Below are 72,089 nucleotides of genomic sequence, written 5' to 3'. Positions count from 1 at the left end.
TATGAAATGAGTAAATGTATTGCATATAATGCAAAGTGTGTGATGAACTACTAAGTTTGATGTAGCGATGATCAAGGAGCGATCAAGGTTTTCTTGATTGATGTGCAAAGATTTCTATGTAATCTAATGGTCATACTTGAATTGAGTTTTTTGTAATCTCTATGCGAATTAGGTTTTTATTGTGTTACTGACTTAATTGATTTGTTTATAAGGTCAATGAAGTTGTTTAGTTTAAAGAGTTGGCAAAGAATTGGGAAAGATCAGCTGACTATGTAGTTGCCGAACAAGATGATGTATCTGCAGTTTGAGTAAAGGAAGATAGGAGCATGAAATGGATTTGATCAAGCAAGTGTAGTTATATTCTGATAGATCAACAAACTCCTATTCTTTTCTAATAATTACAGCAGAATTGAAATCTCCTAACTGGGTAGGCTCTAACAAGCTTGGTACTATTCAAATCCTCTAAGAAGGTGACCAATTAGCTTGGATTTTCAAATCCTCTACTGAGGTTACTCCTTACAGGGTATTTCTTCTAGCAAGGCATTGTCGTCAATCCCTTAATTGGGTGATTCCTAACAGGATCAATTCTTAAAAAGACTTTTGTAAAGATTTAACAGGCTAGGATCTGAACATGGTAAACTTTAGAAAAGTTCAGATAGTTATCTTGAGAGTCTCACCTCACCATTCTTTTTCCCATTTGGGTTTCCATGTCAAAAATATTTGTGTCAAGTGGTGAATTTTTTTGTGGTTATGTTCTTATGGTTGATTTACTTAACTACATAATCACTTTGATAAGTTATGATAATCAAAAGCATTGAGAAATGAAGTCTATTGACATATGAAAAATTATTTGGATGTTTATGAGTTTGAAGTTGTTTACTATTAATTTGTTGTAACAGTCAACCGGTTTATCTTATGATTTTTTATCTTGATAGTGGTATTACATTGATAGTTGTAAGTTTACTTTGAGACATTGATTTTTTAGATTGGTAAAGTCTGTATAAGTTTTTCTATCTACAGATTCAGCCCCCCTCTAAGTAGTCAACCATATACTTATTCTTTCATCATACCATGAATTGGTATGAGAGATTATTAGGTCCTCTATGGTTTAAGCATAACAACTTGAGGTAAAGATCTTGCAGATCATGATGAAGAAGGAAGGTCTGAAGTTTAATAAAGAAAACTATAGGATATGGAGTGACAGAATGAAAATTTATATCAAGAGTCAGGGAAGCTAGTATTGGGAACATGTCAATACTAAATATGCTGCACCTACTGGGATGTTGACCATTGATCAGAAGAAAGAGAAACAAGAAAATCATCAAGAATTAGAGGCCATTATCAGTTCTTTATCTGATGCAGAGTATGTAGATGTTCATGGTCTAGAGACTGCATCTGAGGTATGGAAAAAAATCGAAGAGATTTATAGCAGTGATGAACATGTTAAGATTTCTAAAGAAGAAAGTCTAAGAGGTAAGTTTGATGACATGTGGATGGTTGAAGGTGAGAATATCGAGTAGTATGGTCAAAGGATAAAGGATTTAGTCAGTGAAATTAAGAGTGCAGGAGGTAAAGTGGAAGATGCCACAATGATTAGTAAGGTACTGAGAACCTTGCTATTGGTCTATGCTATCCGTGTTGCAGCCATTCAGGAGCTAAAGTCCATTGACAAAACTAAGGTAACTCTTGACTCCATCATTGTAAAGCTTACTACTTTTGAATTAAATGGTTATAATGGTAGTATACAGAATTCTGAGTCTACATTTAGATCTTTTGTTTCTAACCCATCTGTGCAAAAAAGTAGAGATGCCAGTCATAGTTATGAATCTAGATCCAGTAGAGAAGATGATGATGAAGTCAGTTTAGTTGAGATTGAGGCATTGTTGGCCAAGCGGTTTCCTAGAGGTATAGGTAAATATAGAGGTAAATTACCTTTGAAATGTTTTGCATGCAACAAGATTGGACACATAGCTGCTAACTATCCTAATGGTGATAATGAGCACAAATGAGAGAAATTCAACAAGTATAAGGGTAAAGGCAAAATAGATTGTCTTATTATTGTTGATGGTGGTATCACTGATGAAGAATCTGATGGTGATGCTAATGAAGACATTGTGTTTGTAGCCATTAAATAAGAGATATTAGACCAAAAGGTATTAGTATCCAAGATGGATAACTTTGATGATTGGATCATTGATAGTGGTTGTTCACATCACATGACTGGTGATCAGAGAAAATTTCTTTCTTTGAAGGAACTTTATGGCAGAGTTGTAAGATTTGGTAATGACTCACCCTACATGGTTAAAGGTAAGGGAACTATTTTTCTTAATGGAAAGAGCAGTGCAGATGATATCTACTAGGTTGAAGGTTTAATCCTAGAGTCAACAACTATTCAATTACAAAGATAGATGATAGTTAGCTTTGGCATAGGAGATTTTATCATATAAACTTTGATAACATTGTTAAAGTGAGTAAGTCGAAGACAATGAGAGGTTTGCCTTATTTGGACAAACCAGTTAATGCTCTATGTAAAGAATGTCAGTTGGGAAAGATGACATCCTCAACTTTGAAGAGAAAATATTTTTTAGCGGAACATTTGTTAGATTTGGTTCATATAGATCTTTATGGACCAATAAGGATAAAAATTATTCAAGGTGACATATATTTTATGATCTTCACTGATGATTGCTAAGGATTATGTGGGTCACATTCTCGAAGGATAAGATTCAAGCTTTTGGAAATTTCAAGGCATTCGGGGCCTTAGCTAAGAAAGAGAGGGGTAAGAAGATAAAGTGTCTGAGGACAGATCAAGGTAGTGAATTTACTTCTGAGGAATTCACTAGATATTGTGAAGAAAATGGTATCAAACGACAACTTTTTGCACCGAGGACACCACAGCAGAATGTTATCATAGAGAGAAATAGTCAGTTAGTTGTTGAAGCTTCTAGGACGATGTTGATACAAGGAGGTGTAGTGAAAAGTTTCTATAGAGAAGCTATCAGCACAACTATCTACACTATGAACCGAATTTTGGTAAAAAGAGGTAAGGACAAGACTCCTTATGAATATTGGTATGGAAGATCATCTAATGTTTGTTATTTCAAGATATTTAGAAGCAAATGTTTTATTAAGAGAGGTGATTATATTAGCAAATTTGAAGTTAAAAGTGATGAAGGTATATTTCTTGGCTATTCCACCAAGGCTAAGGCCTACAAGTGTTTTAACAACCGGACACAAAGAATTATTGAGACTATTGATGTTTGAGTGGATCAATATCCTGAAGTCTTAGAGGAAACCAGTTGAGAGAAAAAGGATGAAGATCCTTGCATCTTTTTTTTGGAACCATAAACTGTGAAATCTAAAACTGGCAAAACAAATACTGATGTACCAGTTCAACCGAAACAGATAAATTTTGAAGAAGATGAACTTGAAGATAATGATCACATTATTCCAATATATTTGAGATTGACTCATAATCCTAAACAGATTATTGGGGATAACGATGTTGGAGTACTAACCTTAAAAATAATCAAAGAGAATTATTGTGTGATCTCCACTATTGAACCAAGAACTACTAAGGAAGCATTTGGTGATGATCATTGGGTTAAAGCTATGGAATAGGAATTAGATAAAATTGACAAGAACAACACATGAACCTTAGTACCCCAACCAGTAAATAAAAATGTGATAGGTACTAAGTGGGTATTCAGGAACAAATTGAATGAAGATGGTGTTGTAGTTCACAACAAAGATAGGTTGGTTTGCAAAGGTAATGCACAAGAGGAAGGGGAAGATTATGGTGAGACTTTTGAACCAGTGGCAAGACTAGAAGGTTTCAGAACTTTACTTGCATTTGCAGCACACAATAAATTCAAGGTATACCAGATGGATGTTAAGTCAACTTTTTTGAATGAGATACTGGAAGAAGAAGTATACATTGAGTAGCTAGATGGTTATGCTTTGACTGATGAGAAAGACATGGTATGCCGATTGCATAAAGCTTTATATGGATTAAAGTAGGCACCAAGAGCATGGTATGAAAGGCTTCATACACATCTGATGAAGATAGGATTTCTGATAACCCATGATGATAGTGATAGTACTGATACTTAATGTAAGTATAGATCCAATAACCAACAAGATGAGAGGGGGGGGGGGTGAATCATACAAACTTAATCTTCCATAAAAACATTAGATTCAACCTCGGTAACATATACTTAAGTAATATAACCAAAACTGTTAAACATGCAAACTCAAAAGCATATAAACATCATAAACCTCATAACACCAGATTTAACATGGAAACCCAAATAGGAAAAAACCACTATGGGATTTTGGACCCACTAAGAAATATACTCTTCTAGAGTATGCTCGGTTAAAAGAAAATTTTGTTAAAGATTACAAACACATTGCTAGATGTGACCTGGTTAAGGGATTTCCCTCAGATCTGTTAGGATCTTCACCTTGTTAGAAGTGACCTTATTAAAGGATTTCAAACACTCAATCAGAATGTCACCTTGCTAAAGGGTTTTACAAATAAGACTGTTAAGTCCACTCGGTTAAGAGATTTTCTATCACTTTCACAAAATAACAGTAATAAAAATCTATCTGCAACTTCACATCTAAAATGCTAAAGCAGATTCTTATTTGTTCAATACAATCTAGACATAGAACTAATCTTGTCCATCTACTGGGCTTCTATACTCTGTTATTCAAACAGGTCTTCAAGCTTCTGTGCTCGGTAATCACTATGTAGTATCCCTGTGCATACACTTGCCCGCATACATTGTTTATCAACAATTTCCTATTTATAAACAATTAGGTAACCACTTAATCTCCTTGATCACATTTCCCATGATCAATCATAGCCATCAGATCTTTGATCTTGTCCAGGTTCAATGCATCTTTCGATCTGAAAACATTTTACCCCACCTTGGAACTTGCATACATTTCTTGGAACTTGTGCCAGGGTATTGCGGTTCAATTTGTGTTGTAGATCTTCATGCCAACTTTTAATTGCCTTAGGTTCTTAACAAACTTCATGCATGACATACCAATCATTTAATTAGTTCCAGCTCATCAGCTTCCTTCATTAAATAACAAATGTAAACATTTAATGCATTCTGTTATAGTTCGGTTACAACTCTGTAACAACAAGGTAAATACTAAACTTCACTCGGTAGGCCTTCATTAACCAATAGTGATAACCTTAGGGTTTACCGACTAGGTTCCTTGCTTGATAACATAGTATAGTATTAACCTTTACAATTTACAACATATATATGATGTTAAAACAATGTAAACATCATGATCTCATCATTGTCTGACTCGGTAATAGTTGCCCATTGAATACCTTATTCATCATAATCTTTCCTGTGTCTTTTATTGACATCTTTCTATTCTTCAAATCATACTTTCTCAAGATATGGCAACATCATACTGAATTAGAAAATCAATTTCTTGACATCAATGACAAAATAATAATATCAAGATAGTAAATATCTTTAATCAATTATATCCATAATCATCAACAACCTTCTCAATATCCTTATTGAGATGCCAACAATCTTTCATTGTCTGTTATAATGCTATATTGCCAACAATCTCCCCCTTTGGCATTGATGGCAAAACCAATTGATTTAACCTTTAAAGATTCGAATTGCTGTGATTCTGAAATGCTGAAATGCTCTCCCCCATACATTAGACTTCACCTATTTTCTCAGTCTTCTTTCCAAACTTCAGTCTTCTCCCCTTTTTATTAGTCTTCTCCCCCTTTGACAACAATGCCAAAAAGTAAAGAACTAAAACATAATTTCTTCCTGTATGAAGTGATTTCCTACTATTGTGTATCAATTCAGTCTCAGTCAGAGCATTTTGTCTTCAATTCTAACATTTCTTGTACACCTTTAGAAAACATCCTAAAGTGTATAATGCAACATCAACTCCTAAAAGCTATTCGATAGAGTCATCGGATTGATGCTTTCACCGAACTCGGTCAGTGAGTAGAAAGATAGGGGTAGGACCTCTAACTTACTTCTAAGATATTCAAAAAGTGTCCCTTGGTAGTGGCTTGGTGAAGATATCTACTATTTGTTCCTTTGTGCTAACATACTCCAACACCACTTTCTTCTTTTGAGCTTCTTCTCTAAGATAATGATATTTGATAGAGATGTGCTTTGTCTTAAAGTGCATAACAGGATTCTTTGAAATATTAATGGCACTAGTATTGTCACAAAATATAGTTACTGGCTCAGTAACTTTCTCATTTATACCTTCCAACAATTGTTTGATCCATGCAATGTTGGTACAATTCAATGCTGCAACAACGTATTCAGCTTCTGTTGTTGACTGTGAAACACATCCTTGTTTCTTCCTAAGCCAACTCACTAGTCTTTCTCCTAAAAAGAAAGCTCCTCCACTTGTGCTTTTTCTGTCATCAATGTTGCCTGCCAATCAACATCAGTATAAAATTTTAAATCAAAATCATTTCCTTTTTGATATACTAAGCCATAATCCCCAGTGCCTTTCAAGTATCTAAAAATTCTTTTGATTGCTGTCATGTGTGTTTCCTTAGGATATGCAGAGAATCTTGCAACTATACCTACTGCATGTGCTATGTCTTGTCTGCTACGAACAACATATTGTAGTTTTCCAATCATGGATCAGTAAAGTGTCTCATCAATAGATGCAAATTCATCATTCTTTGATAATTTATAGTTGGTAGTCATAGGAGTACTTACTGGTTTTGAATCCTTCATTCCAAATTTCTTCAAGATTTCCTTTATGTACTTGGATTGAGTAATGAAAATCTCATTTTTCATTTGTAGTATTTGTAAACCTATAAAATAATTTATGATGCAGAGCATCTTACAAACCAAATGATCAATAGGATCCTTTATGATCCTTTCAACATTCATTCAATAATATCTTTGAACAAAGGCAACTTATAAAGAAAACCACAACATTGCTGTCTTCAAGACAGTCTTTAAAGATTGAATTATTTGACCAACCAAAACTCCAAACCAAAATTTCTGGAAAATACAACGTTTGTAGATAACTACATTATCTATCATCTTATAAAATCTTAAGGTCTGATAATCTCATTTGATTCCCCAAACAATTATTTTTCAGACTATAAATTCTGATCCATGTCTCTGTCATAATCCAGATTTAAAACTCCAACCCCTGCCTAGGGCATCATATATCTTTCTCAAAACAATTTCAAATGATACCAAACCAATTCCATCTGAAGAATATATGAATCTAGTTTTTGAATATGTAAACTATTTATTTTTACCAATCATAAATAATTATACCATCACAACTCTTTTCCTGCAACTCCATTGAAGAGGGTTTAAAACCAGTCTTCATTAAAAATGTCATAGATTCCACAAATCATCATGAAATTGAACCAAAAAAAAAGGAAATGAAATATTACTCAAATATATTTCCAATGAATATAATTAGAGTTCTTTAATCTTCCATATGAGTTCTTACCACGCATTTCACTATGACTGTTCTCAGAAATCCTGAATCTGCAAATACTAACTTTCACGAAAAATCTCATAACTTCCTCCATAGTTAATAAAAATTGATCAAACCAAAATTATAGGAAAGAGGATTCAATATAATATCTAACCATTACTATATTATAGGATTTCTAGGCCGTACATGGCCGTACAAGGCCTGGAAACAACAACTTAACAAAAAAAAAAACCAATCAAAATAAGAGATTCAAATTCACTCAATTGCTCCAAAATGTTCTCCTCTTTCTCTATTCTCTCCCATATGATTTGGTTCGACCAATACATCATATTTATACATATTTAGGTAGTTAGAAACCACTTAACCACCCTTATGACCTTTCATCTTCCTTTTGACAACTTTTAATGCCTTTTTGCATTGTTTCATGCTTTACAATTTTTATGCATTTTGACAACTTTTATGACACTTAATAAAAATGACTCCACACTTTGTAAAATCACCCTAGACATGTCCAAATAACTTATTTAAGACCTTTTACATGATTTTTAGCCTTTATTAGACATTCTTTCATATTTTTGTCTTCTTGATCAAACTAGGACCTTAACATAACAATATTAACAATGTCATATAAATGGCTTCACATAGCCTTACATTTAGACTCAAATACATCACAAATGAATCAAATATATTTTAATACATGATATAAGGACTCTTAAACTCATTTATCTCTTGTACTTTAGGTGCCTCTGCACCACTTTATCTCACTGATTAATGACATCTCAAATTCTTTGCTCATTTTATTTCCAAAGTTCCTGGATAAAGAGTCATTTCCACAAAATATAATATCATCAACAAATATGGCTGAGATAAGTATTCCATTTTCATCATTCTTCATCTACATATTGATGTTCTCACTTGTCCTTATAAAACCAATTTTAATCAAATAAGAATGCAATCTTTCATACCATGCTCTAGGTGCTTGTTTCAAACCATATAAAGCTTTGTTCAATTTACATACCTGATCTTTATTCTTGTCTTCAACAAATCCTTCAGGTTGTTCAATAAAAACTTCTTCTTCTAATATTCCATTCAGAAATGTAGATTTGACATCCATTTGATATACCTTGAATTTTTTGCAAGCAACATATGCCAACAATGTTCTCACTCCTTCAAGTCTAGCAAGAGGTACAAAAGTTTCACCATAATCAATTCCTTCTTCTTGAGCATAACCTTTGCAAACTAGTCTTGCTTTGTTTCGAATGACCTCTCCTTTTTCATTTAGCTTGTTTCTGAAAATCCACTTTGTATCGATTACATTTTTGTCCTTCAGTCATGGGATTAGTGTCCATGTGTCATTCTTCTTGATTTGATCAATCTCTTCTATCATAGCATTTATCCAATCTTCACTGTTAAATGCCTCTTTCACTATTCTTGGTTCAAATTCAGATATCAAACATGTGTTCTGTTTCAGTTTGTTCCTTTTCATCACTAGATCATCCTTATCTCCTATAATCTGACTTGGTGCATGATGTCTTCTGACATACTTGGCTAATACAGGCTCGGTAGGCTCTGTATGATCGTCTTCATCACTCAGTAACTGGATATTTTCTTCATTTTCTTCAACAGTCTTCTTGGTAAGTCTTCTCAGTTGAACATAGACAAATTCATCATAGTCATCTGGTTCCTTGGAATTTCTTTCATCATTTCTTTCTGCAAATTCATCAATTTTCACATTTGCACTTTCTACTATTTTGTTAGATGATTTGATCAGACATTTAAATACTTTGCTTCTAGAAGAATAACCTAGAAATGTTCCTTCTTCACTCTTCTGATCAAACTTGCCATTTCTATCATCTTTGTGAACATAGCATCTACTTCCAAAAGTTTTAAAATAACTTACATTAGGTTTCTTATCATACCAGATTTCATATGGTGTCTTCAAAGTACCTTTCTTCAATTGTACTCGATTCAAGGTGTAAACTGTTGTGCTTATTGCTTCTCTCCAAAATGTTTGTGGTACCTTCTTTTCAATAATCAATGTTCTAGCACAATCCACAATAGATCTATTTCTTCTCACAGCTATTCCATTCTACTATGGAGTTCTCGGTGTAGAGACTTGTCTTTTAATACCATGATCATTGCAAAATAAGTTGAATTCATCAGATGTGAACTCTCCTCCTCTATCTGATCTAAGACATTTCAGTTGTCTTCTTGTTTCATTTTCAACTCTTGCCTTGTACCATTTAAACATTTGAAAAGCTTCTGATTTTTCTTTTAAAAACATTACTGACATCATCCTTGAATAGTCATCCACAAATAATATGAAATATTTATCACCATAATAACTTTGAACTTTAATAGGACCACAAAGATCAATGTGCACTAGATCTAAAACTCCCTTAGAAGTGTAATACTTACTTGTAAAGCTTGATCTTTTCATCTTACCCATCTGGCATCCTCGACACATAGCATTCTCAGATTTTTCAAGACTCGGTAGACCTCTTACTCGGTGCTTCTTGCTTATTTTGATCAGATTATCAAAATTTACATGACAAAACCTTTTATGCCATAACCAGGTATCATATATCTTTGCATACAAACACTTGTTACAAGTTGAGTCAAGGTGAAATGTGTTACCTTTTGTTTGTGTCCTGGTAACATCTAACTTTCCATTCTTGTCATGAACTTTGACAATTCCTTTCTAAAATTCTATTCACTAACCTGTGTTGTTTAGCTGTGCTACACTCAACAAATTGTATTTCAAACCTTCAACCCAATAAACATCATTGCATCTTGCATTGTCAAGAAGTGTTATAGATCCTTTACCTTTCACTGGACATGGTGCATCATTACCAAATCTAACATAGCCTCCATCATAATCTTCTAATATAATAAACTTGTGTTTATCTCCTGTTATATGATGTGAGCATCCACTATCTATGATCCAAGAATCATTAGTGTTTATGTGAGATATTAGGGATTTTTCTTCATACCTTTCTTCATCTGATCCATCTTTGATAGCCACGTAAACTACTTCCTTTGTATCAGTTTCATCTGATTTATCATCATTGGATTCCTCATCAGCTATTAAGCATGTCTTTCTATCTCTTCTTCTGAAGTCTCGGTGTCCTCTGTAATGATTGTCTTTCTATCTGTCATCTTGTTAATCTCTCTTTTTAGTAGAATCTTTTTCAGGATAGTTAGAAGTTATATGTCCTATCTTATCACAATTGAAACATTTCAAAGGTAGTTTCCTTTATACTTACCTTTGCCTCTCGGTAACCTTCTGGCTAATAGTGCTTCAAACTCTTCTTTCTTTCTGATTTCCTCATACAGTTTGTGTACTTCTTCCATGTTCTTATGAAATGTTTCACTTGCTCCACTATGATCTCCTTCAGAGTACTTATACTTTCTTTCATTGAAATCATTCGATTCATCAAGATGAAAAGAACTAAATGCAGATTCAACTTTATTTACCGAAGATCCACTGTTATCAAAGTTACTTAACTCAAATGTGTGTAGCTTACCAATAGTAGCATCTAAAGAAACTGGCATATTAGGTACAGATGCCAATTCATTGATTGTAGAGACTCGGATTGCATAAGCTGGTAGAAGGGTTCTTAACAACTTACTTGTTATATCCTTTTCTTCAATAGTTCCACCTACTCCTTTGATTTGATTGACAATCTCCTTTAGTCTTGTACTGTACTGAGTTATGTTCTCACCTTCATTCATCCTCATAGATTCAAGTTGTCCTCTTAGACTATCTACTTTTTCTCTTTGAACATGTTCATCTCCTCCATATACTGATATGAGCTTATCCCACATTGCCTTTGCATCATTGCAGCCTTCTAGATCATTAAACTTTGAATCAGTCAATACAAATGTTATTTCAAACATTGCTTGAATATGTTCTTGCTTTACCTTTATCTCTTCCATAGTCAATGGATAGGTGCTCGGTGTAACAAAATCATTCTCTAGGTAATATACAACATATTCTCCAGCTCCTGATAAATGTAGCTTCATCCTTTTCTACCATGTAGAGAAACTTGACTTGTTCAGCTTCGGTGCATCCCTCTTATACATCTTTGGATCTTTAACTCAAGTTCCTTTAAACTTTCCTTCCAGAGACCAAAGCTCTGATACCAATTGATAGTACTGATACTTAATGTAAGTATACATCCAATAGCCAACAAGATGAGAGGGGGGGGGGTGAATCATACAAACTTAATCTTCCATAAAAACATCAGATTCAATTTCGGTAACATATACTTCAGTAATATAACCAAAACTGTTAAACATGCAAACTCAAAAGCATATAAACATCATAAACCTCATAACACCAGATTTAATGTGGAAACCCGAATAGGGAAAAACATCTGTGGGATTTTGAACCCACTAAGAAATATACTCTTCTAGAGTATGCTCGGTTAAAAGCAAATCCTATTAAAGATTACAAACACATTGCTAGATGTGACCCGGTTAAGGGATTTCCCTCAGATTTGTTAGGATCTTCACCTTGTTAGAAGTGACCTTGTTAAGAGATTTTAAACACTCAATTAGAATGTCACCTTGCTAGAGGGTTTTACAAATAAGACTGTTAAGTCCACTTGGTTAAGAGATTTTCTGTCACTTTCACAAAATAACAGTACTAAAAATCTATCTACAACTTCACATCTAAAATGCTAAAGCAGATTCTTATTTGTTCAATACAATCTAGAAATAGAACTAATCTTGTCCATCTGCTGGGCTTCTGTACTCTGTTATTCAAACAGGTCTTCAAGCTTCTATGCTTGGTAATCACTATGTAGCATCCTTGTGCATACACTTGCTCGCATACATTGTTTATCAATAGTTTCCTATTTATAAACAATTAAGTAACCGCTTAATCTCCTTGATCACATTTCCAATGATCAATCATAGCCATCAAATCTTTGATCTTGTCCAGATTCAATATATCTTTTGATCTGGAAATGTTTTACCCTGCCTTGGAACTTGCATACATTTCTTGGAACTTGTGCCAGGGTATTGCGGTTCAATCTGCACTGTAGATCTTCATGCCGACTTTTCATTGCCTTAGATTCTTAACAAACTTCATGCACGACATACCAATCATTTAATCAATTCCAGCTCATCAGCTTCCTTCATTAAATAACACATGTAAACATTTAATGCATTTTGTTATAGCTCGGTTACAACTCGGTAAATACTAAACTTCACTCGGTAGACATTCTGCCTTCATTAACCGATAGTGATAACCTTAGGGTTTACCAACTAGGTTCCTTGGTTGATAACATAGTATAGTATTAACCTTTACAATTTACAACATATGTATGATGTTAAAACAATCTAAACATCATGATCTCATCATTGTCTAACTCGGTAATAGTTGCCCATTGAATACCTTATTCATCATAATCTTTCCTGTGTCTTTTATCGACATCTTTCTATTCTTCAAATCATACTTTGTCAAGATATGGTAACATCATACTGAATTAGAAAATAAATTTCTTGACATCAATGACAAAATAATAATATCAAGACAGTAAACATCTTTAATCAGTTATATCCATAATCATCAACAACCTTCTCAATATCCTTATTGAAATGCCAACGATCTTTCATTGTCTGTTATAATGCTATAATGCCAACAACTAGTAACATATATGAAGGAGATAAAATATTGGTTAGTGAGGTATTTGTTGATGATATCATATTTGGAGGTAATGATGACATGAGCAATAGTTTTGTAGATGAAATGAAAATTGAGTTTGAAATGTCTTTAGTGGGAGAAATATAGAAATTTATAGGCTTGCAAATACAACAAATGAAGTGGTATTTTCATTACACAGTCTAAGTATGTGAAAGAGGTCTTGAAGACATTTGGAATGAGTGACTGTAAACTAGTTGGGACACCAATGGTTACAGGTTGTAAGTTTTCTAAGGAAGATGAATCCACATCTATTGATGAGAAGGAATATAGGTCAATGATTGGAAAATTGCACTATGTTTTTCATAGTAAACTGGACATAGCTCATGCAGTTGGCATAGTTGCTAGATTCCAGAAGAATCCTAAGGAAACACATCTGATAGCAACCAAGAGATTTTTTAGATATTTGAAAGGTACTATTGACTATGGATTATGGTATACATATGGAGGAAATGTTGACTTGAAGGTGTACACAGATGTAAATTGGACAGGAAATGTTGATGAGCAGAAAAGCACAACCGATCGAGAATTTTTTCTTGGAGGAAGACTTGTTTCATGGAGTAGTAAGAAGCAGAGTTGTACTTCACAATCTACTACTGAAGCTGAGTATTTTGTAGCTTACATGAATTGTACATAGGCTATCTAGATGAGGCACATTTTGGAAGGTTTTAAGATGAAAATTTCAGAACCTATAAAGATTTAATATGATAATACAAGTGCCATAAATATTTCAAGAACCCTCTTTTGCGTGCATGAACCAAGCATATTGAATTGGAGTATCATTTCTTAAGGGAAAAGTACAGAGTAAAGATGTGATCTTGGAGTATGTTTCTACCAAGGAGTAGCTTGCAGATATTTTTATGAAACCTTTGCCTAAGAGTACTTTTGAGTATCTTAGAAGTTAGCTAGGGGTTGTACCCCTTCATGAGGTCAGTTAAGAATGATGTAGATTACATAAGTCCCAGAGCTACTTGTAGAATTTTAAAGAAGGATTGATATAGAAGTGGAGTTATTCTATAGGGGGAGCATCAAGTCGCAAGTTGTTGATGTTGCACAGTGAAATTTAACATTTCATGTTTTACTTTCAATTTGGCTTTGTTGTCAAAGGGTGAGAAACATTATGTGATTATGGGAAGAAGAACCAGCAACAAGTTGAAGACATGGAGAGCATGGTGAATACTTAGTAATGTAAACCATGATTCCTATTCAAAATCACAGCAACAATCAATGGTATTGATATTTGTATTTCCATCAATTCCAAAGGGGGAGATTCTTGGCATTTTCATGAAGATTGCATTAATGATATGTTATGTTGTCATTGATGTCAATTAACTGGTAATAATATTGTTGATATTGTTATAATATTGTTTTGTAACTGGTAGGAAGAATTTGTGGAGTGAACCGGTATTGCTATATATTGGAGAGTTCAACCGGTAACCGGTAAACCCTACCTATTGTTTTGATAACCCCTAATTGATTAAGTTTGGTGAATTGGTTATATTGGTTTATGATCTAATGATAAGCAGAAATGATTATGACACATATGATTATTGTATGAAGACAATTTGAAGTGATTTTGGCAAAGTGTTGTAATAGTTTTTTTTCGAGGAAATGAGTAAATGTATTGCATATAATGGAAAGCACATGATGAGTTACTAAGTTCGATGAAGCAATGATCAAGGAGTGATCAAGGTTTTCTTGATTAATGTGTAGAGATTGCTATGTAATCTAACAGTTATACATGAACCGACTTGTTTGTAATCTCTATGAGAATTAGGTTTTAATTGTGTTACAAACCTAATTGATTTGTTTATAAGGTCGATGAAATTGTTTAGTTTAAAGAGTTGGCAAAGAATTGGAAAAGATCAGTTGACTGTGTGGTTATCGAACCAGATGATGTATTTGCAGTTTGAGTAAAGGCGGATAGGAGAATGAAATGGATTTGATCAAGCAAGTGTAGTTCTATTCAGATAGATCAACAAACTCCTATTTTTTCTAATAATTACAGCAGAATTGAAATCCCCTAACTGAGTAAGCTCTTACAAGCTTGGTACTATTCAAATCCTCTAACAAGGTGATCCATTAGCTTGGATTTTCAAATCCTCTACCGAGGTTACTCCTTACATATTATTTCTTCTAACAAGGCATTGTAGTCAATCTCTTAATCGGGTGATTCCTAATAGGATCAGATCTTAACAGGACTCTTGTAAATCTTTGACAAGCTAGGCTCCTAATAGGGAAAACTTTAGAAGAGTTTAGATAGTTATCTTGTGAGTCTCATCTCACCGTGGTTTTTCCCATTTGGGTTTCCACGTCAAAAATATTTGTGTCAAGTGGTGAATGTTTTGTGGTTATGTTCTTATGGTTGATTTACTTAACTACTTTGATAAGTTTTGATAACTAGAAGCATTGAGAAATCAAGTTTGTTGACATATGAAAAAGTACTTGGATTTTTATGAGTTTGAAGTTGTTTTCTGGTAATTTGTTGTAATAGTCAACCGGTTTATCTTATGAGTTTTTATCTTGAAAGTGGTATTACACTGATAGTTTTAAGTTTACTTTGAGAGATTGGTTTTTGAGATTGGTGAAGTTTGTATCTATTTTTCTATTTATTGATTTACCCCCCCCCCCCCACCTCCCCTTTTAGTAGTCAACCAGCTACTTATTCTTTCATCATACCATCAATTTCATCATGGAAATCATGCAAATATACCAAGACATTAATACGCTCAGTGAAGCAGCCCTAGTTGGCAATCATGTCTACAACCTTGTTTCCTTCCCTATAAACATGTTGAAACATAATGTTTTCAAAAGTAGAGGTGACACTTAGACACTTAGAAATGATTTTGTCCCCCTGCCATCTAGATTTGGTTGTGCCTTGCAGCATCCTAATAACTTGTTTGTATTCCCCTTCAATAAAATACCCTTCTCCCTTTATCCCTGGGGATAGAAATACCAATAAATCCCGCCATCATTTCAGCCATGTTGGACGTTTGCATGCACAAATTTTCCATGTAGGCCACTATCACTTTTCTATCCAGGTCTCTTATTACACCACCCCCTCCCGTGCGACCCAAGTTCTCCTTAGAGGACCCATCAAAATTTAACTTTAACCACCTTAGGTCGGGGGGGACCTTAACAATACCTATGTTGCATACATCTTATGTTTGACATTTTTACCATCAAATGGCCTAGTTAGTCCTCTGCCATGTTTAAAATTATGTCAAATGTTTGGCTATGTGAAATATTATCTTTGCACCATATGTTGATTCTTTTCTACATTGCAATAAAATCAATAGGACCTCTATGCAATAAAAAACAACACATTGTGGGTTTGGTGCTTTGTTACAATCAGTAAGCACTTACATAAACATTTTAGTTTCCTCTATAGATAGGTCCAATTTCTTAGCTCCTTCATCAATTATAATCGATATTGTATCTTCTAGACTATCATTTACTTTGTTTAATATAAATAAAATATCACCATAAATCAGAGGCATGGTATTTAACAAAATAGCTTTAGCATTATTATCGTCATCTACTTTAGCATTTATGCTATCTAGTTGATTTAATAGAGAACAAAATTTACTGATATGTTGAACAATGTCGTTGTTGTAATTAAGGTGTCTCAACCTTTGAGTCATCACATTAATAATTAATTTTATTATTATTTGGTGCACACTAATTTATCCTACTTTTAGGAGGTTGGAATCAATTTTTTTATTGTTAATTTAAAAAATTAATTTGATAAATTTCTATGAAGAGTTGGGAGTCAAGTGTTGTGTTTTTTTTTTCAAAATAGGAAAAAGAGAATAAAGCAATTATATTTATTTATTTTATCTTTGAGGATAAGTTAAGAAAAAAGTTGCTTTCCTTGGAGATTTATACACAAGAAAGAATATTTTTAATTATTGAGATCAAGTTGGAGCGATTGATGAAGTGATTTTTTGAGTTTTACTGCTTTGTTGAAGATGGAGGTTGCTTTTTTGGTGCCTAGCTTGTAAGTTTGATGTATATGCTTTACAATTCATTGTTGTATGAGATATTTTTTATTTCAAAGCTACCATTATGTTGCTGAAATTATTCTAATTTCTAGAAGACTCATGAAGAACATTAGCTCAAAAAAATTATATTGTAACTATTTACTAAATAATACAATTGAGGTGTGGGTGCTTTGGAGTGTTGGTTTTTCTCAAAAGGAATTTCCTACGTAAATTATTGTGTTATAGTGTGCCAATTTTAATTGTGCACATAATTTCTTTTGTAATTCTACAAGGGTTTGAAGGAATTTTGTAACCCTCTCATGTGTTAGTTTGGTTTATAAAGTTGTTTCCACTTATCTAGACTCCTTTTAGTTGGTATCAAAGCCTACCTAACTTTATTTCATTTGGTGGGTTGTGTTAGGTCCTGGAGATAGCTGAGAGGGGGAGGGGGTGTGAATCAATTGTCCAGTAAATTCAAACCAAAAAGAACTTAACCAAACTTAATGCTTAATACCGGTAGATAGTTTACCAGTTAATTGCAGTACCGATAAACATTAATGCATGAAACAGAAAGACAATAACATCCACAACATATAACACCAATATTTGTAGGTGGAAACCCTATAAGGGGAAAAACCATGGTGGGAAACCTTACCCACAATCAGATGGTACTACTACAGATGGTATGTTTATACAATAGGGGGTCTGCACATGCAGAAAGGACAAGCGCCTAGAGCTCACTGCTCAAACACAAATGGGAGTCACACTGACTACAATTGGATGGTTAAATCTAATAATGATGTACTGCTCAAAATAGCATCTTCATATGCTAGATTCAATACCGGTTAGTTCTGAGGTGCCTTCACAAAACCTTCCTTCAACCTTCAAATGATGTCTGCGTGTATATCTCTACTTATTCTCGCATATACCGAATTACAATCCTTTTCACATTTGCACATTGATCTCACAAATGAGATCTTACATTTATAGCATAACCTAAGACCAATTTGAGTAGGTCATCTCTTAAAGATATTACAATAAAAACAATTTACAAGTAAAACAATAACAGATGCAATATCCGATTCAACATGTTAGCTTAATGCATTTACAACAATAATAAATCATCTCCATAGCATGTCGTGCTGATCTGGAATAGATAAGCTTTCCGGTAACAGCAAATATGCAATCACAAATATTTAGTGGGAGTTTTATAAATATGCAATCTAAATTTTTAGTGGGACTTTTACAAAGAAAGATTTTGTAACCTTATTTCAAGAAAAAGTGGCATGCACATCGAGAATTGAAATGGAAAAGTTTAATAGTGGCAATTTTGAGTTGTGGAAACTCAAGATGGAAGACATGCTCATGGATAGAGATTTATGATTTGTTATGTATAGAAAAAACCTTAAACTATGAGCCCACATGATTGGGATTTAAAGTCTCAAAAATCCAAGGGTTTTATAAGACTTTGTTGGTTGATTTAGTTTTCCTAAATTTCCATGAAGTGAAGACTACAAAGGATCTTTGGGAAAAGCTAGGAGATATTTATGAAGAAAAATATTTGGTAAACATGTTGTTTCTGAGAAAGAAACTTTAATCTTTGAAGATGGAAGGATGATCTGTTGCATATCACTTAATACTTTTAATATGATTGTTGCACAATTGGGTTATGTTGGTGATAAGATTGAAGATGAAGATCGATGCATTTTTATCTTATGTTCTATTAATGTTCTTTCGAATTCGTTTGCGGGGTAGTGTTTTGGTTAAGTATTTGCCATCCCCCTTTCTCTTTTCAGCCCACTTTTCCTTTTGTTCGCATGTGCCATGTGGTGTCATGCCATTTCTCTAAGAGACTCACCTTTCTCTCCTTGCATTGAGAAAGCGTGGAGCTTCCGCATGGCACAAATCTTCCCTTTGGCATAAGTGTTCCCAACCCCACCATTCTTTGTGTGCTAGTAGTGAGACTTGGCATTTTTGCACTTCATGTCCTAGTCTTCTTTTTGTACTCAACTCTAAGTCTCCTCCAAGTTGTCACGTGTCCTTTTGTTGATTCATGAGCGAGAATGTTTTTGGCGTCATGGGTTTATTGTTTTGGCAGGTGCAGAGGTCGCCATGATGTAGTTAGCATAATTTTATCAAAAGGTCATTTTCTCTTTTTTGATTGCATGCATCTCTATGGATGCCACACAAGGAGATTATTGACAGGAAGTGGTTGCTATGGTTTTCTCTTGTGCTTTCTTGTTGGTAGTTGTTTTTCTCCAAAGGGCTATTTATTGGCCTTCCTTTGGTTATTTTAGGGGTTCAGACTTTGAGAAAATATTATTAGACTTTGGCTCTGTGAATTAGGACTTTACGTTAGATTTGTTTTGTGGATGATAAATATATCAAACTGTGTCAATGACCTTTATGGTTATCTTGTTTGAAGCTTAATAGATTAACTTTTGTGCTATTTTCTAATTCAGTAACTTCTATGATATCTGTTGTGAGACTCTATGGATTAAACTATGTTATTAAACTTATTATCTATTAGATGAATGGTGTATGTCATATTATGTTGAATGAACTTTATTTGATTATCTTCTCTAATTGGATTGGGCATGTAGATTGTTGAATGGGCCTTAAAACTACAAATACTTGGGTTTTTTGTGCTACAAATGTTCCAAAAAAATTATGGTACATTTCCTAATTAGTGTAGCCTTTAAGTATTATTTTTCCCTTTTCCTGCCCCCATTATATGAAGAGCCGACCTCTCAAACCTGAAGGTGTAAACTTCACGCAAAGGTCCCCCATCACTGAATTTCCCATAAGGTTGTTTGCATACAATAAAAAATTAGTAGTCAACAGTTCTTTTTCTAGCATGCTCGGTGCGACCTATTTTTCACTTAAAGCCTAAGCATGTCTATGAACCACTGACCTGTTACCACGAGTCAATCAACTTCAAATCCCAGTTTACTTCTGCCACTCCTGGTAACCATCTAGTCATCTACAGTTTCTTCTTCTCAAAATTCACTTGTTATCCTTGCGATACCTATTCCCATAGTAATGGCTCAAGTTCCTCCCAGGAATTTAGTGACTTGGAATAGCAACAGTCCTGTTATTCCTCCCATTCCACCCATAGTATGGGGCGCTATTCCTAACTCTATGCTCAAATTCATCCCTAAATTCACCGATGAAGATTCCAAAACCCCATGGGAACACCTACAAGATGTGGCTAATGTTTGCACGGTCCATAATGTTATAGAGTAGAATGTAGCTCTGAGATTTATTGCAAGTTCTTTAAATGGAAGAACTTTAGATTGGTACAAATCTCTTGCACCCAATTCTATAGCTGATTGGGATCAGATTGGTGATCATTTCTTTGAGAGATTCTCAAATAAGGTGGATAGGTCATCTCTGATGCAACCATTTATTACTATCAAGAGAGATCCTCATGAAGCGGTGACAAAATTGAATATGAGGTTTCAAAGAACCTGGTAGAGGATACCTTTGTCCACTCGTCCAACTGCATATATGGTACTTGTCTTCTATCTGAAAGCTCTTAATTTGGATATATCCGTGATGATCCAATCTCTCAGAGGCAGTACTATCCCAAATGCATATAATCTACCAGTCCAAGTAGAGAACAATTTAATTGATGTCGGGAAGCTTGCACCGCGACCATTCATGTCAGTCTTCCCTGAAATATCGAATCAAGTTCTTGAGCCTATCACACCTAGCACTTTTTCACCCCAGTCCATGTACGTATACCCCAGATCCCAACAATTTAGTACACCCTCTTCTTCATCTCTAGCTGCTAAAGTCAATGACATGAAAAATTTGTAAGATATTTTTCTAATGAGATCATTAACCTGAAAAGATCCCAATGTTAGGTCCCAGAGACAACTGAGAGGTGGCGGGGGGGGGTGAATCAGTTGTCTAATAAATTCAAACCAAAATCTTATTAACTGACTTAATGCTTAATATCGGTGAATCGGTTAAGTATACCAGTAGACAGTGTTAACAGTAAATTGCTATACCGGTAAGAATTAATGCATAAAACATAAACACAAAGTCATCCACAACACATGACACCAATATTTGTATGTGGAAACCCTGTAAGGGGAAAAACCACGGTGGGAAACCTTACCCACAATCAGATGATATTACTGTAGATAGTAAGTATACAAAAGGGGTCTGCACATGCAGAAAGGCCAACAGCCTAGAGCTCACTGCTCAATCACAAATGGGAGTCACACTGACTACAGTTGGATGGTTAAATCCAATAAGAATGTACTGCACAAAATAGCATCTTCATATGCTGGATTTAGTACCAGTGTAATGCTGATGTGCTTCTACAAAAACCTAACTTCACCTTCAAATGATGTCTTCGTGTATGCCTCTTCTTTATCTCGCATATACTTTTGCTTAAATCTTTTTCGCATTCCACACTTGATCTTACAAATAAGATCTTACATTTATACCATACCCTAAGACCAATTTTAGTAGGTTGGCTCTACAAGATATTACAATAAAAACATTTTACAAATAATATAATATCCGATGCAATAACCGATTAATCATGTCGGCTTAATGCATTTACAACAATAATAAATAATCTCCATAGTGTGCCATGCTGATCTAGAAAAGATAAACCTGCCGGTGTAACCCTAGATAACCTGGACCTATTTGCCGGTAAAAGAAAATATACAAATATGAATATACCAGTGATTATTACTTCAAAATAAAGTGTCCACATGATGTCTTTGACATTACCAAGTGTGTTCCATGTCATTCCAGGTACCGGTGAACATTATATCCTACCGGTTGACCATATACCAGTAACTGTTGCACATATTACTGCTTGTCGGTGAATGTTGCTAGATCTCCAAAGTAGGTGTATTTAGTAGGTGTTGACATCAATGACAAAACCATACCAAAATACCAATAATCTCCCCCTTTGGCATTGATGGCAACACAAGATGGAAAAACCATCACAGTGCCAAAACATAAATGCCAAATACAAAAACTAACAATCTCCATTTCTCCCCCTGGGAGTAACAATCTTTCATACCAATTTCTTCTTAAATGTGTTTTTCAAAATCTCTCCCCTAAAATCTCTTTTCCTTACCAAAAAGATAATGTGTTTTTCCATAGATATCTCTCCCCCTTTGACATCAAATGGCAAAGTCACAAAAGGTCAAGTTCATACAAAATACCAACCAATTCAATATACCAACTACTCCCCCTTTGAAGTAGCTTCCTCATCAAATATCGGAATAAAGATTTGTCCATTCAATTCTGCCGGTTGATGTTAATCATCAACTATCTAAGTCTCTACTGGTGGTGGTATGACTCCGAGCTGATCTCTGAGATACTCAAAAGTTTCCTTAGGAAAAGGTTTTGTGAAAATATCTGCAAGCTATTCTTTAGTATTCACATAAACCAGTTTTATCTCTTTTTCTTCAACTTTTTCCCTTAGAAAATTCAGTTTGATAGAAACATGTTTTGTTTTAGAATGTAATATCGGATTTTTAGATATATCAATTGCTGCAGTGTTATCATAGTATATAGTAATAGGTTCCTTGCATTTTACCTTTATGTCTTTCAACATTTGCTTAAGCCAAAGTACCTGTGTACAATTTGTTACTACTGCAACATATTCTGATTCTACTATTGATCAAGATGTACAACTTTGTTTCTTACTTAACCAAGAAACTAATCTCTTTCCAAGAAAGAATGCTCCTCCAGTGGTCCTTTTTCTATCATCCACATCTCCTGCCCAATTTGCATCTATATATGCACATAGATCAAAGTTTTCATCTTTAGGATACCATAATCCAAGATTTGCCATGCCTTGTAAGTACCAGAAAATCCTTTTCACTGTTGATTCATGATTTTCCCTAGGATTACTCTGGAATCTAGAAACTATACATACTGCATTCATAATATCAGATCTGGTTTGTGTCAAATACAGTAAACCTCCTATCATAGATTTGTATCTAGTTGGATTAACAAGTGTAGATTCATCCCTTTGAGATAATTTGTCATTTGTAGTCATAGGTGTGCTTACTGGTTTAGAGTTCTCCATCCCAAATTTCTTTAGTATTTCTTTCAAGTACTTGGATTGACTCAAAAATATACCTTGATCAGTCTGTAAAATCTGCAATCCTAAAAAGAATTTTATTTCTCCAATCATAGACATTTCAAATTATTGTTGCATTTTAAGAGAAAATTCTTTGCATAATCCATCTTCTCCTCCAAAGATTATATCATCAACAAATACTTCAATAATCAAGATGTCATCATTAGTTACTTTGTAATATAAATTGCTATCTGCATTTCCTTTAGTAAAACCAATCTTTAAAAGATACTTATCCAATCTTGCATACCAAGCTCTTGGGGCTTGTTTCAATCCATACAAAGCTTTTCTTAATCTACAAACCATATCATTGTCATTTGTGAAAGAAAATCCATCAGGTTGTTCAATATAAACTTCCTCTGCAAGATCTCCATTCAAAAATGCACATTTAATATCCATTTGATAAACTTTGTAATCCTTGTGAGCTGCAAAAGACAAGAATAATCTAACTGCCTCAATTCTGGCTACTGGTGCAAAGGTTTCATTGTAATCAACTCCTTCTTTCTAAGAATATCCCTTACAAAATAGTCTTGCTTTATTTCTGACAACCTTACCATTTTCATTAAGTTTGTTTCTAAATACCCATTTGGTTCCAATTACATTTTTATCTTTAGGCCGGGGAACTAATGTCCAAGTATTATTTTTCTCAATTTGTCCTAATTATTCTTCCATAGCTTTAATCCAAAATTTATCTTCACATGCCTCATTGATAGATAATGGTTCAATTTGAGAAATAAGACATACCTCTTCATTTGCCAATCTTCCTCTTGTCATAACTCCTTTAAATTTGCTTCCAATTATTTGATCTTTAGAATGATTCAGTCTTACATACCTGGGTGTCTTAGTCTATTGTTGTTCTTCAATTACTATGGAATCCTCTGATGATACCAGAGTAACTGGATCATCATTCTGTACTGGTGGATTCATTGTAAGTTCATTTGTCATAATTTATGTTTCCGGTTCAGAGTCTATATATCTTGAAGTTCCTCTGAATTGTTCATCAATCTTTACATTTGTACTCTCAACAATTTTCTGTAATCTTTTATTAAAACATCTATATGCCTTGCTTTTAGATGAATAACCAAGAAATATTCCTTCATCACTTCTAGGATCAAATTTGCTAATATACTCATCTCTTCTAATATAACATTTACTTCCAAAAATTCTGAAATACTTAAGAGTAGGAATATTACCAAACCATAGTTCATGAGGAGTCTTACCGGTTTCACCTTTGATGTGAACTTTGTTGAATGTATAGACAACAGTGCTTACTGCCTCTCTCTAGTACACATGTGGTAGATTTGCTTCTGATAACATACTTCTTGCTGCATCTAAGATAGTTCTATTTTTCCTTTCAACAACTCCATTCTGCTATGGTGTTTGAGGAGCTGATAACTGTCTTTTGATTCCATTCACTTCATAGAATGTATTAAAATCTTTAGATGTGAATTCTCCTCCTTGATCTGATCTTAAACATTTAATTTTCTTACTGGTTTCATTTTCAACCATTGTTTTGAATAATTTGAACTTCCCAAGTGCTTTTGATTTTTCTCTGAGAAAAGTAACCCAACACATTCTAGAGTAATCATCAATAATTAGCATGAAATATCTATCATCTTGTAAGCTTTTAGTTCTAGCTAGACCACATAAATCAGTGTGAATTAAATCAAGAGCATTATTGGATTTTCTTGGAATACTTTTAAAACTAGCTCTAACTTGTTTTCCAAATTGACATTCCTTGCAAATTGTATTCTGAGGTTTCACAATTTTAGGTAAATCTCTAACTGCCTTAGAAGTACTGATTTTTACCATGCAATCAAAATTTACATGACATACTCTTTTATGCCATAACCAACTTTCATCTATATATGCAATTAAGCATGCCTTTTCACTATTATTCAAATGAAAGATATTACCTCTAGTCTGATTATCGGTTGCAATTTCCAATCCAATTTTATTCATGATTTTGCATTTTCCATTTTTAAATTGTAACTGAAAACCTTTCTCAACTAATTGACCAACACTTAAAAGATTATGCTTTAATCCTTCAACATAGTAGACATTGTCAGTGTTATGTTTATCATCAAGAGATATTGAATCCTTACCTTTGATTGAACAGGCTTTGTCATCTCCAAATCTTAATAAACCTCTATTGTATTCTTGAAAGTTCAAGAATTTATATTTGTCTCCAGTCATATGATGTGAGCATCCCGAGTCAATAATCCATTCATCCTTTGATTCAACTTTAGCTACTAGGGCTTGTTCTATCGGTTGAGCAGTAGGTGTCGGTTGATCTTCTGTTATAGCAAAAAAAACCCATCCATTGTCTGCTGGCTCCTCATCAAAATCATCAGTCACACCTTCATCAGCAATGTAACAAAATTTATCTTTGTTCTTTTTAAATCTGTATCTCTGATATTCAAGATTAGGCTTGTATGTTCTTCTAGCTTCTTCTCTTAGTCTAGCATGTCTATCAGGGCATCTTGAAGCCATATGACCAATCTTATTGCAGTTAAAACATTCAAAGGGTGCTTTACCTTCATACTTACTTCCAATTGGACCTTTTGACATTTTCCTTGCAAATAGTGCTTCAAGTTCTTCAAGCTCTTCATTCTCCTTCCTGGTTTCTTCAAGTTCTATTGCATAAAAGGCTCTCCAGTCTGATTTGTCAAAAGATGGAGCAGATGATGTTGATGCTTTAAAGGCCAAATCAGTCTTTATAGAAGCAACAGGACCAAATTCCTCAATTTCAAAAGTTGAAAGTTTTCCAATCAATGTATCCCTAGTTACTGATGTATTAGGCATTGTTCTCAACTCATTTATAGCAGTAACCTTCATTTTATATGCCAGTGGCAAACCTCTTAAGATTTTTGAAACAATCTCATCCTCACTCAAGGTTCCTCCACAACATTTGATACCCAAAACAATTTCATTTACTCTTTCCATAAAAGCAGAAATCCTTTCATCTTCTTCCATTTTCAGATGTTCATACCTGACTCAGAAGCTTTCAAGCTTTGCAATTTTGACTGTGGAATCTCCTTCATTCAGTGTTTCCAAATGATCACAAATAGCTTTAGCAGTAGACCTATCTGATAATCCCATGATTTGTTGATCTGATAATGCACTCAAGAGTGCTTCTCTTGCTTTGCAATCATTTTCTTCATCTTTGGCTAGGGTAGTTGGAGCAGTCTGACTAGCTACAATAGCAGTATAACCATTCTTAGTAACTTCCCAGATGTCTTTATCGATACAATTCAGATGTGTCTCCATTCTGATCTTCTATATCCCATAGTTGGTTCCATCAAGTTTAAGAGTGTCCTTCCTGAAATAATTAGTAGACATTGGATCTCCTCAAGTTGTTAAACTTCTGCAAAAAGAGGACTAGGCTCTAATACCAATTGTTAGGTCTCGGAGACAACTAAGAGGGGGGGGGGGGTGAATCAGTTGTCTAATAAATTCAAACCAAAATCTTATTAACCGACTTAGTGCTTAATACCGGTGAATCAATTAAGTATACCGGTAGACAGTGTTAATAGTGAATTTCTATACTGGTAAGAATTAATGCATAAAACATAAACACAAAGTCATCCACAACACATGACACCAATATTTGTACGTGGAAACCCTGTAAGGGGAAAAACCACGATGGGAAACCTTACCCACAATCAAATGATACTACTGCAGATAGTAAGTGTACAAAAGGGGTCTGCACATGTAGAAAGGCTAACAACCTAGAGCTTACTGCTCAATCACAAATGGGAGTCACACTGACTTCAGTTGGATGGTTAAATCCAATAAGAATGTACTACACAAAATAGCATCTTCATATGGTGGATTCAGTACTGGTGTAATGCTGATATGCTTCTACAAAAACCTAACTTCACCTTCAAATGATGTCTTCGTGTATGCCTCCGCTTTATCTCGCATATACCTTCACTTAAATTTTTTTCCCATTCCACACTTGATCTTACAAATAAGATCTTACATTTATACCATACCCTAAGACCAATTCTAGTAGGTCGGCTCTACAAGATATTACAATAAAAACATTTTACAAATAATATAATATTCGATGCAATAATCGATTAATCATGTCGGCTTAATGCATTTACAACAATAATAAATCTTCTCCATAGCGTGCCATGCTGATCTGGAAAAGATAAACCTGCCGGTGTAACCCTAGATAACCTAGACCTATTTGCCGATAAAAGCAAATATGAAAATATGAATATACCAATTATTATTACTTCAAAATAAAGTGTCCACATGATGTCTTTGACATTACCAAGTGTCTTCCATGTCATTCCAGGTACTGGTGAACATTATATCCTGTCGGTTGACCATATACCAGTAACTGTTGCACAGATTACTGCTTGTTGGTGAATGTTGTTGGATCTCCAAAGTAGGTGTATTTAGTAGGTGTTGACATCAATGAAAAAACCATACCAAAATACCAACACCCAAATCCCCTCTACTAGACCTCCTTTCCAGCAAAATTTCCAAGGTAATAGACCCCCATATCAGCAAAACTAATATGCGAACAACCGAGTGTCCTCAAGTCAAACAAATGGCCAGATAGTTCTAGTGCCCACCCCGCTACAAACCATCCATCCTAGTACCAATACAAAATTAACTGTTGGATAAAATAATATGGCGAATGGCACCAATTTTTGGTGCTTCCCATGCAACGATGCTCATGCCCTGATAAACTGTCCAAGGGGTAATTTACAATAAAAGATTGCAGATCAATGGAGTGAAGGTGTTACCTTGAATGTGGGGGTTTATGCTTCCCCTGGCATGGATAATGCAACCCTCATCACTCAAATGCAAGGCATGGTGATGGAGAAGGAAGCAGAGATAGCCCCAGATCATGATTTATTTTCTTTGATGGAAGATGAGGATATCGTAATCACAAATGATGCAATTGCATCGAGTTTAGAAGCTCCCCAAATACACTCAAACTACAACCTTCGGTCAAAAAGATGGTTCATAGGAGAGCCTGTAAATGCACTAGGGAAGTTCAGCTAAGAAAAGGCTCCTAAACAACCCATGGCGGCTACCACATATCAGAGGAAATATTTTATCCCCTATAAGACAAGAAGTAAAAGCACATGTGCCGTCAGTATTATACATGGTGGAACAACCAAAGAAAGCCCCAACTAATGTCTCTTTATGTGATATCCCTAGTATCCCATAGTAAAAGAACTAGTTAAAAGAAGCTCTAGTAGAGGTGGAGAGACCTACCACCAGGAATGCCAAAAAATCCTCGTGGGTTAACGAGGAAGGTGATAAAATTATAAGGCATTAAGAGGGGGAGTGAATTAGTGCAAGAAAAAATAATAACACAAATATGATCACCACTTTAAATAACTTAAAGATTAATAAGCATAAAAGAAATATCACCACATAAGCTAACACCCAATATATCAAGCTCCACATAACACAAATATTTATATGTGGAAACCCAAAGGGAAAAACCACGGTGGGAGTTAGTACCCACAAGATTCACTATTTGTAGAAAAGAAATCTTTGACTGGTTAAGGTCATACAAACATGCTCGGTTAGGGGCAGACCCTGTTAGGAGTCACTTGGTTAAGGGATTTACCTTATCCCTATTAAAAGATTTTTCCTATTAGGAGAAGCCTCACAAGAGGATTTAAACTCAAGTTAATGAGCTACCATTCTAGGGGATTTACAATTTTAGGTCTGTTAGGACCTACCCGGTTAAGGGATTTGATTGCTGCAATTGTTAAGAAAACAAAAGTAAAATGATTTGCATGTAGCACCTCTATGTTTGATAAGATTCTCATCAAGTCCACTCAAAACATCAATATAGAGCTTCTCAGATTACCACACAATCAAACTCTCAACGCTCGCTCACGATCTCACCCTCCATCTCATAACTCAACACACTTTTTATAAACATCAACTTAGTCAGCTAACAACCTTGGAACAATTTCTTAGGTTCAATGAATCTGGATAATCTTACACTTCATGCTTTACTTATGTTGGCCACCGACATAAAAACTTAAAAATAAAACATTATGTGTGCTAGTTTACTGATCTTAGTGACTTTGTTCTACCAGTTAGTTGTTCTTCATGATTGACTCCTTTGTACAACATAACTCACTCATATTGTTGAAAATGCCACTTCGGTGTGAAACATAGCTACCTGATACAATCTTAAACACTCTTGCAAAACCGCATCACCTAACACTTCATCGATCGCTTATACCGGTTGCTTGAATACAACTTTGTTCTTGTTTACTAGTTGAAGTCCTATTTGTTGGTTTACTGATAAACTGTCTCCTCTACTAGTTGGCCTAAAAGACTTAGATGACTATCAAAACATAGTTGCCATCAATGAAAACATAAAACAAGTCATCAATCAAAATCAAGCTAACAGAACATCAAAACATCAATTTCCTATCATTGGGATCTCCCTCTCTATCTGAATCGGTAAATCCTTTTAAAGTAAAATCACAATTTGCATCATAGAATAAACAAATATTAAGAGTTCCTTTAATATATCTCAAAATTATTTTTGCAACTTTAAAGTGAGTTTGTTGAGTTTTAGACATAAATCTAGAAACTAAACCCACACTATAAGCAATATCTAGTCTAATAAGAGAAATAATTTAAACTTCCAACTAGTTGTCTATATAAAGTAGCATCAACTAAAGGAGTATTCATATCAAGCATTAACTTTGCTCCTAATTCACAAGGAGTAGAAACATGATTAGCATAATTCATTTTAAACTTGTCTAAAAGATCTTGAGCATATTTACTTTGAGATTGAAAAATACCATTACTTGTTTGCCAAATTTGCATTCCCAAAAAAAATGTAAAATTCCTAAATTAGTCATTTGAAACTTTTGATTGAGTTAAAACTTAATTTTGGAAATTAAATTATTGGAACTTGAATTTAGAATTAAATCATCTACATATAAAATAATAATCACAATGTCATCTTCAATATGTTTAATATATAAATTTGGATCATTTTTACTTCTAATAAAGCCTTGGGAAAGAAATAATGAATTAATCTTAGAGTACCATTCCCTAGGTGATTGTTTCAAACCATAAATTTATTTCTTTAACTTGCAAACTAAATGTCCATTACCTTCCTTAACAGGAGGTTGAGACATATAAATTTCCAAACGTAAATAACCATTTAGAAAAACACTTTAAACATTGGTGCAAGAACACCTATCTATGAAGAAATGAACCAAGAACAAGATGATCTTCTATTAGCCTAGAAGGAATGTAATAAGACCCTATGGGTCATTTTTTGTAATTTAATGTCCTAGGAGTGTGACAAGTTTGTCCCTGTTTGGGTAAAATTGTCATCTATGGTCTTGTAGAGAAAATTGAGTCAATAAGGGTCACAATTGTCTAAATTGAGGATCAAGTGGATAAAGGTTTATTTGAGTCATTTTTATGTTTTCAAATCAAATGTAATCATTTTGGGGGATTATGATAGTCAGAAGTTTAAGTTGGTTGAATAATGCAAAAATTGTCATATTGTCAATTTGTTGTCATGACAATTTTGCACTTTTTGTAAGTTGTGATTCTCCAACAGTCCGTTTAGTTTAAAAAATGGTTGGAGGAGGTTGTGCTCATTTGCGGTGATACCTTTAAGGAACCCAAACACCAAAATATGTAAGTTGGTTGATTTTGGTTGATTTGGAAAGGAAATTGAAGCATCAAGAACTGTTGGAAATTCAGAAAATCGTCTAATTTCTATTAATTGCATACTGCAGGTGGATTGCCAAGAATGTTCATGGCATAGATCCTGAAACTAGATTTTTTTACCTTTGTTTTGCATTCGGTGTGAATTCTTGAAGTGATCGATGCCCCATACTACAAGAAAATCTCTATCGAGTAGCCTGAAACCCTCAAACCCCTAGGGTTTGATTGTAATAATGGGTTTTGGCCTGTAAGTCCAGAACTTAACACTCTGTCATTATAGGAGATGATAAGAAACTGTATCATATTTCAATTAGAAGATCCATTAAGAGGACACAAAAAGGTGAAGAGGATGGAGAACTAACCCTAGGTCTGACATCTCTATGTGACAAATCGGTTTGATGAGTGCGGTACATGAGAATTGAGTGGTAGAGCTCTGGAAAGGGGATTGAATGTTGTAGAAGAGTACTTAGGAGGTTTACATAACATTTCATGGTCAGTGATGGTCACCAACTAGGAGAACCAAACTAGTTTGTGGAAGGCTTTCAGTCAAATAGGTCTAATAGCCCTATTAGGTCTGTTAGTGCAATATTGGTTGGGATATCTGCAAGTTAGTCTGGTATCGAAAACTAAGATATTGTTGAGAACTCCCAAAAGGGTATCTGAAAATATAATTTGTTTTCCTAGATCCTTAGGGTGTCTAAAGTCAACATTCATTTCCTTCAAATGGAGGCCTAATTGCAACCGATTTTGTTTGTGGTCAAGTGAGTCAAAATTGGTGTTTCGGTGGGTCTAAACCATGAAATCCTATTTCATTTATGTTAAGGTATTGTGAGACAACCCCTCAAAGTGTTGTTGTATGGAATTTGTCAAGTGGGCCTTTCAAACCCCTAAAGCCTAGTAGTAGCACACTCGTGTATGCAAGGGTGTGTGTAGTCACACAAGACTTGAGAGTGTTATTTGTTTGTAAGTTGACATATTGGAGCCTTTGAGTCTCCCAAGACATTGTTTAGTATCATCGAACCATTTCTTGACTTGGTGTTGTGTAAGGACCCTTTGGCAGTAGGGTTTTGGTTTTATTTGTGAGCCTTAGAGGTTGGTTAGTTCAGGGTTATCCTTCTAGTCTATTTCCTCATCATCAAAAATCCATTTGATGAATGGGCCAGTTCATATTAGAAGTTAAAGCAATAACAATCTTAGTAGTAGGAATTTTAGCTATAGGAGAAAAAAATTCTTTATAATCTAGGCCTTCAGTTTGAGAGAAACTTCTAGCAACAAATCTAGCTTTAAACTTAGTAACTTAATTATTTGCATTCAATTTATTTTTATATAACCACTTACAAGAAACATGATTTTTACCTTGAGGTAAAGGAATTAAATCCCAAGTTTGATTAGCAAGCAAAGTATCATGTTCTCCTTGCATAGCTTTTTGCCAATGAGGTTGATTTTTAGCTTGCTTACAAGAATTAAGATCATTTAAATTCATAATAGTAGACATCAAAGCATAATTACAATATGTTGTCATTTGACATAACTGATACATATGAGGTTATACAGTTGAAGATGGATGACTACACCGGTAAAGGATAAAGTCTATTTGTGATGAAGAGATTGGGATTTTATGATTAGATGACTTGATCAATTATTTGTGTCATCATTGATGGCAACTGATGTCAAATGATGATTTTTGAGGTTCATGATGTTTTGTTTTGTCATCTAAGTGATTTGGTTTACCAAAAGATAGGGTTTACCAACAAAAAACTAAAGTCTATGAATTAGGACCTTAACCGGTAAAGCAGAGATGTTTTGATTGAATTGAGTGATCAACGATGATTGGTGGTTGGCAGTTTGGATGGTGAGATTATATCATGCAAAGGAGTATCTGACTAGAACCATAACTTGTGATGATTACCGAAAGGAGTGTTTCAAATTTCTACTAAAGTTTTGCTAAGGTTTTTGTAAGGTTTAAGACCGGTAAAGAAATCATCAAACCGGTAATGATTTTTATTATGCCGGTGATTAACGACAAGTCTACATGAAGGTGGTAACATGACACAACCCACATGAATGAATTAATTATTGTTTTGGCACCATTAAAGGAAGAATTTCTTGGGAATCAGTGAAACACTTAGTAGAGTGTTTTAAGGTTTTGACTTTTGTACATATTAGATTTTCGTGATGGGTTACGATCAACCAATGGTTGATATTGCATTGTAATTTGTTATAATGATGTGTATATCATTCTGTGATGATCTGTTATGATTTTTATTGTAAATTCATGATATAATTAGGGTTTAGTAGCTGACCTAGTTGAGATGTCTATTTAGGATAGCATAGTTGACGTTTATGATGTCGATTGTCTAAGAGAATTGTTAGCGTAAATAAATATTCATCATGAATATTATTATTCTTTACTTAAGTTAACTTAGGATAATACATCTCTTCGTAGTTTGGATATGAGACACTTAGGGAAGTGTGCACATAGGGATATAGCTTGTAGGAGAAATTCCACCTTTTATGGTCTTATTTTGTTGTTACACTCTACATTCGGTGGGTCATCCACCTTTTGTGGAATATTATATTATTTCTCCTACCTACCCCTAGTATTTCTTACCTACCCTTGTTTCTCATTGAGCCACATGTCATGATTGTGTTCTCGTATATCCATATGGCCTTTCCTATATAAGTAGGCTCATATTCATTGTATTGGTTAATCTAGTTGATCATTTGTATATTGATGAGAATACAGTTTGTTCTTGTCATTCAATTGTCTCTCTTTTATACTTTTCATTGTGCCCTTGATCTTGGCAAAATCTCATATGGTATCAGAGTTATTGGGGCTTCATTGATTGGTTTTTGGAGACATCTTAGAAGGCTTCTATTTTTGGATCTAAGGTACTGCACATTTTGGAGGCATCCTAGAGAATTTCCGACCTCACCATTGCATCTGGGAGGTCATTTCCATAAAAAACGAGTATAAACTCAACCTATTTTGGTGAAAGTCAAATTTTGGGTGTTGGAGAAACTTTTTGCCCAATTCGGGGGGTACAGTACAAATTTTCTGGATTTTTCAAAATAATTTTTTTTTTAAAAAATTAAAATTTGTTTTTGGGGTCCATACCGTTTGCCCAGTCAGTGCTTAGTCAACCTAGTCCAGGGGTGCGACAACCATTTTGATGGTCAGACAGTCGTCAAATTTAGTACATTGTTTTGCTAATGTCAGCATTTTTTTGAAAATTTGAGACCCCTCTTAGTTGAGAAGTTTTGATTTTTGGGTCAACTTTGGAGGCTCATAACTTGCTCAATTTTGCTATTTTTTTGGTGCAATGTTTTTTGTTTGGGCTAATTTTTCATTCTCTTCACAGTGGTGAGGTTATTTTCTAATTTTAGTGAACAATTTTTTCATAATTGTCAGATTTGCTTAGTTGTACATGTCGAATCCTCGATTTTGCAACTTCAAAGGCTTTGTTTGGGCTCATAAAACCTCCTTTTTAGGTGCCGTTTATTTTTAAAGTGCATATTTTTTCTTCCAATTTCATAATATATGATCCATTTTCATTTATTTTGAGTGGATATTGTACTCTCAAATATTGATCTTTTTTGGCCTATTTGGTACTTGTAATTTTCTTGGATCTTAGTTTAGATCTCTTGCATTATTAGTTTGAGTCTCCTTTGGCCTGATTGAGGCAGTTGTAAAGTTGAAACTAGAAGTCTACTTTGCCATTTTTTGCAAGTGGTCCATTGTACATGCACTAAGTATAAAGTGCCAAATCATCATTTTGGGGGGGTTGTCTTGTGTGATTGTGCCTCTCTTTCCTTGTTCTCTTTCATTTTTGTTGTAACGAGTCCTCATAAATTTCCACCTTTAACTCCACATAGTTATGCATCATGGAAAATTAAAGTATGGAGCAAATTAATGGAAAAAGGTCTCACGCATTGCATAGATGGAACAATAGAAGTACCACCTCATCCTAAGGCTGATCCTAATTCTTAGTTAGAATGGCTCACTAATAATTGCATGGCTATTGGAACTTTGCATATGTATGTATCAGATGACCTTATTTTTCACATTGATTAGTGTACTACAATAAAAAAGGCTTGGGATATTTTTCAGAAATTGTATGGTCAAGTTGATGAAATCAAAGATTACAATATTGACAATGAGCTCACCAACTTGGATCCCAAGAGTTTTGATACAATCCAAGATTATGTTAGCAAAGCAAATAAGCTAAGAGCAAAGCTTAAGGATTGTGGAATTGACAAAAAGGATGTTCAGTTGATATTCAATTTGTTGGACAAGCTTGCACCAGAATATGCAGCATTTGTTTCAAGCTTCCAAACTCATCGTTTGACAATGGGGAGTTCCTACATTATGCCTTCATTTGATGCTTTCACATAAATGTTGATATTGGAACAATCTATATTGTTGAACATGGGGCTTCTCAAGTCTTCAAAGTCCAAGGCTTTGGTGGCTAATCAAGGAAGACAAGGGATTCAAGACAAAGATTCCAACAAGAAGAAGAAGCAATCTAGATCAAAGCCACAACAGGAAAAAGGGTAATCATCCTCTCCATCACAAGGCGATTTTTCATCCTCTTCCAAGAAGGGAACTCCACCTAAGAAGGATAAACCAACTTGTGCTTATTGAAACAAATATGGTCATGATGAGAATCAATGCCACACCAAGCAAGTTGATGAGTTGACAAATCTTCTTAAGGAAAACAAAATCAACTTGTCATCTACCTACACAAAGAAGGATTCATCTCCTTCCTATTCCTCACAGTCTATGAGAAAAGGGCAAGCATTTGTTGCTACAATAGGTTCCTCACAATAGTGGATACTTGACTCGGGTGCCTCTTATCACATGGGTTCTACAAAGGAGTAGTTTTATTTATTGGAGCCATCAAAGGTACCTCACATTTACATAGTTAATGATACACAAGTTGAGGTTGAAGGGAAAGGTTCATGGGAGATGGAACATTTGAGAAAGTTATTTATGTTCCTAACTTGTCTACCAACCTTCTCTCTATCTACCAAATCACTCACTATGGGAATGGAAAAAAGGTTGAGTTTACACTTGATTCAGTTGTAGTAAAGGAACTTAATGATGATGCCTTGGTAGTAGTGGGACAAGTCAATGACAACTCAAGGCTTTATGCATTCTCCCACTTTGTGTCAAGTTCTTCTAGGGCCTTTCTTACTCATTTAAATTCAAAAAGAAAGCTATGGCATGACTGGTTTGGTCACCTCAACTATCGCTATCTTTAGTAGCTTAGCACTAAGGACATAGTCACAGGTCTACCTCAAATCATTTTTTCAGAGGGTGTATGTTCAGGTTGTTCCATGCGCAAGCATCCCAAGGACAAGTTTGATAAGGGGAAAGCTTGGAGAGCTTTGGAAGTTCTTCAACTTGTTCACAATGATGTAGCAAGTCCTTTTCCAACACCTTCATTTACTAAGGCTTGCTATGTTCTCACCTTCATTGATGATTACTCCCGCTTCACTTGGGTCTACTTTCTTATCCATAAGAGTGAAGTATTTGACAAATTTTAGGACTTCAAGACTCATGTGGAAAAGAAATCCGAGAAAGTGGTCAAGATTCTTCGTACAGATAATGGAAGGGAATATGTGAACAAAAGACTGTTAGGTCCAATAATGAAAGCTAATGTACTAAGAGGGGAGGGGTGAATCAGTACTTCAAAACTTTTCTTCAAAAACAATCTTACTGATAAACATAAACTGTGTATAATTGATCTCATAATATATAATTTTGAAACATAAACAAATAAATAAAATCCTTACACAATTCACTCCATAACACAAATATTTTGGTTAAGCAGAAACTCTTGGTTAGAGAGAAAAACTGCAGTGGGGATGGCACCCACAACTTCACTACTGCAATAATAAAGGTTGCTCAGTTAGAGCTACATGTTTAGCTATTTCTAATAGCTTACCCTGTTAGGAGTATCAAGATCTTTAGATCTACCATGCTAAAGGATTTTACAAAAACTTTTACAAAATGTTGTACCTGGTTAAAGGCTTTACAATTTATAGACTTTGTTAGAGTCTTTTACCATGTTAAAGGTTTCTATTACAACTCAAATAATTCAATCAAAATCTTTACAAAATATCTACAACTTTACATCTGAAATGTTATAGTAGACTCTATATGCTCAATATGAAATTACCATGCTCATAGCATACCTCGGTAATTGATAGATCAACTTGGTGACCTCTTCTATATACTTTGTTCATTAAACTGTTTTCTAAAAATCTTCTTGGTGACCTCTGAATATCCCTGTTCAATCATCACACCTTAATTTTTCTCAAGATTTTCATTTTCAACTCACAATCTTCCCTCTATATGTTAGATACTCAAATCACTCTGTATATATAGATCTCTGAGGTGGTGATCTTGTTCATACATCGATCATACAAACATGTTTTATTGAATGAATAAACATAGAAATTACTTCATTGGATATACTTTCTCAAAATCATACAAAATCTTTAAGTGCAATTCCCTATGTAATAACGGTTCCCTGTTCTTGAATGTTGTAACACATTTCCACATATGTATCCAGGTTCATTGAATATGGTAATACATTTCCACTTGGTTTAGACTAACTCGGTATACCTTCTTTGCTGCTCGATAGACATAAGAACTTTACTCGATAGGCTAAAGTACTAGCCTTTCTTTTGTAACCAACACCCTTAGTACTTACCGACTGAATATTTTGGTAGTATTAACTGACTATAGTATATAGGATGACTTTGTACATAAAAATAATGACAACATAGTAAATAGTAACAATCTCCCCTTTTGACATTAGTTTGGTATGTTTGACAAAACTCCTTTCAAAGTCATAACACAAAATCTATATACTTACAAAATTTGACTGAAATGACAGTATATACATTTGTTCAAATACATACTTCAAATACATGCTCCCCTTATCAATATGTTGTACAAAACTTGATTTGCATGCTCCTGATGTTCCATGCTCCCCCTGTCAGTGATATCTATACACTCAGATATTCTATATACTCGGTACACTCCCCCTTTTTGACAAACAACAAAACTAGTTACCATTAGGTGGGGGCAACTAGTCAAAAATAGATTTATACTTAGTACGAGCATCTTTGAGAGCGTTTGAAAGTGCATCCTTGACACTGTCCATTAAGGAATTCTGAGCTGTAATATCAACTAATAATGAAATCAAACCATCTAAAGTGCTTCCCTCTGCTTGTGTGGACAGTTGGGTAACTCGGTTGATCTGCTCTTGTACTGATGACAGATGGAGAATAAATAATGTCTAAAGAGTCATAATATCCATCCTTATTTTGTGCTCTTCATTCCGAAGTTCTAACTGCTGAGCCATAAGAGTTTGTAGCTTTGTATAAAAATTCTGAATAGAATTTGGCTTGGTAGTCAGTTTATTTGAGAGATTGGTAATCTCTTTTTCAATGACTTTGGTCTTATGCTTGATATCTTTAATATAGAATGAAAATGTACATAAATTCTAGAATAAATAAAGAATGTGCTTGAGTTGAGGAGACAACTCAGCAATGAATCCAACAAGCTTGACTTTACCTATAGCAATTGCTTTCTACACTTCTTCAATCATCTTGGCAGTTAGCTCTTTTTCTTTTAATTTGCTAAGGTAGTCTGATGCCTCTACTCTTGATGGTTCCAATTGAGTGAGTAGTTTATCTAGTTGCATATGGATGGAAGCATCTTTACTTACGGTAGCTTTAGGTAGCATGTCTATCAATAATGCTTTAACCTTCTGAAGTACTCAGTTTTTCTTCTGAATAGCTATCTGTTTTTCTTGTTTTTCTTTGGCTTTTCAAAGCTCACCGAATTCAATAAGTGCTTGCCTTTTTAGTTTTAAAATGTCAACATTCGACAACACAATAGGATTTGATAGATCTATCTTGAAACTATGCTTCTTTGCTTTCTTCTCCTTTAATGATGATGACTTCACCGGTTGAATGAGTACAATGGCTTTTGAGGCTTGATCTTCCTCGGTATGTTGCTTGGTGGGAGAAACACTTTTGTCGGTTCCTAAAGCCTCTATTGTATCTTTCGGTGTTTCCTTACTTGGGGTCTTAGTGGCAACCGTTTCAAAGCTTCCAGGAGCTTGAGAGGTTTTCTTGCCAGTGGTCGGAGAGGTAGATTCACCTTGAGTAGCCTTTTGATCCTCTTTGCCTTGTTCTATGTCCTGAGGTGTCTTAGTTGTCACTTGTTGACTTACCGAAGGATAGGACTTAACTTGTTCCAAGACTGATTCACTTGATACCAATTTGGCATAGGCATTTCCTTCTATCATTTCTTCTTCCTGTGCCTCAATGTCCATGACATCCTCATCTAGATGAATAGTTGATGCAGGAACTTGCTCGGTGATGTCAACTATTTCCACATCACCTTGAGTCTCTTCAGTCTGAATTCTGAAAATTTCTTGCAATTTTTCTTTGGTTTCCTTTTCTACTTCAAGATAAAGTCCATTCATCATTTTCAAGGCCCTTTGCTTTACTTGAAAATTTTTCTAGTAGTTTTTCAATTGATTTCTTATATCATATACCGACATGTCTAGAAAGAGATGTACCAAAACTCTTTCTCTTATCTGCTTCTTTGAGTCCATAGAATATTTCCATTTGTTGTCAATGTGGGAGTACAATGTGTTGTTCTCAAAATTTGATTCACTTCAACATCCTTATAATAATATGATAACTCTATGCAGAAGAGATATTAAAGGGAAGAAAACTTCTAGGACAACATATGACAAGGTTTGATTTAACCTTCTACACTTCAGACTTACTCTAACTCCAGGCGGGTATACCTTTGTGAACTAAATTCACACTTTTAAAAGATAAATCCACAGCAAACTAGTTCAGAAAACAAGTGGATCTAATCACCTTAAAACTTACTAAAACAAAGGAATGAAAATTGTACTCATATTCAGTATTTGACCTACAAAATATGTAATAAACAATCTTGATCTATACCAGTGCCTTATCCAAGGTCACAGAGTCATCTGAATTCAAACAATACTTCCCCAATCAAAATATCTCTACACATCCCATTGCCTCGGCTTTTGCAGATCCCTATATATGCCTAACAAACCTAAGAATTTATTCATACCACATCAAACTACGCTCACCAAGATTCAAAGTATCCTACAGAGAATTTAGTGGTAGAAGTGATTCTCGCATATTTAATTCCCCTCCTGAAGAGAAAAGCTAAGAAACATATCTAGTGAAGATTGCCTTACAACCCCTATTCAAACGAAATAAACCTGGATTATTCAGAATGAAATAGTAAGCACTTGCAAACACATTTGAAGACAACACAAAGTTTTTACTTGAAACCAATGGTCTGTATATTGATATTTTCTTCAAAAAAGTATTACAAGCAACCTTTGAATATTCTCCATTAAAATTTGGAAAAGCTCAAATAAATTTCTGCAGCATTTTCTTACAATTCTTTGCAATCAATTTTGTACTAGTCTTGGTATCCATTTATAATAGTATGGATGCACATAGCTTCAAAGTTTCCTAGGAGAATTTGTTACAATCATTTCTTCTCAAGAAGAAGTTACAAAGATCTTTTACAAAAATGGTTACAATTCCTTTTCAACCTCCGCAACTTCTTCTACTTGTTGTCTGGTTGCAACCTCATCTAACTGTTCAAGAGCACTTTCTAACTGCTCTACATCCTGGACGACATATTTTCTTGTCCACTCATTATACACATCATCAGTTGACCATGCGAAGTTAATCACTTTTTCCTTTTCCTTGTTTAACCTTTTCCATGAATTCCTCATCTTGTTCACCTCTGAATTGAGAAAACCGTAATGACATTTGATTCTCTCAATCTCCTAAATTGTTACAACAAAAAAGGAAGCATCATCTAAGTCAACAATTCCTTTTATTCTAGCTGACAATTTGGCCTCTAATTCCTTAAGCCACACTTGTTTGTCCTTTAATTGATTTGGGCTGACAAAAACTCCTGGAACCAATTCAAAAACTTGATCAGTGTACTCCTTTTTGTACAAGTTGATTTTCTTGTCAGCATTGTCTATCCCTTATGCTAATTTTATTAGATCTTTTGTGGTGTCACAAGTGGATCTGATGATAGGATCAACCCCTACTTCATCATAAGATACATAGATAATCTCCAAATCCTGCTCTCTAGGCTTCCACTTGTCAAAAATAGGCGTCAAAATGGCCTTATCTCCATTAAGCTCATTCCACATATCTAAAATCTTGCTTGTGTTGTTATACAATAGGGAGGCCCCCATGGTGTCTACAAAACTTGAAATGGTAGCCCTTACTCTTTCTTCATACTTCTTTGCATACAAGGCCTGAGCCTGTTTTAAATTCTCCAATTCTTGGGAAGTGATCTGAACCATTTGAGAACTAGAAGGTGCTGGAGATGGTGGGAACTCAATAATGGGGCTATTAGGTGGAGGTCTTGTAGGAGAAGTGGAGATCATCAGTGTTGAAGTCTCACCTTGATGGTACTGTCTTGTCAACTGGCTTTGCAGATTACCAATTATGCTATCTTTACCCCTTACCTCTTCCTTAGCACTATTGTAGGCTTTCAAAATTGTCTCCAACTTAACTTGGAGGTCTGCCTTTTCCTTAGCCACCCTTTCTGCTACTGCAACACTAAACTTTGCAGTTTCTAGCACAGTGCTAGCAACTTCCACTAGCCCTGTGTTCTGCACTCTTTTCACTATCATTCCACCAAGGTAACTTGACCCTGGGGTGTCCTTACTTCTCTTATTCTCATCTCTCTTAAGAGACCACATGACTAGTGTAGCATTCTCTTTGCTAAAAGTAATTCCCTCCATGGGTTTGATCTCTTTTCTCACTGCCTCCAATACCAAGGCATCTGCTATGTCCCACTCAGGGAGAATGAGTACTCTAGCTTGTGCCACCATATCTCTTCCTTGCTCAGGAGTGATAGTTTTAAACTCATCTATCATTTCTTGCTTTATTTCCTCCTCAACCATAGCTAGATCTTTAAGAGGCTGCTCACCTTTTTCTCTTTTCACACCTTGCATTGTTTTTGTCAACCAAGAAGTCCTCACTGGCCTGCTTGATCTTAGGATCCCACTCCTGGCCCTTGAACTCATTGGTAGTGATGTTCATCTCAGCAGCAAGGGGCTCTTCTAGTATTCCCTTTTCTACCTCATCATATGTGTTAGCTATTTCTCCTAGACTACCTAACTGTATCAGTTGTTTAGTTGCTGCCCGTTCATATCCTATATGAATAGGGGATTGAGATGGAGAGTATAAGGGTGTATCAAATTGTATTTCTTTTCCTACTCTCTGCTTCTTTGGGCTGTCTTGGATGTTAGCGACATCTTGTATCTTCCTCTTTCCTTTAGAGGTAGAGGGCTCCCCTGTTGTAGGCATTAACACACTATAATTAGACTTTTTGTGCAACATGTAGTCACCAGGAGTGATTGCTCTAGTGGATGTAGACCTACTTAGAACCATTCTTTCCTTTTCAGGGTTGTTTTAAATTACAACCTCCCTCTTTTCTTTCAAATTCTACATTACATCCTCAAAGCAAAGAGTTAGGAACTTTATTTTCTCCTCAAAAGGGTGAAAGCTAGACAATGGGTCATAGCTGGTATCAAACTGATGTACAAAGTGTAAGGCCTTCTTATAAGCCACCCACTTTTCCTCCTTATCTCCTACTCATCTTGATCAAACTCATTTCTAATGAGGTCTTCAGGAAACTGAAAATGATGGGGTCTACCTTTGCATATTGCCGTCTTTCTAAACATGTCATTGAAGAAATCTTCAGGATCAACACACCTGGATACTGTAGTTGACAAATTATAAGGTTTAAGAAAATACTCAAAACAGTTCCAACCTCCCTTGGTTATTACAAATTGGTGGGCTATAGTAATCGTAGGGAAAATAGTCCCTTTACCCCTGCCTATTAGCTTTTCCTCTTGTACACTACCAATTTCTCTAAGGATTTCTGTAGTTCCCACTTTGAGAGGGACCTGATAGGGCAATAAAAATGGAGTGCCTCTGAAACCAAACACTCTGAAAACTGTGGAGATAGGGTATAAGTAAATATCACCCCAATTATGGACAATTTTTTTTTTTTTTTGCAAATTCTTTTGGTCTAATAAATTCCAAAAGAACCTTGGGGACTCTTGGATTTTTCGAACAGAGGAGAGTCCTAATCTTTCATGCAAAACATTTATCAAACTTTAAGAAACTAGCATCATCTCTGTCCCATGAAAACACTGTACTCCATAATTTCACTAGCATATTTTCTCCATCTTTCTCTTTTACAAGATCCATTCCACTTGCAAAATAATCACCACCTTTGAATAAAAATAGATGCATGAGGAGGGAATACCATCCAAAAGGCCTATCAACCTTCCCATTCTTTATTCCTATCAACCCTTCATGGATAGCATCAATAAGAAAGGAACCATAATCAAAGGTTACTGCAAGAGAAGGATTCAAAATCCGAGAAATCATTAGCATGTAATTATTGGGCATATTTGCCTCAACATCCTCTCCTAAAATCTGGCAAAGTGACCAATACAATCCCTTAGCCCTAAGGGTGGACATATTCAATGAGAAGGGATCTTCAGTGTTGGGTCATACAACTGTCAACCCACCTATCTTCACAAATAATTCCTTAAGAGGCCCATTTATAAGGTGATTCCAATATGCACTGTATACTTGAGCTAATGATTTGAAATTAATAGGTTCTAGAAAATTAGTAAACTCATAAGCCCAAAAGCACTTCTAAACTCCTCATTATTTATTTCAATGAGGGCTTTCCCATTTATATCCCTAACACTCCTTGTGACTAGATCATAATTATGTGCAATCTGAGTCAGGAGATCCATATCCATGAACACTCCTGGAACTACCAATTTTCCCACATCTAACTCCCAGATGCTATTCTGTAGGGTTGGGAAATTTCTTATGCCAAATCCAACTTTGAACAACCCCAACCTAGACAACCCAGCCCGTGGATCTCTCAACCAATTGCCCTTATCATATAACCCTTCTCCTATTTTCAAACGAGGAGATCTTGGCACTAATTCTTCCACCTTTGATGCGTGATTAGTTGACAATGTCAATTGTTCAAGAAAATCATCACAAATGGCCCTTTCCTAGTAATTAACTTTCCCTGAAAATTCTCTCTTAGGTGCCATCTTAAAATATGCAAGGAATTTAATTATTACTCCCAACTGGTTCTATTACAAGTCAAGACCTCAATTAAAACACACCGGTAAGAAATCGCCAAACAAGAGTACAAGAAAACCTATTTTTAGCTTGAAGGAATCTATTTTGTGACTGAATGACCTTGCTCTGTATTTGAAGAAAATAGCTCTACAATCACTTCTCTGCAACAATTCTTTAGAATGATACCTTCATCCAATTGATATGAGATCATATATGGTACTCAGGCTCTTAACTGCGACATTGATACCGCATGCTTCAACTGTCCCTTCAGAATTGAATTCATAAGAGAATTCAAAATTTTTGCTCCAACAGGTCACAACATGTCTGCGCATTTTTTCCTTCCGCTCTTTCGCCATTTCACAGAGCATAACCTTCGAGCAATTTCATCAAATGAAATGATGCCAACCGTCTAATCAAATGAAACTTGGTCGATCTTTACACTAACTTAACAGCTTTGCCTTAGCACCGGGCCCCACCTCCTTTTAATCCTTAGATCTAACTTGCTGACTATTTTGATCTTCTGCCACGTGCCATCATCTTACTCGCTATCTCGACCAACTAGACTACCTGCTTGGAGCACCACGTCATTTTGCTACTTTGCGAAGGCTAACTATCGAGCATCTTCCTCCTGCGAAGCTGCGCTAATCGTCAGATCAAATGAGACTTGCACATCTATTATGCTCCTTATAACAATTGCTTTTCATGAATTGAAAAACCTTTTCGCTATTTCACAGGCCATAACCTTCGAGCATCTATCAGCCACGAAACAACGTGAACCATCGATCTCTCTTAAACCTGATCACCTTCTAGCCATTTGAAATGTTTTCACTGTAGGGTCCCACCAAACCTTTTCGGCATTTCACAAAAGGTATTTCACTTGCAAGTTTCAGCTGCGAACTAACGCCAACCATTAGATCTTGAACAAGATGGAGCCCTTTTAAACCGGACCAAATGCACACCATTGAGAATGCTTTTCCCTTTCATCATTTTGTGTCTTAAAACACGCGCAACTTCACCTAATGAAACAATGAAAACCATAGATTCATCTGAGAGCTGTGTGCAACTTACTGGGCATGACAACATTAGGAAGAAAAGATATAAGGCATAAATTTTACAATTAATTCAACAACCGCCTAGGCAAATGACATGGGGGGACACCTCATACAACCCCAAGACCCGTTACTTAAGTGGATAAAGTAATGCAGGAATAGAAACTAGAGGGTTTTTTATCAACATTGAATGATTTAAAATTAAAACCCTAAACCATTAAGACCTAACATAGACTTGAAGCATTTGATAGTGTGTCTGACTCAAAATTTCAAAAACTTAGCCAATTATGGGAAAAGAAAACCCATTTCTTAAACAGTGATAACAACGGCATGACTGGGGATGGTTGATCACAAGGTCAACACAAGAAAACTCAGAAACTATGGAGAAATAGACCAAAACACAGACCCAAACAAAACAACAGGAAGCAAACAAAATATATACAAACAAAGGACCTACTGTGCATGGACATCAAGAGAAATAATGTTTTAGGAATTTTCCATGCATTGGAAATTCCTATACTTCATCATTCATATTTTTCACAAAATAAGTATCCTTTCCATTTAAATCATAGACCACAAAAGGGCCAATCCATAATGATTCAAATTTTTTATGCTTCCCTTTGTCCTGTCCTTTTGCATTCCACTGAAGAACAATATCATCAATTTAAAACTTCCTTAATGATGTCCTTTTATCAAAAAGGTATTTGGATTGCAATTGGATCTTCTGATTTCTTTTATGAGCTAAAGCTATTAGCTCTTCCACCTCCACAATTTGGATCATTCTGTTTTCCATAGGTTCAGATAGCTCCATGTCCTCATCTTGCAAGAATTTATAAACTAGAAGAAGATTATTCATGGGCAATCTGACTTGTGTACCATAAACTAGTTCAAAATGTGACATTCCAATGGCCTTCTTGATTGTTATTCTATCTGCCCACAAAGCTAATTTCAATTTTTGATCCCAAGATCTCTTGTTTTCTTCTAGGATTTTCTTGATGATGTTCAAAAGTCTTTTATTGCTGGATTCTGCTTGCCCATTCCCCTGAGGGTGATAGGGTGAAGAGTAAGACATGCATATTCCATGACTGGTACAAACTCCTACAAACTCTTCCAACCTGAAACTCATGGGATTATCCATTACTAATTTTGCAGGTATTTCAAATCTAGTTATTACATTATCCATCAGGAAATCAATGACAACCTTACTTGTAACTCTTCTTGTAGGAATAGCTTCAATCCATTTAGTAAAATAGTCAATGGCTACTATGATCCATCTATGACCTCTTCCTGATCTCTCAACAGTTTCTCCAATAAAATCAATGCCCCACTGTACAAAAGGGGCTTCCACTCTGACTAGATTTAGGTGCAAAGCTCCTTCATGCTTCAGCTTGGATGAAAACTTTTGACATGGGTCACATTTCTGGACATGTGCATGAGCATCTTTGAATAAGGTAGACCAATAATATCCAGCCTGGATTATCTTACCAGTAGTTGTCTTAGCAGAGTAATGGCCCCCACATACTCCATCATGCATTTCAGTCAATACCCGTTTAGCCTGGAATTCATCCAAACACATTAGCAATTCTCCATCTCTTTTTCTCCAAAATAGATCATTTTGAATGAGAACATATTTTTGTGACTTGAGTTTTAGAGTTCTTCTCTGATTATGTGTCATTCCTTCTGAGAATTCAGCATCTCTTAAAAATTGGACTACCTCTGAATACCAAGGTTGCCTTTCAATACTAGTGACTGAAATACTTTTGACTTCAACATTATGTATTTCAACATTCAGAAGATTAGACTTAGTCATGAGCTTAGCCAGACCTAAACCCCTCACCAATTTGGTGATCTTTATTTCCAAGTCAAATTCTTGGATTCTATTAATCCATCTGTATCTTTTCCCTGTAACTTCAAACTGGGACAAAATATCCTTAACTACAGCATGTGGGACATAAGCAATGATATTTGCATTTACCAGATATGGCCTAAAAGCCTCGATAGCTTTAACCAAAGCATAAGCTTGTTTCTCCATGGTTTCACATTTTAATTTTGCTACTTGAAAAGACTTGTTGTAGAAAGCTATGGGATGTTCATATCCCTCATTATCCTTTTGTAACAATACTATAGCTACTGTATGATATGAAGCAAAAGAGAATAGAGAAAAGGGCTTACTATAATCAGGAGACTTCAACACTGGTGCTTCCTGAATAGCCTTCTTAATTTCAGCAAAAGCCTCTGAAGCTTCTTGATCCCAACAAAATTTGGTATCCTTCTTGAGCAACTTGATAATGGGCTTCACTATCTCTGCAAAGTTTGCAATGAATCTCCTAACAAAATTTACTTTTCCTAGAAATGATTGAATACCTTTCACATTCTTTGGTTCAGACACTTTGTTTATTGCTTCAATTCTTTCAAGGTCTATCCATACCCCTTCCTTGGAAAAAATGTGTCCCAATAGTTTTCCTTCAGTGACCCCAAAATGACATTTCTTTGGATTTAATGACACACCAATTTCCAAGGCCTTATTGAACACCTTTTCCAAATGTCTGCAATGATCATGAGCCCTTTTGGACAAATAGGTTAGATCATCTTGATAAAACACCATGATGATACTAATGAATTCTTTGAAGGCTACATCCATGGCTCTCTGAAATGTAGCTCCAGCATTTTTCAGTCCGAATGCCATTCTCACATAGACATATGTTCCCCATGGAGTAGTGAAAGCAGTTTTAAACTGTTCAAATTCCCTCACTAACACTTGATTGTATCCTGAAAAACCATCCATCATGGATAAAAGATCACAACCTATTACTCTCTGTAACATGGCTTCCATATTGGGAGAAGAGTAGTTGTCCTTTAAAGAAGCAACATTTAAATTTCTAAAATCCACACACAATCTAATGTCCCCATTTTTCTTTCTTACTGGGACCAGATTGGAGACCCATGAAGAATGCCTTATGGGTTTGATAATCCCACCTTCTCTTAGCTTATTCAACTCTTGCTGCATCTTAGTTTCCAATAGGGGATTAATAGGTCTCTGTTTTTATCTGAAAGGCTTAGCATCTGGAAGTAGAGGAACTTCATGCTGAAAAAGATCTTGTCTATACGCCTTTAGGTCTTCACAAGACCAAGCAAAAACATGTTTATATTTCTTAATTAAATTAATAAGATTAGTCCTAACATGAGGGGGTAATTTTTTCCCAATGTATACTAACTTAGGGGATGATTCAGTCCCCAGGTTTACCTCCTCCAATTCTTCCAACTTGGTGGTAGACTGCTGATGTAAGTGACTATCATTATAACTGAACATGCTTTCTAGCTCTACCAACCCTTTAGGTATTTCATTGGTTTCGAACTAGACCAAGTCATTTTTGAACACTGTTTCCTTATTGTCAGCCACCTCCTCCAGTGCATTGCAATCGATCTTCTGTCCATCATAATCATCAACACATTGGATGAACCTAAGAATATCTTCATCATCAGCAAAGACTTGCCAATTGTACACATTATCAGGGATAGCAGGCCTAGATTTTATTTCCACAGTGGAAATACCAGTTAGTGTTGCATCATCATTTTTCAAGGCAACATTAGCTAGGAAATCTACCATAATATTCTTTGATCGCTCTATCCAATTAATAGAAAATGCACTAAAATTCTCAATAACATCCCAAACTGCATGTTTATATCTCTTTAATCTGTCATTCTTGGATGCATATTTGGATCTTACTTGAGAGACAACCAATTCTGAATCCCCTAACACTGTCAATAGTTGGATTCCATGCTTTTTTGCAACCTCAAGCTCCAACAATAGAGCTTCATACTCTGCAGTATTATTTGTGCATTGGAAAGCCAATAAGAAAGAATACTTAAAAGTTATACCTTGTGGGCATACAAAAAGAACCCCTGCCCCAGATGCTTCTTTGGAGTAAGCTCCATCAAAATACATCTACCATAAATCATATCGTTGTGATTCTAATTCGACCACAATAGGGTCAGTATTCTTCAACTGGGGTAAAATTGGTTGTAATCTGAAATTGTCAAGATCTACATCAATCATACAATTGAGCATATTAGGGTCTACATTTTCAATTACCTTAGGAGCACGTGGCTCTCTATACAATTTGACTTGATTTCCATTGATTGGAATGGTGGCATAAGATAAATCTAGTTGACCATTTCCTCCTACTGCTGCTGCCCATTGCCTGGATAACAACATACCATAATGGGGCTTGGTATCAGTAACAATAACATCCATTTTATAAGTTGCCTTAGGGAATGCTTCTATTTTTACTTCAACATCTCTCATTGTACCTATCACAGGTACTTCCCTATTATCCATAGTATAGCATTTTCCATACACAGTGGTTACTAACAGTCCTAATTCTTTCATAACACCATAAGGCATAACATTAGCAGCAGCTCCTGAATCTATCATGCAATTTATCAACCGGTTATTTACTAACAAAGTAACATAAAAAGGATCTACCTATGAAGGCTCTTGAGTGATAGTGGTTCCAACATAAACCTCTGGGGTTTGGAGTTCTTGATCCTTTCCAATTCTAGTTGAACCAGAGGGTAGGACTATGTCATTGTTAGATATACTAGAAAACAAAGACAAAGTTGCATCCCTATGTTCTTTAATTTTTAGTAATTCTACTAATGGGATAGTGATCTTCATTTGTGTAAGAGCTTGAGCCATGTCAAATGTAGAAATATTGCTTAATTCAGTACTAGCTCTGACTCTTTCTGCCTTAAACTGACTTGCCCTTCTTGCTATGGTAGCTCCTTGTATATCACTGGTATTTTTATCATTTGTACTCTTGAGTACATCTTTAACTTGTTCCTTTTTTTCTTGACCAATTTTAGGAATAGTAGTAGCATGACTTGCTGCCCCTTTTTGGGTAATCTCTTTTATGAACATGGAACTAGGTTCACCCTAATCAGTGTCCTTCTTGGTGCTCCTTAAGTTATAATTGTGCTTTGCTTTGGCAATAGCAGGTTTGGTGAGGCTTTTAACTTCTTCCTCACTAGGTCTTCTAAGATGAACTTCTTCATCCTCAATTGTTACCACATTCAATGTAGGATGACAATCCAAGGTTAGTTGTCCTTGAATAAACCTTTCATTATCTAGCACATCATTGTATTCACTTTGTATAGATTCCTCATCACTTTCTATAATAGTCTCAAACATGTTAATGTCAGGCTTAGCTTCTTGTCTCATGGATTCTTCAAGAGCCTGAGCCACTGCACATTGAAGAGGAGAATGTGGTCCATCACAAGCAATACACCAGGGAGTATTTTCTATATTATGGACATTTTTCCCTTTCAAGGGATCTGGAGTGTCCTAATTTTGGGCAATTTTAGGCTTCTCATTCTGGGGTTTGCCATCTTTCCAGTTGGTATTATAAGGCATGTCATGCAACCTAGGGGGTCTATCTTGCCAGTTATAATGAGGCTTGTCATTTTTGTTTACCTTGGTAGTCAGATCCTTCATAGCAGTGACCAACTTCTCTATCTTGTCTTCCTACTTAGCAACTTTGCTAGGTTGCTGTTTTGTTTCTTGCCATAACCTACCATCTGTTCTTCTTCCTAACTTCCTGGATTCTTTTCTATTACTTTCTACATTAATGGCAATTCTAAAGGAATCCCTCAAGTTATGTGGATTCTTATCCCTCAAGATATAAGCCATCTTAGAATCAAATGCATTATAGTAGGTATTCAGACACATGTTATCATCTAATCTCATCACCTGAAACAATCTATGCATGGCTTTTTTGAATCTAGCATTAAAATCAGTGACCATTTCATTATCAGACTTTCTGATATTGTTAAATTCATTGAGCATGAAGCTCACATTTGTTTTGTCACCATACTGCTCTTGAAAACAATTCTTAAAATCTTCCCATGACCCAATGCTATTAACTGGAAGACCTCTGTACCAATCTCTTGCATCATCAACTAGGGACTGAACAAACAGTTTCATGATGACATCTTCATCCACTATCTCATAATCATTTATTAGGTCCCCAAAAGATTTTAGATGTTCCTCAGCACTAATTGCATTGTTTCCAGCAAATTTATGGAGTTTGTCTCTTAACTCAATAGGAACATGGTTGGGATATCCTGGGATCCCATCAAAGAACAATTGTCTATACTGCTCTAAATTGATAGGTCTCTTTTGAAAAGGGGGAATAACATTATTGTTTCCCATAGTCATTCTAACTTTTAGAATTGGAGACTGAGATATTTGGGTATGTTGGCTGTTCATAGGGATTTGACTCACTAATGCTATATTAGCAGGCACCATAGGTTGAATTTTAACGGGGGAAGGGAAATTTGCTGAGGATCAGGCTTATTAAGATCTTTTGATGGAAACATAATAGGGGGATCTTTTAGATAACTAATTTTTCTTTTGACTTCCTGATTGGCTCCTTCCAATTCAGCTTTCTCTAGTTCCATTTGGAGATCCTCTTTTTCTTTCCTCATTCTTTCCATCTCTCTCTCATGTGTTGACAGCCTATGAGAAATTTCTTCAGTGGTTTTAGATCCAGTTCCATCATCCACACATTTTTGTTTTCCCTTATCCACATTAGTCCTAGGAAGCTGAGAATCACTAAATACTTCCCTATTTGGTTGGACTACTGACCTATATGCTTTCTTAGCCTTGGGGATCAAAACTTCTCTGATCACAGGGCCTTCCTCATCACTCTTTTCTTTTTCTTTAGCTAGCACTTCAAGATCAGCTATATGTCTAAGAAGTCTATCTTTCTCCATTAATTTAGCTTTGACTTCCTTCTCCTTATTTGCTTCCTTTTGGGCTCTTAGGGAGATTAAATGGTGAACTCTCCTATTCATATCTTCAATCTCTTGGGATACTTTATCTTCATTAGGGAAATTTTCCTCAGAATCAGATATATTGACTTGATCTATGTCAATCAAACTAATGTTTCCATCGATTGTTCTAGGCATAGAGTGTCTAATTGCATTTGAACTAGTCCTATCTCTCACGGACACACTAACATGAGATAAATCTTGATTTAAAACATGAGCATTATCAATATTTCCAAACAATCCAGAATGGAAACCTAATATATCATGTTTAGAATCTCTGGAAGAAGAATTAGATTTTGCATAAATAGGTCGATCAAGTATCTTAGCGGTGTTATTATTCTTTTTTACCCAAGCGACATTTGATGGTTCATGTAGCACTTATCTCTTCTGACCTCTTCATGACTGTTCTGGAAAACCTTCTTGCAAAGTTTCACAAGGATGTTTCTTCATGAATGATCTAGTGTTTTTTCCTCCTTGCATTGCGCTTGTTTTCCTTTTAAAATGATTTCTATTTCAAAAGGACTGGTTCCAAGATAATAGAGTCGCCACCCACAAGACTTATGGGATTTATGAAAACAAGCTTAGAATGAAACGCTACAATTCCACAAACACAATGATTTTCTTTATAAATTTAAGCACAAAAATCTACTTCTATATTCCTAATGTGACTTATCCCATCCGGGCTACCACAATATGAATTAAATCTTTCTTAACCAAAGACTTTTAACAATTCATTTACTCCCTAGCAGAGTCGCCACTTTTGTTGTTCTCAAAATTTGATTCACTTCAACATCCCTATAATAATATGATAACTCTATGCAGAAGAGATATTAAAGGGAAGGAAACTTCTAGGACAACATATGACAAGGTTTGATTTAACCTTCTACACTTCAGACTTACTCTAACTCCAGGCGGGTATACCTTTGTGAACTAAATTCACACTTTTAAAAGATAAATCCACAGCAAACTAGTTCAGAAAACAAGTGGATCTAATCACCTTAAAACTTACTAAAACAAAGGAATGAAAATTGTACTCATATTTAGTATTTGACCTACAAAATATGTAATAAACAACCTTGATCTATACCAGTGCCTTATCCAAGGTCACAAAGTCATCTGAATTCAAACAATACTTCCCCAATCAAAATATCTCTACACATCCCATTGCCTCGGCTTTTGCAAATCCCTATATATGCCTGACACACAGAAGAATTTATTCATACCACATCAAACTATGCTCATCAAGATTCAAAGTATCCTACAGAGAATTTACTGGTAGAAGTGATTCCTACATATTTAATTCCCCTCCTGAAGAGAAAAGCTAAGAAACATATCTACTGAAGATTGCCTTACAACCCCTATTCAAACAAAATAACCCTAGATTATTTAGAATGAAACAGTAAACACTTGCGAACACATTTGAAGACAACACAATGTTTTTACTTGAAACCAATGGTCTGTATATTGATATTTTCTTCAAAAAAGTATTACAAGAAACCTTTGAATATTCTCCATTAAAACTTGGAAAAGCTCAAATAAATTTCTGCAGCGTTTTCTTACAATTATTTGCGTTCAATTTTCTACTAGTCTTGGTATCCATTTATAATAGTATGGATGCACATAGCTTCGTAGTTTCCTAGGAGAATTTGTTACAATCATTTCTTCTTAGGAAGAAGTTACAAAAATCTTTTACAAAAACGGTTACAAGTCCTTTTCGACCTCTGTAGCTTCTTCTACTTGTTGTCCGGTTGCAACCTTGTCTAACTATTCAAGAGCACTTTCTAACTGCTCTACATCCTGGATGGCATATTTTCTTGTCCACTCATTGTACACATCATCAGTTGGCCACGCGAAGTTAATCACTTTTGCCTTTTCCATGGTTAACATTTTCCATGAATTCCTCATCTTGTTAACCTTTGATTGAGAAAACCGTAATGAGATTTGGTTCTCTCAATCTCCTAAATTCTTACAACAAAAAAGGAAGCATCATCTAAGTCAACAATTCCTTTTATTCTAGTTGACAATTTGGCCTCTAATTCCTTAAGCCACACTTGTTTGTCCTTTAATTGAGTTGGGCTAACAAAAACTCCTAGAACCAATTCAAAAACTTGATCAGTGTACTCCTTTTTGTACAAGTTGATTTTCCTGTCAGCATTGTCTATCCCTTCTGCTAATTTTATTAGATCATTTGTGGTGTCACAAGTGGATTTGATGATAGGATCAGCCCCTACTTCATCATAAGATACACAGATAATCTCCAAATCCTGCTCTCTAGGCTTCCACTTGTCAAAAATAGGTGTCAAAATGGCCTTATCTCCATTAAGCTCATTCCACATATCTAAAATCTTGCTTATGTTGTTATACAATAGGGAGGCCCCCATGGTGTCTGCAAAACTTGAAATGGTAGCCCTTACTCTTTCTTTATTCTTCTTTGCATACAAGGCCTGAGCTTGTTTTAAATTCTCCAATTCTTGGGAAGTGATCTCAACCATTTGAGAACTAGAAGGTGCTGGAGATGGTGGGAACTCAATAATGGGGTTGGTAGGTGGAGGTCTTGCAGGAGAAGAGGAGATCATCAGTGTTGAAGACTCACCTTGATGGTACTGTCCTATCAACTGGCTTTGCAGCTTACCAATTATGCTATCTTTACCCCTTACCTCTTCCTTAGCACTGTTATAAGCTTTCAAAATTGTCTCGAACTTAACTTGGAGGTCTGCCTTTTCCTTAGCCTCCCTTTCTGCTACTGCAACACTAAAATTTGCAGTTTCTAGCATAGTGCTAGCAGCTTCCACTACCCCTATGTTCTGCGCTCTTTTCACTATCATTCCACCAAGGTAACTTGACCCTAATGTGTCCTTCTCTTATTCTCATCTCTCTTAAGAGACCATGTGACTAGTGCAGCATTGTCTTTGGTAGAAGTAATTCCCTCCATGGGTTTGGTCTATTTTCTCACTACCTCCAATACCAAGGCATCTTCTATGTCCCACTCAGGGAGAATGAGTACTCCAACTTGTGCCACCATATCTCTTCCTTGCTTAGGAGTGATGGTCTTAAACTCATCTATCATTTTTTGGTTTATTTCTTCCTCAACCACAGCTGGATCTTTAAGAGGCTGCTCACCTTTTTCTCTTTTCACACCTTGCATTGTTTTTCTCAAAGTTCTATTTCCAAACAAATTGCATGAATTCTCCTCATGTAACAAAGTTGTTGTCAACCAAGAAGTCCTCACTGGCCTGCTTGATCTTAGGATCCCACTCCTGGCCCTTGAACTCATTAGTAGTGATGTTCATCTCAGTAGCAAGGGGCTCTTCTGGTATTCCCTTTTCTACCTCATCATATGTGTTAGCTATTTCTCCTAGACTGCCTAAATGTATCAGTTGTTTAGTTGCTGCCTATTCATATCCTATATGAATAGGGGATTGAGATGGAGAGTATAAGGGTGTATCAAATTGTATTTCTTTTCCTACTCTCTGCTTCTTTGGGCTGTCTTGGATGTCAGCGACATCTTGTATCTTCCTCTTTCCTTTAGAGGTAGAGGGCTCCCCTGTTGTAGGCATTAACACACTATAATTAGACTTTTTGTGCAACATGTAGTCGCCAGGAGTGATTGCTCTAGTGGATGCAGACCTAATTAGAACCATTCTTTCCTTTTCAGGGTTGTTTTAAATTACAACCTCCCTCTTTTCTTTCAAAGTCTACATTACATCCCCAAAGCAAAGAATTAGGAACTTTATTTTCTCCTCAAAAGGGTGAAAGCTAGACAATGGGTCATAGCTAGTATCAAACTGATGTACAAAGTCTAAGGCCTTCTTATAAGCCACCCACTTTTCCTTCCTTAGCTCCTACTCATCTTGAGCAAAGTCATTTCTAATGAGGTCTTCAGGAAACTGAAAATGATGGGGTCTACCTTTGCATATTGCCCTCTTTCTAAACATGTCGTTGAAGAAATCTTCAGGATCAACACACCTGGATATTGCAGTTGACAAATGATAAGGTTTAAGAAAATACTCAAAACAGTTCCAACCTCCCTTGGTTATTACAAATTGGTGGGCTATAGTAATCGTAGGGAAAATAGTCCCTTTACCCCTGTCTGTTAGCTCTGCCTCTTGCACACTACCAATTTGTCTGAGGATTTCTATAGTTCCCACTTTGAGAGGGACCTAATAGGGCAATAAAAGTGGAGTGCCTCTAAAACCAAACACTCCGAAAACTATGGAGATAGGGTATAAGTAAATATCACCCCAATTATGGACAATTTTTATATTTTCTGCAAATTCTTTTGGTCTAATAAATTCCAAAAGAACCTTGGGGACTCTTGGATTTTCTTAACAGAGGAGAGTCCTAATCTTTGATGCAAAAAATTTATCAAACTTGAAGAAATTAGCATCATCTCTCTCCCATGACAACATTGTACTCCATAATTATACTGGCATCTTTTCTCCATCTTTCTCTTTTACAAGATCCATTCCACTTGCAAAATAATCACCACCTTTGAATAAAAATAGATGCATGAGGAGGGAATACCATCCAAAAGGCCTATCAACCTTCCCATTCTTTATTCCTATCAACCCTTCATGGATAGCATGAGTAAGAGAGTAAGCATAATGGAAGGTTACTGCAAGAGAAGGATTCAAAATATAAGCAATCATGAGAATGTAATGATTAGGCATATTTGCCTTAGCATCCTCTCCTAAAATCTAGGAAAGTGACCAATACAATCCCTTATCCCTAAGGGTGAACAGATTCAATGAGAAGGGCTCTTCAATGTTGGGTCCTACATCTGTCAACCCACCTATCTTCACAAAGAATTCCTTAAGAGGCCCATTTCTAAGGTGATTCCTTTGTGCATTGTATACTTGAGCTAATGATTTGAAATTAATATGTTCTAGAAAATTAGTAAACTCATTAAGCCCAAAAGCACTTCTGAATTCCTCATTATTTATTTCAATGAGAGTTATCCCATTTATATCCCTAATGCTCCTTGTGACTGGATCATAATTATGTGCAATCTGAGTTAGGAGATCCATATCCATGAACACTCCTGGAACTACCAATTTTCCCACATCTAACTCCTAGATGCTATTCTGCGGGGCTGGGGAATTTCTCATGCCAAATCCAACTTTGAACAATCCCAACCCAGACAACCCATCCTGTGGATCTCTCAACCAATTTCCCTTATCATATAACCCTTCTCCTATTTTTAAATGAGGGGCTCTTGGCACTCATTCTTTCACCTTTGATGCCTGATTAGTTGACAATGTCAACTATTCAAGAAAATCATCACAAATGGCCATTTCCTGGTAATTAACTTTCCCTGAAAATTCTCTCTTAGGTGCCATGTTAAAATATGCAAGCAATTTAATTATTACCCCCAACTGGTTCTTTTACAAATCAAGACCTCAATTAAAACACACCGTTAAGAAATTGTCAAAGAAGAGTACAAGAAAACCTATTTTTAGCTTGAAGGAATCCATTCTGCGATTGAATGAACTTGCTCTATATTTGAAGAAAATAGCTCTGCAACCGCTTCTCTGCAACAATTCTTTAGAATGATACCTTCATCCAATTGATATGAGATCATATATGGTACTCAGGCTCTTAACTGTGACATTGATACCGCATGCTTCGACCGTCCCTTCAGAATTGAATTCATGAGAGAATTCAAAATTTTTGCTCCAATGAGTCACAACATGTCTGCATGTTTTTTCCTTCCGCTCTTTCACCATTTCGCAGAGCATAACCTTCGAGCAATTTTGTCAAATGAAATCACGCCAACCATCCAAGCAAATGAAACTTGATTAGTCTTTACACCAACTTAACAGCTTTGCCTTAGCACTAGGCCCCACCTCCTTTTAATCCTTAGATCCGACTTGCTTACTATTTTGATCTTCTGCCATGTGCCATCATCTTACTTGCCATCTCGACCAACTGGACTGCCTGCTTGGAGCGCCACATCATTTTGCTACTTCGCGAAGGCTAACTGTCAAACATCTTCCTCCTATGAAGCTGCACTAACCATCAAATCAAATGAGACTTGCGCATCTGTTATGCTCCTTATAACAATTCCTTTTTGTGAACCAAAAAACCTTTTTTCTATTTCACAGGGCGTAACCTTCGAGCATCTATCAGCCATGAAACAGTGCGAACTGTCGATCTCTCTTAAACCTGATCACTTTTTAGCCGTTTGAAAGGTCTTCGCTGCAAGGTCCCACCAAACCTTTTCGCCACTTCGCGAAAGGTATTTCACTTGCAAGTTTTGGTTGTGAACTAATGCCAGTCGTTAGATCTTGAACAAGATGGAGCCCTTTTAAACCGGACCAAATGCACACCATTGAGAACACTTTTCTCTTTCACCATTTCGTGAGTCTTAAAACACGTGCAACTTCGCCTAATGAAACAGTGAAAACCATAGATTCATCTAAGAGTTGCGTGCAACTTACAGGGCGCGACACCATTAGGAAGAAAAGACATAAGGCATAAATTTTACAATGAATTCAATAACCACCTAGGCAAATGACATGGGGGGGACACCTCATACGACCCCAAGACCCGTTACTTAAGTGGATAAAGTAACGCAGGAATAGAAACCAAAGGGTTTTTTATCAACATTGAACGTTTTAAAATTAAAACCCTAAACCCTTAAGACCTAACATAGACTTGAAGCAGTTGATAGTGTGTCTGATTCAAAATTTTAAAAACTTAGCCAATTATGGGAAAAGAAAACCCATTTCTTAAACAGTGATAACACAATGCTTTTGGAAAGAAATCATTTACCTCCTATGGAACTACTCAAAATTTGGGAAGTGTACACACTATTGACTCTTCTATTTGCCTTTTCTCTTCTTCTATTTGGGAGTCATATTTTACATACCTGAATGACCCAAATCCTCTATATTGTTTCAAGTTTGCACAAAAATTGTCAACACTATGTACATCTTCCTTTGTGCTTTTAACAATCTGAAATTTATTTGCAATCTTTGGATTTTGTCTCACTTGACTCCTTATTCAAAATGAGTCTCCTGGTCAACTTTCTATAAGTCTTTGTAACCTTAGGCAATTCAACATTTTTCTGCCTCTTACCGGGTGACACTGTAGATGATCTAGTGTAAGGTCGCTTAACTGATGGAGTCGGTGATACCTTAGTTGTATCTTGTTTCTTTCTTTTCAACATTTTTTCCTTTGGCAACTCTGTGCTTAGAGTAATTTCTGCTTCTTGAGCTTCAGACTCTTCCTCAATTGAAAGTTGATCATCTTTCCTACTTGTTGGTTTAGTAGGTGTGGAGGTAGAACCTTCTCCAAATTTCTCAGTTAAATCTTTGATCATTTTAGTGACTTTTCTGGTAGCCTTAGGTACTATTAAGCTCATTTTTACCTTCTCTTTTACCTCTTCATAGGTACCATACCTGATCTCGGTCGTATGTCTTGGAAGTGCCAGAAAGGCATCTAGCTGTTGTTGAGTAATATCAAAATCAATCTCATAACCCATAGGTGGTAAAGATTGAGTTCTAGGTTCTATTGCATTGGCATAACAGTAGTCGGTGTCCACTTCAAAACATATAGTATCCTTATATTTTTCTACTAGCTGAGGTGGGATCCTGTATTTGTTAAAGTAATCATCCATTATTTCATTGAAATTATCACCTAGTTGATTGATAAAGTCATTTATCTGATGGGTGATTGGTCGGTGTAATTCCCAAACAATGTTACCAACTGAAGGAAAGAACTTCTGAAAATAGAAGATCATACACACTAGGAGTGACCCAAACTTTAGTGTGTTTGCAATGTTATTCTTCTTAGGTACTTCTTAGGTTTCCTAATTGTGTTGAGATTTTCAAAAAGATTCTTCAACAATACTTCACATAAATCAATTTTCATACCCTTTTTCATAATTTTATAAGCCACATCCACAACTGCACATGGTACACTATTTTCTCTTGCTGATTGGAAGGAACAATAACCAATGACTCTAATTGCAAACTTTAGTTTTGCATCTATTACATTATTCAACTTAAGACCTCTACAATCAGACTCAACTCTGGTTAATGTTATCAATTCCTTGTGTGAAATCATCTTCTGTGCTCGAGCATGGTCGAATATAGGGTATCTAGTTATAATGTGAACACTCTCCTTGGTGATCTTGAATAGTTGATCCTCTAACCACATAAAGTCGTCATGCACTCTGCTCAAAATAAATTTGACCCATTGGGGTTTGAAAACTCAAGGATAGGTTAGGGCTTTGGTCAATCCCTTAACTTTGATATCCCCATACTTACTGTCTAGGATTCCATCAGTGCAAAGTTCATCATACATGTCCTTAATTTCGGTATGACCTAGCTCTTCAACATGGCACTTAGTATAGAATCTGACATCTTCTACCAGCAGAACCCTATTCGGAATAAGAGAAAATGTAGTTTTCTCATCGAGTTCAGATGCCACTTTGGGAGGTAAGGAATACTTTAGTGAAGGCTTCTCAGTAGTCTCAACTACAATGGGTTTCTATATCTTGGGAGCCATTTCAAACTTGGATTTCTACTAACAAGATACCTTAGAGTTCCAACTAATTAGAAAATGCTTTCAAATATAGTGCAAATATTCACAACTAATATTGATCAGTTAATTTTCTTGAAAATGCATTTAAGATTATGTGAAAATACCTTGAATTCGCTCTAGAAATGTTTGATCACCTTTGATTCACTTATCTCTGCTCTTTGAAAATTGGTAAGTGTAAAATGACCGCACAAGGAACTTTAATACACCCTTTACCGTATCGGGTTTCGTGCAGTTAGGTAAGATAAGCATTAAATGCACTCGGTTCCACTAAACCAATGAACTTTCTTGTATGCTTTTACTGACTAGATAGGTTAATGCATATACTGACTTCTCTTGTAAATCATAATACTAGATACAATTTAAAAAAAATATTAATACATCTTAGCTATGCAGAATTTTGGAACTATGTTCATGATTAAAATAGGAACTATTAAGATTTAACTTTGTGAAAACGCAATCCTTTCATACCTTTATTGATTAATTATAAGTAGATGCACCTAACTCGGTAGGTAAGGTGCTTTCTTCATTATTTGACCCATTTTCCTTCTTTTTCCAAATTTTCTGTAATTTGATTCTTATCTCTTCAGTATCTCTTATGGGTTGATCTTTGCAATCTTTAGCCAAGTGTCCAACTTTGTGACAATGAAGACATGCCATTCCAAGATTTCTCCATGATCTTCGGTTGTTCATTGCAAACCTTATCATACAATTAGCACTTATATGTCCATACCTTCTACAACATTCACACCATATCATTGTATTGTAATCCCATGGTACTGCAGTATATTGACGATTAAGATCTTTGTGAGTTTGGTAGCTTCTAGTATTTGCTCGGTGTGAAAACCACATACAATTTTTCTTCTTAAACCAACACTTCTCGGTATTGTGTCCATATCTATTACAGTTTTTACAAAACCCCTTGAATTTTGCCTTCTGATAATTGCTAACAAACTTTTTCCTACATTGATTAGATGTGTGATCATACTTATTGCAATTGTGACAATAACCATCAGACCTAGTGACATTCAATTGCTTACCCTTTTTGATTTGGCACATGTTGGCAGTATGTCCTTGTTTTCCATAGTAATTGCAAATAGGCTTCTTATCTTTCAACTTATCTTTGTTTCCAACCTTCTTTGATGTTTCTCCTTTCTCAGTGGTGATGATTCCTTTCTCGGTAGAGTTGTTTCTTTTGTAACCGAGTCTGGTAGATTTGTTGGGTGATCTTATGTTTAGTTGCTCATCCAACATTCTTGACACTTCATAACTTTTCTTCAGTGTTTCTATTGACTTCTTTTCTGCTTCAAGTTCATTGGTCAATCTTGATAATTCAAGTTTCAATGATTGATTCTTATTTTCTTTTAGATTTGCTTCATGATGTGCATACCCCAATTGATCAGACAGATTATGTTGAATTCTAGTCATCCTTGATATTTCATCATTATTTTCAGACACCAATCCTTCTAGCTGTTGTTTTTGTCTTTCTAAATATCTTGTGTTATCTTCAGTTGTTCTCAATGCATCAATATTTTTAGTCATCTGTGTGCTGAAATACTCATGCTCCCTTCTCATTTCTTTTAGTTGATCATTCAGTGCTTTGTTCTTTTCTTTCAGTTCTACAATCATTCCTTTAGACTCTTCTGATACGTTGTTTTCAGATGGTGTATCAATTTGTTCCACCAACTCTTATGAGTCCTGTAAATAATTAGACAATCTTCTTCTAACTTTCAGTGATTTGCATTTGTCTCTGCATGTCTACAATCACTTGATTAGCATGATCCAATTCTTCTTGGAGATTCTCAATTCTACGTGATTGTTTATAGCCTTCCATTGATAGGATCTTTCTCTTTAGGCTGTAAAACCCTTTTCCAAGAGTAGTTCTTTGATGCCAATTGTTATATCCAACAATGAAAGCTAATGTACTGAGAGGGGAGGGGTGAATCAATACTTCCAAACTTTTCTTCAAAAACAATCTTACTGATAAACATAAACAGTGTATAATTGATCTCATAATATATAATGTTGAAACATAAACAAAGAAATAACATCCATTAACATCTCACTCCATAACACAAATATTTTGGTTATGCAGAAACTCTTGGTTAGAGAGAAAAACTGTGGTGGGGATGGCACCCACAACTTCACTAGTGCAATAATAAAGGTTGCTTGGTTAGAGCTACATGTTTAGATATTTCTGATAGCTTACCCTGTTAGGAGTATCAAGATCTTTAGATCTACCTTGCTAAAATATTTTACAAACACTTTTACAAAATGTTGTACCTGGTTAAAGGCTTTATAATTTATAGACTTTGTCAGAGTCTTTTACCATGTTAAAGGTTTCTATTACAACTCAAATAATTCATTCAAAATCTTTACAAAATATCTGCAAATTTACATATGAAATGTTATAGCAGACTCTATATGCTCAATATGAAATTACCATGCTCATAGCATACCTCGGTAATTGATAGATCAACTTGGTGACCTCTTCTCTATACTATGTTCCTTAAACTGTTTTCTGAAAATCTTCTCGGTGACCTTTGAATATCCATGTTCAATCATCACACCTTAACTTTTCTCAAGATTTTCATTTTCAACTCATCATCTTCCCTCTATATGTTAGATACTCAAATCACTTTGTATATATAGATCTCTGAGGTGGTGATCTTGTTCATACATCGATCATACAAAAATGTTTTATCGAATGAATAAACATAGAAATTATTTCATTGGATATACTTTCTCAAAATCATACAAAATCGTTAAGTGCAATTCCCTATGTAATAACAGTTCCCTGTTCTCGAATCTTGTAACACGTTTCCACATATGTGTCTAGGTTCATTGAATCTAGTAATACGTTTCCACTCGGTTCAGACTAACTCGGTATACCTTCTTTGCTTCTCGATAGACATAAGAACTTTACTCAGTAGGCAGCTCGGTATTCCTCATCTTGGTGACTAGCCTTTCTTCTGTAACTAACACCATTTGTACTTACCGACTGAATATTTCGGTAGTATTAACCGACTAGAGTATATAGGATGACTTTGTACATAAAACTAATGACAAATTAGTAAATAGTAACAAAGACTTGAAGATTTTTGTACATTTGAGGGTATGGATCTTCAACATTCTATTGCATACACTCCACAACAGAACAGAGTTGTAGAGCACAAGAATAAAACTCTCAAGGAAAAGGCTAACTATATGATACATGCACATTCTCTTTATCCCACTTTTTGGGCAGAGGCTATCATTTGTGCCACACACATCCAGAATCGGGTTCCTCACAAAGCTTTGCAAGGTATTACTCCTTTTGAGGCTTGGAATAGTAGGAAAATGATTGTGGGACATTTCAGAGTCTTTGGGTGTCTAGCATGTGTTAGTTAAATGAGAGGGGGGGGGGGGGGGTGAATCAGATAAACTCACAATTCAATGTTCTAATCAGATTCAACCTTGGTAGAACTTACTTGATATGCAACTATGATTGTAAATCATTCAAACTCATAAACAGATAAACTTGAAACATTAAAACACATTAGACACCAGATTTAACGTGGAAACCCAAATAGGGAAAAACCATTGTGGGATTTTGGACCCACAAAAAAAATATGCTCTTCTAGAGTATGCTCGGTTAAAAGCCAATCCTATTAAATATTACATAAACACATTGCTAGATGTGACCCGGTCAAAGGATTTCCCTAAGATCTATCAGAATCTTGCACTTTGTTAGAAGTGACCTTGTCAAAGGATTTCAAACACTCAATTAGAATGTTACCTTCCTAGAGGATTTACAAATAAGATTGTTAAGTCCACTTGGTTAAGAGAATTTCTTGTCACTTATAAAAATAAATAATAGTAATAAAATATATCTGCAACTTCACATCTGAAATGTTATAGCAGACTCTATGTGCTCAAAATAATCTTGTCATAAGACTTATCTTTCTCCTTAGCGGGCTTCTCACTCTGTTCTTCAATCAGATCTTCAATCTTCTATATTCTGTAATCACTTCTACAACATCACTGTGCTTCTATTTGCCCACATACTTTGTTCATCAACTTTTCTTTATTTATAAGCAATTCCTAACCGCTTAATCTCCTTAATCACATTTCCCATGATTAATCGTAGCCATCAGATCTTCAAACTTGACTAGTTTCATTGAATCCTTCGAACTAAAAAATGTTTTATCTTGCCTTGAAACTTGTATACCTTCCTTGGTACTTGTGCTTGGTTATGACTATTCAATCTGTTTTGTAGATCTAACTCTTGAATCTTCATTGCCATTGATCCTTAACAATCTTCTTTCATGACATTCCAATCTTGTATCAATCTCCAGCTCATTGGCATCCTTCATTTAATAATGTATTTACTCATTCAATGCGTTCTGTTACTGCTCGGTTGATACTCGATTAATTCTGAACTTTACTCAGTAGACATTCTCATCTCGGTTGCTTAGCTTACTGATGATGCTCAGTGACTTCTTCCTTCTTTAACCGACATCCATAACCTTGGATTTTACGGAATGGCTCCTTGCTCGGTAAAATAGAATAGTATCAAACCTTTACTCATTGTATTGCATGAAATCTTTTCTCCTTCTTATTCAATCTTCGAATACACATATATAGGATATCAAAACAATCAAAATATCATAATAGTTGCCCATTTAATAACTTATTACTCCCCTTCATTTTCACATTCTTTCTGTGTCACTTACGGACATCTTTATACTCATCAAAACATACTCTTTAAGATTTGACAACATCATACTGAATTAAAAAATCAATTGCTTGACATCAATGATAAAATAATATTATTAAGACAGTAATCATCCTTTATTAATTATATCATTAATCTCCAACAACCTTCTCAATATCATCAACCAACAAACTTATTGTAATGCCAACAATCTCCCCCTTTGGCATTGATGGCAATACCAATTTGATTTATTCAAATTGATTCAAATGTTGTTAATCTTCTCCTGTTATCCTTGAGCTGTAAACTTGTCTTGTAATCTTCTCCTCCTATCATTAGTCTTCTCCCCCTTTGACAACAATGCCAAAAGTAAGACTGATCCATGATTACTTCCCCTATGAAGTAATTTCCTTGTTGATAAAACATATACAAATGTATCTCAGTCAGAGCATCTTGTCTTCATTCACTATTTCCTGCACAACTTTAGACAACCCTCTAAAGTGTGTAAATCAGCATCAACTCACAAATTGTATTCTGTGGAGTCATAGAATTTATGCTTTCACCAAACTCTGTCAGTGAGTACTAGATAGGGGTAGGCCCTCTAACTTACTTCTGAGATACTCAAAAGTGTCCCTTGGCAATGGCTTTGTGAAGATGTCTACTATTTGTTATTTTGTGCTAACATATTCTAGCACAACTTTCTTTTCTTGAACTTCTTCTCTTAGATAATGATACCTTATAGAAATATGCTTTGTCTTAGAGTGCATTACCGGATTATTTGAAATGTTAATAGCACTTGTATTATCACAAAATATAGTTATTGGCTCGGTAACTATCTCATTCATACCTTCCAATAGTTATTTGATCCATGCAATATTGGTACAATTCAATGCTGTAGCTACATATTCAGCTTCAGCTGTTGACTATGAAATGCATCCTTGTTTCTTGCTAAGCCAACTCACTAGTCTTTCTCCCAAAAAGAAAGCTCCACTACTTGTGCTTTTCCTATCATCAATATTTCTTGCCCAATCAGCATCAGTATAGACTTTTAAGTTAAAATCATTCTTCTTTTTATATAGTAAACCATAATCTTCAGTGCCTCTCAAGTATCTGGAAATTCTGTTGACTGCTGTCATATGGGTTTCTTTGGGATCTGCAGAAAATCTTGCAGCTATACCTACTGCATGTGCTATATCAGGCCTGCTATGAACTACATATTGCAACTTTCCAATCATGGATTAGTAAAGTGTCTCATCAATAGATGCAGATTCATCATTCTTTGATAGTTTACAATTAGTAGTCATAGGAGTACTTACAGATTTAGAATCCTCCATTCCAAATTTCTTCAAGATTTCCTTTATATACTTGGATTGAGTAATGAAAATCCCATTTTTCATTTGCAGTATTTGTAAACCTATAAAATACTTTATTTCACCGATTAATGACATCTCAAATTCTTTGCACATTTCATTTCCAAAGTTCTTACATAAAGAATCATTTCAACAAAAAAAAATTGTATACACCTCAAATTGGCTATGAGCAATTAAATAAATATTTTATATTTATTTAATAATTATTCTTCTATTAAATAGTTAATTTTAAAAGATTAATTTATTTAATTCATTTCGTGTCTTTCTATTAATTAATATTTTATTAATTAATTTAATTATCCTATTCTTCTAATTAATTAAATATCTAATATTTAATTATTCCTCTAACCAAGTTAATTAAATATCTAATGTTTATATATCTTCCTCCAATCAATTAAATATCTAATATTTAATGGTTATTCTCCTATCCGATAGTCTCAAATATTAAATGATTTCCTAAGTTGTTTAATCCCTTACCCAACTCATTCCTCCATCTCCACTTCATCTTCCCTTTGCCAACTCATCAAACATGTGGCTAAGGAAATTAATATTTCTTAAATATTAATTTATTATTTATCTCCAACTTCCAAACTTAATGAAAATTGTGTACGTACACATATTTCATAACCATTTCCTATATTCTCTCCAACACCCCCTACATCTTAGGAAGGACTTGAGTCCACTTGTCCTATCATGCCTAAATCTTCTCCAACCATCCCTAGATTCTCTCAATCAACAACCCAGTCAAGGTGAGATGAGTGCCACTTGTCTTCTCCTTTCCCCTTTCTCTCAACCTTCACCTTTGCTCATAGCCATCCAAATCTGCAGATCTGGTCATGACTATTGATCTGAGCCACATCATATAATCCTCTCAAGGTCTATAAAATCAAGAGCTTTAGTTGAGAGAGTTAATCTTCAAGTTAGACTTCAAGAGACTTCAGGTGCATTTTGCAAGCTAATCATATGTATCCGTGAGTTTTTGAAGCAAATAGCAATTATCATAAAATAGAATTTTAGCATAATCATGTAGTATTGCATATCATAGTATTAGTTAACTACAAGTTATCAGTCCATTCTTCATATGCCATCTTGGAAGCCAATAGTGCATTGTCTGAGAGCACACCATCTGCAACCAGGAATAGTGGAGTTAGGACACAATGAGACATAAGCCATGAAGGTAAAATAATGTTTTATTTTAATATGTATTTCATGCAGTTTCATTGGTTGAATTTGGATTTCCTGTAGCATTTTCATTTGTATTTTATGAAACTAACTTATTGTAGGTAACATTCTAAGGATGAAATTCAAGCTCTAACATTTTTGCACCCACCGCGGGGCTGGACCTCACATATATCTTTAAAATCTTGAAAAAGTAAAATTAACGCATTTTGTAATGCAGATTCACGCATGTGTGAATTATGACAGTGCTTTTGTTCAATAGGTTAGCGCATTTGCATCATAGGTTAGCGCATATGTCATGCAGGTTAGCACTTTTGTTTGAAAAATTGTGCATGTGAATCATAGGTTAGCACATATGTCATATAGGTTAGCACTTTTGTCTTAAATTCTATGCATTTGCATCACAGGTTCACGCATTTGCATCATAGGTTAGCAAATATGTCAAAGAAATCATGCTTTTGTATCCACAGAGCAGTGCTTTTGTAGTCTAAGTTAGCGCTTTTGAACAGAAAGATAGAGCATATGTTAGGTTAGTGCTTCTGTTTATAAAACTGACAAAATTTTCTTGCAGGTCTAAATGTCTAAAAATGCTGATTTTTCAGATTACTAACATGTGTATGCAGGATGGCATTTAAGCCAAATTTTATTCATTTTATCATCTAGCCAATTAAAAGTCTTCATTTGGGAAGTAATATATCATATCTTGTTCATCTAGTTTAACTAAGAGGATGAATTAACAACATGCAACTTGCATTTTGGTTTTTTCTCTAAAAATAGTTGCATATAGACTTTTAAAAGGGCTAAAATGAAAACCATGTTTGTTGGAGCAACATCTCCAAATAGCACTTAACCAACAATTGGTTTGAAAGGATTAAAAAGAACACTTATATTCTGTGTCTCGAAATTGGTAGGTATATGCTCTTCCCTTAATTGGGTGACCAAAAATCCAAAATCACTCTTTTACACTTTCTTTACTTTCAAGCAATTAAAAATCCTTTAGAGGGCCTACCTTCCCGAGTTGCTTTGAGGGGACCAGTGAGAGGGGAACGACCTAAAGTGGAAATGGGCTAATACCGAGTCCTTCCAATCCACTATAAATAAATCATGTTTGTGACGAAAGTCTCAAACAACATGTGCTGATAAGTTCATACCGACACTGTTTCCCCATAAACCCTATGGAGTGTAACCTCTATAGGTTGGGAACCTTCTGTATTTATAGAGCTGAAAGTGCCACATGTATGGCCACATGACTAGAAGCCTTTACTAAAAACCACTTGTACTAGCTACCAAAATCCTTCTAGTTGTTGGCGCAGGAGGTCAAACCTTTGAAGCGGCTCACACACATATGGTTCCTAGTAGAGATATAAAGTTTTCCATGGGGAGATTTCATGGAAACTGGTGCTTGGCTGCCCTAAAGAAGTGAGTGCCGAGGGTGGACCCAGTGGGGTCAAGCATCTAAATATCCACTTTGAATAGCGTAGCCTCGGGGGAAACTCCATGTGAGATTCAACAACTATTGTCGCAGCCTACCATAGGGATTTGTACTTGTTTATGCATTTTATTTATTAAACATTGTGTCTTCTATGTCTCTAACATGTTTCGAATGGTCAAAAACATTGAAGAAAATTACCATCTACAAGTGAGAAAAAATCCAACAAATTACTAAAAAAGTTTGATCAAAAAGGGTAATACAAATGCTTTCTAACACTAGATCAGAATCAAAGTGTTAAAACATCAATGTCAAAATATTTCTTGAAGTAGGTTTGTCTCTAAACCATCATGTATTTTCAAACTAGCTCAAACAACTAGGTTACTAATCCAACAGGTTATACTCAAAAGGTTTTGTAAACATCAATATTTAACAAGCTATCAATTCAACCATCTTAAGTGCAAAAATCAACATCTTTGTCAAGTTTCTCATCAAGATAATCAAATCCTCTATCACGAAGCTTGATCAAATCTATACTAGGTTCCTAATCTTGAATATATCTTTCCTATTTTGAACCTAGGTTATATCAAAACCAAAATCGCACCAACTTTGGAATCAAACAAACTTGTGAATGGTCAAATGGTTATATGGCTTTTAAGTATCATCTTAAGAAAATAAAACCCTATTATAAAGCTACTCAGAAAAGGATAAAATTCTTGTATATCAATCACAAGATCTTATTGAACATAGGACATTCTTACACTATTTTCATCACTATTTACGTGGCTGTGGTATAGAATTTGACAGTGAAACTTTACAAAGATGTGCCTTTCAACAAAGAGACTCTTTATCCCAATGAACAAACAATAGTGGTAAGATCAACAAATCATATCTTCGTAAACCAATAATCACCTATTGACGTTGTCCCTTGAAACTTTCAACAACTTTGAAATAAACACATGCCAGTTTGGACTAGAGCCCAATACGAACAACTTAGAAAACAACAAAAAATGGATGAAGAAGATATTCCCATATTCAATACTCTTGGATTTACTATTGTTGATGAAGAATCGGTCAATAGCACTATGAGGGACCTTGAACAAGATTTCAAATTTGATAGGCTAGTGGAAAAATTGGTGGCAAAACAAAAAGAAAAACATTTTTTGATGTTGGCAAAATTTGGAGCTAAACTACCACAAGACTTTAACATGGAAAGCTTGAAATAAGATGTAGAGACAAGTAACACCCAAAACAGAGATGAGCAAAATAATGAAGATCTGAACAAAGAAAGTAATAGAAAAGAACGTAATGACAAAAAGACTCATGAAGAAACAAGAAGAAACTATGCAGATAATCCCTTATCAATCCTTACTCAACAAGTACAAACTCTTCAACAACAAATACAAGACATGCAAAATGGAACAAGCTCCAAGAAATATTCATTAGAAGATATATGTGTTACTACTTATCAAGTTGCCATTAGTTTTATGTTCAAAGTTATTCTATATACTCTAGTCAGTTATCTCTACTGAGATATTCAATTGGTATGCACAGTCTAGTCGGTTATTGAAGAAAGTAGTCTCATAGCGTAGTATACACCGAGCTGTCTACCGAGTATCACTCTATGTCTACTGAGCAGCAAAGATGACACACTGAGTGAAATGTGTTACCAAATTCATTGAACCTAGACATACATATGAAAACATGTTACAAGATCAAGGAACATCTAACCGTTATCACATTGGAAATTGCACTTAAAGATTGTGTATGATTTTGAGGTCATCTAACCAATGAAATATTTTGTATGGTTATTCAGTCGATAAAACATGTTTGTAAGATCAAAGTAATGAATGGATCACCGACATAAGAGATCTATTTATACAGCATGAGTTAAGAATTAAAAAGGTGTGTGCATGAGTGTAAGAAGACTGTTATAGAGACACAAAGGTCACCGAGAAGGTTTTCAGAGAACAGTCAAAGAACAGAGTAAATAGAAGGGTTTACCGAGTTACTATATGGGTTACCAAGGTATGCTATAAGCAAGGTAATCTTATCTAAGCACATAGAATCTTCTATAACATTCTAGATGTAAAGTTGTAGATATTTGTAATGATTTTATTGTAATATTTTTGAAGTTGTAAGAGAAACCTTTAACAGGGTAAAAGACTCTAATCAAGTCTATAAATTTTAAAGCCTCTAACCAGGTGCAACATTTAGTTTCAGTGTTGTAAAATCCTTTAGCAAGGTAGATCTAACAGATCTTGATACTCCTAATAGGGTAAGCTATCAGAAATAGCTAAATATGTAGCTCTAACCGAGCACTCTTTATTATTTCTGTAGTGAAGTTGTGGGTGCCATCCCCACCATAGTTTTTCTCTCTAACCAAGAGTTTCTACATAGCCAAAATATATGTGTTATGGAGTGAATCATGTATGATTGTTATCTATTTTTTTTAGCTTTATATTATGTTACTGCACTATTCGGTTTATGCATAATAGTAGAGTTATTATTGAAGAAAAGTTTTGGAGTATTGATTCACCCCTCCCCTCTCAGTACATTAGCTTTCCGTATTGGGCCTAACAATTGGTATCAGAGCTTGAATCTTGGCAAAGGGTTTAATTGCCTAAAGAGAAAGATCTTATCAATGGAAGGCTATAAAAAATCTCAGAGGATTGTGTATCTGCAAGAAGAGCTGGATGATACTAATCAAGTGATTGCAGACATGCAAAGACAAATGCAAAAATCTCTGAAAGTGAGAAGAAGATTA

The sequence above is a fragment of the Cryptomeria japonica genome, chromosome 7 (genome assembly GCF_030272615.1).
Source record: "Cryptomeria japonica chromosome 7, Sugi_1.0, whole genome shotgun sequence".
Lineage (NCBI taxonomy): Eukaryota > Viridiplantae > Streptophyta > Pinopsida > Cupressales > Cupressaceae > Cryptomeria > Cryptomeria japonica.
This window is presented reverse-complemented; position numbering follows the sequence as displayed.